The sequence below is a fragment of the Plecotus auritus genome (assembly GCF_963455305.1).
Source record: "Plecotus auritus genome assembly, chromosome: 6".
Taxonomy (NCBI): domain Eukaryota; kingdom Metazoa; phylum Chordata; class Mammalia; order Chiroptera; family Vespertilionidae; genus Plecotus; species Plecotus auritus.
The window spans coordinates 137,746,488-137,818,576 of NC_137773.1; the positions used below are offsets into that span (position 1 = coordinate 137,746,488).

Here is a 72,089-nt window from a genome sequence, read left to right on the forward strand (position 1 = left end):
TTTATGACCAAAGAGCCAACATTTTTTCCCTAGGGGCTTTATTTCACTTATGAAGTAAAAGGGAAGATATTTAAACAGAAAATTTGCTAGTTATGTTGAATAAAATAACTCCCCTGCCATTTTTGCTGTAATAAAAAAAATCCTATCTAATAAAAGAGAATCATGCAAATCGACCGTACCTCCGCTACGCCCACAAGCCATGCCCACCAACCAATCAGGAGCTAGTATGCAAATTAACCCAACCAAGATGGCGGTTAATTTGCATATCCAGGCGCAGTGGGAAGACTGAAGACAGCATAGAAGGAAGCCAAGTGCTGCAGAAGGGAGCGAAGCTGCAGAGAAGCAAGCAAGCGGGGTGGGGTGGGGGGGGGAAGGGAGGGAAGCAGGTGGGGCAGGGGAGAAGGGAGGGAAGCAGACCACCACAGGAAGCCCTATTGCAGGAATCTTCCTGCAACGGGCCTCTAGTATATATATAAACTGAATTACAAAACAACTTGAGATTTTCCTGCCAGAGACTGAGAGGTAGGTGATTAGTATCTCCCCAAACAAAACCCACTAATGATGCTTCCCTCCTCAAAAAAGAGAATAGTGCTGGTTTCTAAACACCAGATTTTATTTCATATTTCTTAATATACATTGAGTTTCAGGTGAATCCGTGCACACACAGACACAAATTTGCATAAGATTAGAATTACTAAGTGTCCTAAAGTCAAGGAGCACTCCTTTTTAAAATTTTATTTGGAAACATCAAAAATTGGTTATTTTATGAAGGGAATGCTTTTTTACACTAGATGCTTTAGAACCAAACAAGTTCAACAAAGCAAACAAAAAATAAATAAGAATACCTTTTTTCATTCATAATGATTTGATTAGACAGTTACCATGTTTTATCATGATGCTGTGACTCTGTATGCTCTTAATTTGATAAATCATCATGTAAGCTTTGCTTCTATCAGGAAAATATTTTCCTTCATGTCAGTTCCTACACATATGCAGTCAGCATGCATGCATCAAATATAGAAATGTAAACCCTATAGCTACCTCACTGTGTTGTTACAAGAATTAATACATTTGTATTTATATAGTTGATAGTAGTTGCTAGTATTATTACTACTCTTTTATAGATGTTTAATGTATTGTCCCTTAATTAAATGTCATCTTATGTATTTATCTTATTCAACTCAGTCTGACCAATCTGTTTTTTTAAGTCTTGCATCCAACTTGTTTGTATCTCTCCTAGATTTGTACTGTTTTCCCATTCAATGAGCACTGCAGAAGGTCATTTTGGACAAAACAGGCTTGATGATAGTGCTCTGTTAAGTTATGGTTAGAAACCATCTTTATCCTTATCAGAGTAATCAACATTACTTTGGTATATTCATTCAACATGCCACTTGCCTACCTACCTACTTGCATTCTTCTCCTTGCCATAGTACCTCACCATATCAATAATAAAACCATGAAAATGCCATTAAATTTAGGTAACTGGGACTATGCCATCCTTCTAATCTATCACTCTAAAAACTCTACACAAAGAAAAAGAAACTAAACTTAAAACAGGAAAATGAAAGGTAGGGAAGAATTTGCTTGAAGCAAGATGTACAGAAACCAGTTAAACATAATTCAGTGCAGGAATTTTAATTCCGTTTAACAAATATCTAGTGCATTCTAGAAGATGGTAAGCCTCAGAAAAAGAAGGGGAACTCACCCAAGAGTCTTAATCCTTCAATCATGCCATGATAATAATGGAAACACTTAAAATGGGGAATAGGTAAATTTAGCAATAGGCTCAGTTATATTTTACACAGATAATAAGTGGCCCTTTTTTAAATAGGGCAAAGCTGATCATTCCATTATTTGATTAGATTGTTCTATTGATACCAAGTTGATCAGTTAATTCTCTGCTCATTCTCAAAACACATTTGGAAAATCAAACTAGGATGCAAAGAATAGAAACCAAACACTTGTCTATCTTATACATAGAGTGATAATTGACTGTCTCATATTACATTCAAGGTAATTACGGAAGATAATTGTATCTTAAGAAACTTCAGGCCAGCTAGAGAGAAAGGTATATTTTGCCTTGAAAAAGTCAAGTTATATCATTTGTGAATAGGCCTCCTTCTATTATACAGAGAGTGGGAGGTAATTTTTACAAATACAATGACATACAAGGCATATTACATAGGCTGTAGGAAGTTCTGATTTCTTACTTTTCAGTAGATCCATGGTCCCCATTCATTTATTTCAAAGAGAAGTATGGTAGCTTCTAATGTGGAATATTTCTGAGGGTCAAACTACATATTCTTCTGAATTGAGGCCATGGCAGGCAAATTCTTCCATTTGTATGATAAAACTGATAGATGTTTCTTTTAGGAGCTATTGAATTTACCTCACACACCTCAGCAGGCTTGATTCCTGAACATTCAGAACCAGCATAACACATGATTTCAGAATGCAGTGAATTGAATCCCACTGACAGAAACTATTCACATATTCCTTTGTGTCTAATCTTGAAGCAGGCACAGTGACTCAAGTCGCTGTGGTACTGTCAGAAGAGGGTGTCTCTCTCCTCAGGAATGTGTAGTCAGTGTTTCCTGGCTCCAGAGAAGTGCAATGCTCTGTCCTGCTTCCATTCTTCCTGGAAAATACCAACTTGGGGAGCTTAGAAAATTTTTGGTATATATTCATTGAGTGAATGGAGATGATGAACTCAGGAGTTGTATGAGTGTAAGGAAGGGGGGTTGACAGGACTATTCAAAAGAAGGGAAGGGGTGTCAGGAAGAGAATGACTGGAGGATGATGAGGGATCTGCTGAAATACAAGCAAGAAGTTTGCAATTACACATTCCAGTAATAAAACACCAGCAATGACTGCATTCCTAGATCCCTTTTCCTTTATACATCACTGGGGGAATCTTCCGTTGGAGAAATACGGCCCCAGGATGCTAGGGATAAGAGAGAAAGGGCCTTTATAAAACCTTTTAAATTTGGAAATGAAATTTTCAAAGTAAGAGCACAGTTTTGAAAAGAGGTAACCCTTGTTTTGCCAGGTACTGAATGTGGGACTTAGCTAGGTTGTCAACTCTCTCCGTTACTCAGTTTCTTCATCTGATAAAGGGGCTGATAATAGAGTGTATTGTAGTGTATTATTCAGTGTACTGGACACATTTGCATTTTAAAATATTAGTTGTTATAGTTTTTAAAACTTATATAAAATATTAAAATGTTACAAATGCATTTTGAGAAATGCATAAAATGCATTGGATTTTTTAACCATTTCAACTGATATTTATTCAATTTAACATTTACTAAGCACAGCTTTCTCCTGGAGATGCAAAGAAAAATAAATAATGGCCCCTGTCCTCAAGAAAGGCACAACTGAGTAACATACACTGTTAGCTTTTGTTATTTCCTTCTCCTCTGCCTCTTCTCATAGATGTTTTAATATGGTAGTGAAGACTCTGCACATACATTTTTTTCTTTGCCTTTGTAACATCTCATTTCTCCCTTACTCCTACCTATTCTTCTTGGAGCAAAGTCAGTCCCTTCCTCCCTGCTAACCATTTGACTTCACCCTCAAATCCCAAGCATTCTGGGAATTAACAACAAGAAAATCCTCAATCAATTTAAAATATCAACAGATGTCCAAAAAGTAATAAGGGTTAAATTAAATGATTATGTTTTTGGAGATAAAAGAATTCCATTGGATTAAATTAGTTTTAGATTAGTTGCAAAACAGCAAGAATGATAAAGAAAATGATTTTACCTTGTTTGTCCTCTCACATATCAAGGTAGCACCAATGGACCCAAAAATGAGATTATATTTTTTTAAATTTTAGAATAGGTCCAGATTTACAAGAAAGCATGCATGGGGATTTTTGAAGTAAAAATGAAATAAGTGTTGATTCCAAGGGTTGAGTAATTTCATTAATGGTTTAAAACCTACAATTACTTTACAAATTAATATGTATAATAAGCTTTCTGAAATTGCCTGATTTCTTCACATGGTATACTTGTAGATGAGCCTTAGTCTATCATTATGAACAAATCATTTCTACTGTAAATTTTCATTAAAAGTCAATCATCCTGCTAATTGACATATGGTCACCTCCTAATCCTCACCAGGTTATTTTCTTCAACAGTAAAACACAGGATAAGGAATTTTATTAAAATATTCTAATTACCATCTTTAGTTCTGCTATAATAGTAATTCTTTTGTATAATTTCTGACAAGTCTATTTGGGAAATATCACAATGATTACATCACTACTTATATAATTACAGTAAGAAATTTTCATCTGGAACAATTTATGGCGCTCAATTCTGGTCCCCAGCCACCATGTACATGGGGTCTCTGATAAACTGTGTGAGCTTAATGCTGGTTCTAATTCCACGATGTGGTTTCCCAAATATGGATTAACTCAATTTTAAGAAACAGTGGGATCTTTTCCACATTTTGCCTTCAGAGTTAGGTGGGACACTCTTGACTCCTGTCATTACTGTGCCTGATGGCCAGGAGGATCCTTATTTTCTATTGAGTGTAGCCTGATGATTGAGAAAGCTAGCTGAGAGTTCAGGAAAGTCCCCGCTCTGCTATCGCCTACCTCATGACATTTAGCTCATGAGGTTGTTGGAAGGGTTACATGAGATAACACAGCATAATTCTTAGCTAATAATAATGTTTCTGGCATATCCTTGGAAAGATAGGCATATGCACAGAAAAAATGGAATTCAGAAAAACAATTCAATTTTAGAAAAGAGAAACAGAGGATCAATTATATATTTTTGTCTAAAAAATTTTGTTTAATGGAAAGAGAAAAATCCATTCTGTCTAATCAACTGGTTCCTTCAATATTGTATAACATAGGGTGACCTCTTTGAGTGAGAGTTTCCTGAACAGGGAAGTGCAACTAATGACCTCTGCCTCATGGGGCTTTTGCCACTATTAATGAGGTGATGTGTATAAAGTGGGTAGCATGGTATCTGTGTATATATGCACAAACTATAATCTTTTGAAGGGCTGTAGCATAGTCACATGAATGTGAAGACTGGAACTAAGATGAAGAGACCCTACTTGAAGCCATAAATTTGGGAATCTAAAATAAGGAAAACATTTATTTTAAAAAAAAAAACTGTAATAACCTCTACGATTGCAAGGAAAAAGAAAGTGGTCTCTAATCTTTATAAATTAAGATTCCTATGTTCTTACTCAAACCTCACTCATTTCTTTCTTTCTTTCTTTTTTTTTTCTTTAATCCTCACCGGAGGATATTTTTCCATTGATTTTTTAGAGAGAGTGGAAGAGAGAGATAAAGACAGACAGAAATATTTATGTGAGAGAAACACATGGATTGGTTGCCTCCTGCATGGGCTGGGAAGGAGCCTGCAACCAAATCCGGGAATCAAACCCAGCACACTTGGTCCGCAGGCCGATGCTCTATCCACTGAGCCAAACCAGCTAGAGCTCAAATCTTACTTATTCTGATTTAGAGTCTTCAGGGTGAGAGTCACTGGAGATGCTTATATAGTCAGTTTTGCATTTGGGCATTAAGGGAGAATTTAGGGAATGATCTCTAAATTCAGAAAGAGTCCTAAGAAGAATGCCTAAGAGGCCCAAGAATTCAGATGTTTGTGGAGCAGAGGCCAAAGGAGAGGAAAGTTTCAGTAAATAGTTGGACAATAAAATCATATTTTATTTTTAAAAAGGGGGTCAAAGAATGATTAAAATGAAGCAGAAGCCTTGACTAGAATTTATGGCACATCGCTTTAATAAGTGTAGCATAAATAAAACAAATATATGTATGAGTTTCCCTTGCTAACACAAGAAGAAAAAAGTTAATAGAAGAAAATGTATTTGCCAAAAAGATGCTTCTTCCCTTTTTAGCTTTGGGCCACAAAAACCATTTGATAAAAAAAAGATGGGATATGCAGTGACCCTTAAATGCATCTGAATCATGAATTTATATACCAAAAAGAGAAACTATCAAAAAGTCCATATAACTGTGTCACATCACTGCTACCCAGTGACTGTTGATGAAGTATGGAAGAAACAGAAGTATATTTTTATACTCCTTATAGTGCCACCCAAGATATTTATTCTCCTGGCCATTTGAAACATACAGGGTTAGAATTCCCTTGTTTTGTTATTTGCATGTTCAAAGAATATTGAATGAAATGCCCCACTTAAAATGCAAGAATCAGAAAATAATTTAAAGAATGAGATGTTAAATGTGAAACCTCCTGTAGGAGGAAGATTAAAAATGATAGGCTTCCTTTACTGTTGCTCTGCTTTTCCAGATGGATATGTACACACTCACATTCTCTCATTGATTCATCCATCTGGGGGAAACACTATGCTGACTTAGTGAAGGCTTCTCGGTGACCGCAATGCTCAACAAGCAGTACGTGTTTAAGGATGTATCATTCTTAGACCCTTGGGGAGAATGTTTAACATCTCCTTAAAATTGGCGTGCATTTTTACTAGAGTTATTGTCATGCCAGCCAAGAGACAAATATCACAGAGAGCACTGGCCTGCATAAAAAGCAAACCCCTTTTAAAATTTTTCATTTTATTAATCTTAGAGAAAAAGGGAGGGAGGCAGACAGAGAGACAAAGAGCGAGAGAGAGAAACATCAGTCAGGTTGCCTCCTGCATGTGTGAACCCACAACCTCGGTATGTGCCCTGACCAGGAATCAAACCCTCCACGTTTGGTGTACAGGATAATGCTCCAACCAGCTGAGCCACACCAGCCAGCGAAAGAGTTAACTCCTTTTAACCTGTCCTGTTCTGATAGGCTAATCAGTGTAGAGACTGCAAGACAATCAAGTGTTATCAATTGGCAATGCTCTCTAGAATTTGAGTTCTAAAGTATAGTTTTTTAAAGCTAACCTGGGTCTGGATGGAGCTCATAACCATCATTTAATTGGTCAGGTTGTATGTTATCTAATTTATGAAATACACTCCATGTGTTATGTTTGAATCATTTTGAAGTAAGTATCATCACGGGCACTCTGAGGCTATGGATTTTCTTGAGGTTTGACCAACCAGCTATACTTTTCCCTCTTTTCAAGAAGAAGAGGACAGAATATAGTCTGCCCAGATGGAACCTCTTCTTTCTGGACAGCCCTCATGTTTACTCTATTTTATAATCTGGTTGAGCCTACTAGTAAAAATAAAAATATTCACTAATCAAGGTTAGCCCAGACCACGAGCCTTCAAAGTTCTAAGTCCTCACCTTATATGTTTAGATATGATTAACTCCTTTAAGAGATTGAGGGCTTCTGCTGACATATGTATTGACAAAAATTGTGAGTAAGTGTCAAAGCAATTTATATGAGAAACGATGTAAGAATTAAACAGTTAAGCACTATAGATTCATTATGATCAGGTCTTCTGTGAACTCCTTGTACTAGTATATCTATGTACTAGAATATTCCAAATCATGTTTCCAATTTTCCCTATGGCCACAAGCACTGGCATAAGCACTTTCCCATAATGTAATAGTGCTTTGTATGAAGTAGATGCTTGAAGGTGTTTGACAAATTTATCAACTTGTTATTCAAGTCATTCGCATTTAAAAATATTTAGTGCATCCCTTCTCTATTCCTATTGATAAGCTAGCAACAGAATATAGCCATGATGTAATCTGACAACGTCTTCTAGAACCTTCCATTCTGTAGAGGTAGGATAGAAGTAGAAGAACACAGAGTGCAAACAAAATAACTAACTGCAGACAGGGGTAACAGTTAGAAAGAAAATATGAGTTAATGTGAATAAAATGAATATATGCAAGAATAAGTAGCCTAAAATTGCCTGGTGGGCACCTTTAATATAAGCTATCTTCTTGAGTGAGGGTAAAAAAAAAATACTGGTTTAAGTTAGAATACATTTTCTTTTGATTGATTTATTTTATTTTATTAAATCATTCCAGTTCTTATTTTTATTATTATTTTGGATTATGTTAAGACTAGGTATATGAACAGCTTGGTAAACACTAAAATGGGTTAGCAGAGTGAAGTTACATAATGCTGATTCTTGAGCTGTTTAAAAATAGACAGTACCTTTGTACACTTGTGAGTTGCTTGGGTTAGGTGCTAATCTGCCTAGAGGCAGGAAGATAGACAGGGGGACCTCAGAAGGCCTCCTCCAAACAAGGCTTCTTGTTTCTACACCCAGCATTTAGACCAATTGCAAACTTAGATGAGCTAGAAGCACCAGGTAGCCAAGGAGGTAAATAAAGGGCACATAACCAGGTAGAAGGAGTGAAATTCTCTGATATGGGTGTGTGTGAAAAAGGAATGCCCTTTTTCTCTCCACATCCTGCAACATCAGTTCATGTGGGGACAAATTCCCTTTTTTCCCCAATATACATTTAAATTAGCAGAAGATTCGAGGAATACTCCTGTGAGCTGTGAGATTAGTAGAAGAGGGTTGTCAAGTTGCCAGACTCCAAACTTCATCTGTCTTGATAAACCATCACTGACAGTGAAGTTCAAAGACCATAAACTCTGAAGGTATGTTCTGTGGGCAAGGATTGCTGACCCTGTCTACATATAGACCAGAGGGCTCCTCATTCTTTCAAGATCTTTTACTATGCATCATGATCATCTATAAGAAGGAAAATGTGGCCAAAGCAATGATAGTCTATAAACTCAGATGTTCAAGAAATTCCATTTATTTTTGTTTAGATGAAAGTCATTCTGACTCCAACCTTCCCTACCATCATCTGGTAGGAAAAGTAATATTAAGTATTATTGAGTTTGTCTTGCCCAGAGCTGTGTAGCAGTACTACAGACTTTTTAGTGTCATGGCATTGGGCACATTTATAGACCATTGGTTATTGGTCCTCCATTCATGGTACCAATTACCTGCCCATGGTACCAATAACATACCCATGGTACCTGTCTCCATGGGATCATGGGACATGACTTTACCACTTGGGTGCTCTGGTTGGGAAAACAAACAAACAAACACACACACACACACACACACACACACACACACACACAAACAAACAAACCAGAAAATCCCTATGCCTGGGCTTCAACCTTCTTACAGACACCATCAAACCACCTCTTTTCAGTTGTTGCTGAGGCCTAAAGGGACCCATTTTCTCTGGCTTATTTTCTTATTTCCTCCATCTCCGGTGTCTTTTTAGCCTTAGAAAAAATATCTTTATCTTTCCTTTTCCTGCCCTTGAAGGGACTCACTAGTCTAACTGTCTTGAAGTTCTTTTAAAATATAGGAAAAGAAATTTTGACTTTAAGTAGCTTCTGTTTTCCCTCTGTAAACATCTGTGACTAAGCGCCTGCCTTCTAGCTTGCAATGAGGGGATGGAAAGAGAGGAAGAACATCGCACAGTAAATTGTTCTTGCACAAAAACATCATAAGTGCAAAGAGAGGAGAAGAAAGAGAAAGAACATATAATTTAGTCAAGTTTAAAAGGACTAGAAGAATGGAATAAGAGCATCTTACTGAATAGTTCGTATTTCCCTTTTTGATTATTTTCAACTATATTGTTTATCCATGTCTGAACTGTACATGTCTCCCCTTTTCTCTTCCATTCTCACATTAAGATGTACTAGAACGGGAAAAACCTAATGTAGGTTTTATGGAAGTACATCATCCAAAAATATCTATTTGCAGTGGAGTGAAAGCAAGCATGTTTCTAGCCAGCCTTCTTCAGCCGCAGTGCACTGGGCCCTCTCTCCAGCATTCTCTACCAAAATATTGCAGCAGGCCACGAGGGTTTGGCAGCTGAGACAGAACAACCCACGGCTGGCTCCCCATCTGTTAGCTACAGAGGCAGCCGGGGAAGGCTTGGTAGTGGCCAGAATTCTGAGCTTGAGGAGCTCTATCTGTAACTGAGAAAAGAACCGTCAAGCAGATTCGTTTGAAAAGGAAGTTCATCTCACCGCACTGAGGTCAGCACTGTAGTCTCCTAGGCTGACTCAGAATCTAAGGTGTGGGCCATAGAATTCCCCTAACTGCATTTCTCAAAGGGGGAGAGTAAGGAATTACAAGCAACCTACTGCTTACTGCTGATTCTGAGTCTTAGTTCCAACCAGAGGTAGCCAAGGTTGAATCAAGGTCAAAAAGGAATCTGAATAATGTCTTGTTCTGAAGTGAGGTTAATGTAGCCAAGACTCTCCAAGATCAAGACAGCAACCTGACAGTGTTTCTGAAAGCCTTGTGAACAGTCAGTCTAACTGTTAAAATGTAAGGATGCTAGCTTTAAGACACCCTAAAACTTATTCTTGGTCAGAGAAAGACTCTGAAAATTTTAACACGTTTCTCTAAAAATAATTGAATCTATCTGGACCAGGGATTGGCACACTTCTATAAAGGTCTAAGGAGTAAATATTTTAGGATTTGCAGGCCACATATATTAGCTGTACTCCCTCTGTTCTATATTTTCTGTTGTTTGTTCTGTTTTAGTTTTAACACTTTAAATATGTGAGAACCATTCTTGCTTTGAAAAACAGGCCCTGGAGCACATTTGACCCACTGGCTGTAATTTGCCAGCCCCTAATATAGAGCATTTCAAACCCAAACTGGAGCCTTGAAAACACATGGTTAGCAGGATGCAATGGTGAGTGAGAGTGGACGGAGCTCCTGAAACACTCTGGAAGGTCACACTTTAGGGGCATGTAGAGCAAAGCCACTGTGTGCTAGGTGCTTTTAAATGCACACAGTGTCTTGGTTTTCAGAACTAAGTGTCAGAAGCAGCACAGAGACAATTGCCTCAAACTGAGGCATGAGTACCAGGCCCGCTGCTCAAAGGAAGGTTGGTCTTTGCAATGGGCATATGACATCAGGTTGGCTATCGATCTCTTACTCATGGTGCAGTCTAGTTGATTCCAAATCAGGCATTTTCTTTTAAATTTTCATGAGAGGTTTTTGTCAGTTGTTTTTTTTTGTTTGTTGTTTTTTTGTCAGACACAGAGAAACCTGACTCTGGGCTAACCCTAGTTTCCTACTACAAAATGAGCACCCAGACACAGGCAATGCACATATTTATTTATCTGAATTTAGTCCATTTCCCTCTCCTTTGTCACCCAAATAACATCTATTCCCACTGACTTTTAAAGGCCCACTGAAATAGCATCTTACTTTTTCTTCTCCAGACAATCCACTTGTTTACATGAGTTTGAAGATGACCCCTCTCCTCTTAATGTCTTTTCTTGTCGACAAACGCAAGCCACATAATTTGTGGGGCCCTTTATTCAAACATTATGAAGAATTTCGAGACAGCATCATGAGACCATTAAAAACCATGACTGGGGCCATTAGGAACCTGGGGTCCGGTGCCACTACACAGTACCATGTCCACACAGCCAGCCCTCATAAGATAAATGCCTGCTCTCATAAGATTCAAATGGGAAAATGCATTTTTAGTTAAAAAGCATACTGTGAAAAAGTAATTTACCAGGATTTGTTAAATCTCATGATAAGTAATTTGTTATAAGCTCTGAAATTTATTTATTTATTTTGCTATTTTCCATCTCTGTTTTGTAAGTAAACGAAAAACCAGGAAACTGGCCTTTCATTTCTTCTATAATCCTTTCTGCTCAGGGCTTAGGTCCAGAATGCTGTTGGACCCGACTGATAAGTGGGCCAACCCATACAGAAGTGGTCAGAGAAAAACTGTGATGTGTTTAGATTCACATGACATAGAAGTGTCTCTCAGCTTCTCATGTTTGCTTTGATTATAAATATCTTATAAGCTTCTAAAGAATGAAAATGCACATCTCTAGTTATATTTAATTTATTTAATTTTTAAAGGCTTGTGCTGATACTAAACAGAAATTTCTTTTTTGCAAACAGAGGGAATTCTTATAGTTTAATCACTGTGTTATTGAAATGAAATAAAACTCAAGGACTCATTGAATTACTGGCCATCTCAAAGCAGATATGTGGTATGAGTTCATGTGAAAGTGATTCATACCAAACACTTCAGGTCTGTTTGAGAGGTTAAGGCACTAAATAGATCAGGAGGAATTTCAGTTAATTTAAACTATGTATGTGTGCAAGTAAGAATGTAGTTAGTGTCATAGGTCTATGTTTGTCAGGAGAAAACTGCTTTTTCTCTTTTATGGTTATAGGCAGAACTGCTGACACATACAATAACCACTCAAAGTCTAATGTGCTATTAAATGAAAACGAGCTATAAACATAGAGTTGGAATTCCTTTTCAATAATGCTATTGGCCCTCCTGATTCTTTTATTACTGTCATTGTTATTATTACTATTACTATTGTAGATTATATGGTTAGTCTACAAACACTGTATTTTTAGTGCAGTGCAGCATACTTGTAGGTAATGTTAAAAGCAACTAATTATAATAATATTCATATTGTAAACTAAAGCTTTGAGGAAATACGGTGGCAGTAACCCTGTGTACTTCAGAGAACCTCTGGATTTATATCCACTTAGAATATTCAGATTGTTAAATTAATAAAACTCCTCTGTGAGACTGATTTTTTTATATGTGTACGCTTTCCATAGTTTAAAATTAATATTGACACCATTATTTCTGTCTCAGAGTGTGGAAAACTCCTTAATTCAAAAATAAATACAAAAACCAGACTTCACCCAAAAGTTTTTGTCATCTTGCTCCCCAGAACTCAGGGGATAGAAAGGTGGTGAATGTGGTTTCTTCCCACTCCACCTATTGAGCATTTTCAGTTATGGAACTGCATGGTGCCTTCCCAGGATAACACAGAAGGAAAAGGGATGGCGCCCGTTTTCAGTTTAAAATCTCACTGGGGAGACCATACAGGTCAAACAAAAGTTAAATAACATTCTTTAAAGAGTGGGAAAATGTAAATGACAAATACGTGGGCAGTCATATGTGTCAGAATTCTGAAGAAGTAAGTAGACATTTGCTAATTTACTTTAAGCAGGTAGAAAGGTGGCTATTGGCATTACCTTACTGAATGCAAATTCATTTCTTTTCAAGAAGATTTTTTTTTTGTAATCCATTCTTAGACATTCATATATTACTTCCTGGACATATGGGTAATTTATTTCTTTAAAAAATAATTATGTGTCCATTATTCTAGCTTTGCTTTGTAGATTGTCTCTCTGTATCATTATTACTCGTGTTAGGTATTAGGTTTACGGGAAGTGAGGGCCATATTTGTAGAGTTTCTTTTCTGTAAAACCTAGCTTAGAGACTTTTCAGTTCTGGATACATGTTTTTGTTTCCTTTTTTTAAAAAAATAACCACTTTATGTTTTATTTTATTCATGATATTAACCATACAGAACTGTTAAAGTAATTCAACTACCTCTCAAAATGCCCACTGGCTCATAACTCAGCTTTTACAATTGTGCTAATTTTGCATTTCTATAACTACAACTTACATATACACAGAATAGCGTCGGTGAATAGCTGACAACTTTTCAGTTTAGTATTGTCAAATGACAAAATGAAAACAATTGAGTAATGAGTGTGATGTCCTTTATTCCAGGGTAAATAACCCATGCACAGCGCCCCTCCAGCCCGGCAGCGCTCTTCTCGCGGGATTTGGGGCGCAGTGAGCGGAAGCGGCACCTCGGAACCTGGCCTGGAGGTCTAGGGCTGCCTATCTGTCCTTAGCGAATGCGAGGAGCCTGGAAGCGAGAGTGGAGCCCGGAGCTGGCCTGGCGTCTGGGGTGGGCTGACCGGAGACACTGCAGGTGCAGGTGCAGGTGCAGGTGCAGGTGCAGGTGCAGGTGCAGGTGCAGGTGCAGGTGCAGGTGCAGGTGCAGGTGCCGAGCATTTAAAGCAACAAGAAGTTTGACTGGCTCATGTGGCAGAGGGGCTGCGACGTGGGCCTAGGAATGCACGTCAACAGGCCCGTGGATTGGCATGGACGGATTCAAAGCACATCCTGGGAGACGCGCTGCCCGGGTCCGAGCAGATGATCCCGAGCTGTTCAGGCTCAGGAAGCCGAGCCTGTCACTCAGGGCTCTCACACTGCTTGGAGGCGACAACCCTTGACCAATGGCCTGGAACACTCTGGTAAGTCCACGTTGCGACGAGGAAGGCCCCGGAGGCCCAGGAGCAGGGCTGCTTCATTCCTCGTGGAGAGGTCAGGGAAGTCATTACAGAGGAGGTAACGCCTGTCATAGGGTTGGAAGAGTGGCGTTTCACCCAGCAGAAATTAATCGCATTCCAGTCAGAGTGAATCATGTGAGCAAAGGCAAGGAGACCTGAAACGTCGCCATATTTTTCTTGATTTTAACTCTGCAAGTTTCTTTTCTTGGTAATCTGAGTTGTGTGTGCTGTGAGAAAGGGTTGTAAGAAAGCGGTGAGGGGCTGGGTCAGAGGTGTGTCTTCTCCCTCCTCTCCCATCGGGGTCCTGGGGGGAGGGGTGGGGTACATTCGGAACTGTCAGTCCAGCTGTCTTGACCTCGGAGGAGTAGAGGGGCTCGAACAAACCAGGCTAACCAGGTACTCTCTCCCAGAAACCCAGCTCCCGAGCGCAAGGGATGCAAGAACGAAGCGGAGATGAAATCATTCATCAAGCTGGTGTAACCTCAGAAAGGCCATCTATTCGGGTTTTTCTCGCTGGAAGGCTAAATAGTCAGGTCTCTGCTCTTTCGGAAACTAGTTTCACCCTTCGCTAGCGATGAATTGTTTGTGGCGTTAGCTCGCGTTGCTTTTTGCTGTTTACAATCCTGATCTTGTAAGAAATGAGATGACTTCGTCACCCAGGTGAGGTTGAGGAATGAGGCTATGGTTAAGCACCTTAGAAGCTAAGAAGGAATGAGGTTATGTCTCAGTCAAGGTTAAGGTAAAGGCTTGAAGTAAAAATGCCAACCAAGGTGTGGAGATTTATCTAATTTTTCATTTGTCTATGATAAAGTGTCTAGAATCAGAGCTAGAAAGCTATACATGAGATTGGGCATCAGGTATCTCTGTACCAAACAGCTCCATATGTAGACTCAATATTGACTCGGTCTTTATATTTTGGGAATTCTGTAAGTTTTGCCTCATTTTAACATATCTCACTGAGATGATTTCAAAGAAAGCTAGAGATACGAATTCAATATACAGTTTCTCTCACTATTTCACCAATTACTGGTATTCATTCTCCTTCAACTCTTCTAGACAGACTAAGTCTAAATTCTTTCATTTTTGTTGATTTGTCTTAAATCAATTTTTATTGAGTCATTAGTTATTATTGTCACTGAAATGTTCTCCTTCTATAGGGATTCCAATTTAGTACAAAAAGCTCTATTTTATGTTTGCTTTAAATTGAGCATTTCATTTTCGAATAAATGCATGTATACAAGAAGAATGAACTTTTAAACAAGTAAAATAAGTATCCAAGACAAGCTAGTTATTTGAAAAGAATCTGCTAATTTGTATGTAGTTCAAGTTTAGGGAATAATTTACCTTAGTTTATACAAATGATGGTTTTTCTTTCTGAACAAAATTCCCTAAAAGGGTATATTTCTGTTAGGCTAATGTGTACCTTCTATAGTTACTTGTCACTTGAAGACACTGATTGTTTTATTACATAGATTTTGAGGGAAACTTTTTATGATGTGTCAAATAAATATTTTGTTGAGTGCCTACAGTAAGAAAATATAGCTCAATTATTTATAACACATGAGTGAGTAAGGGAAGGCTAACTAGTTTTATATTTTGGGACTGAGGTCATCAAAAATAACTTCTTGAGCCCTAGCTGGTGTGGATAGAGTGTCAGCCTATGGACTGAAGGGTCCCGGGTTTGATTCTGGTCAAGGGCACATGCCCAGGTTGCGGGCTCAATCCCCACCCAGTAAGGGGCATGCAGGAGGCAGCCCATCAATGATTCTCTCTCATCATTGATGTTTCTATCTCTCTCTCCCTCTCCCTTCCTCTCTGAAATCAATAAAAATATATTTAAAAAAATAACTTCTTGAAAGGAATTTCATTTTAAATGGTTCTTAAAGGCGTTTCGAGTTTCTCGGTAGATATTCAGAAGAGGAGTTGCTGGGTCATATGATAACTCTGTTCTTAATTTTTTTGAGGAACCTCATACTGTTTTCTGTAGTGGCTGTACCAATTTATTCCCACCATCAATAAATGAGGGTTCCTTATTTTACACAGCCTCCCCAGCATATGTTATTACCCGCCTTGTTGATAATAGCCATTCTAACAGGTGTGATGTGGTATCTCATTGTACTTTTCATTTGCATTTTTCTAATAGCTAGTGAAGTTGAACATCTTTTCATATATTTGTTGGTCATTTGTATGTCTTTTTGGGAGAGGTATCTGTACAGGTCCCCTGCCCACTTTTTAAGTGGATCATTTGGTTTTGAGTTGTATGAGTTATTTATATATTTTGGATATTAACCCCTTGTTGGAACTGTTGCTTGCCAATATCATCTGCCATTTGGTTCGTTGCCTTCTTGTTTTGTTGGCAGTTTCTTCTGCTATGCAGAAACTTTTTATGTAACCAATCCCCTGGGATCACATTCAGGATTTTTCTAACCTTTGGCTAATACAATTAACTAGAAGCCTGGTGCACAAATTCATGCACAGGTGGGGTCCCTAGGCCTGGCCAGTGATCAGGGTTGATTGGGACTGTCTCACCCAGTCCTGATCGGGGATGGGCTGATCAGGGCCAGGCCGATTTGGGGCCTGCCAGCTGGTGGGAGGGATCAGGGGAGGACTGCGGGAGATTGGCCAGCTGGCTGGGGGGGGGGGGGGGGGAGGACTGGCCGGGTGGAGGGGCCATAGGAAGTTGGCTGGCTGGGGAACCACAGGAGGTTGGCCAGCCGTGGGGAGGGACCAGGAGAGGTTGGCCGGCTGCGGGAGATTGGCTGTGGGAGCGCACTGACCACCAAGGGGCAGCTCCTGTGTTGAGTGTCTGCCCCCTGGTGGTCAGTACGTGTCATAGCAACTGGTCGACAGTCATTTCGGTCATTTGGTCATTATGGTCACTTAAGCTTTTATATATATAGATGATGAGATTAATATTTATTCACAGTGTCATTTTTGCACTTGACCTAGTCTATGTGCTGGTGAAAATTATTTTTAAAATGGAAGTTCTGCAGACCCCTTTAGTTGATTATTTTCAGTTAAGTTAATTAGTAGCTCATTTTATTCTGTGTTTTATTAGGCAATAAATATATGACCAGCAAAATATTTTTAGCTTAAAAGTACAATTTTTCTCATCTTCTGTATGCAATCGGTAAGTTCTGTGTTCAGTTTGAAGGGTAAGACTGGAATGGTTATCACATGATTACCTTGGTCATCTTAGCTTTTTTTTTTTTTTTTTTTTTTTGCAAGGCATAGGAAGTATATTAATTCACATTTCTCAAATTTTAATGTATAAAGGAATCAACTAGAGATGTTGTTCAAATGCAAGTTCTGGCATGGGACCTGAGAGTCCATATTTCTACCAAGTCTTAAATGTGGCCAAAACTACTGGCTTACCACACATTGAGCAAAAAAAAAAAAAAAAAAAAAAAAAAAAAAAAAAAAAATCTAAGGATGAATTGAGGAAGAGTATGGTAGGAGGGTTTAGTGGGACTGTCAATGGGCCAGAAACAAAAAGAGTTTTAGATTTAACTTTTCCACTCACTTGAAGTATAGCTTCTCCAATTAGACACTGAAGTTTCAATGTGCTCATCTGTTCAATTGGTATAAAAATTCCAGTTTGCCCGGCATACATCAGAGAATTGAGTGGAAACAGTGGAGAATACATGTATTTGATATGTAACACGTTGGAGAGTTAAACAAATGATCAGAGGCAATAATATTGATTTTGCACAGCACCTTGCTTCTGGAAAAAAGATGGTGTGAGCAGTGTGAAACTCCTAACTCTGAACCTGCTTTAATTGATGTGAAGAAATATAGCAGCATACAGAAGTGTGCATATGAGAGCTCAGCTATACAGATATGATTGCAGAGGAGAGAAAAAAACTAGAAGATTTTTTATTGCTGTTGTCTCTGGAAGAAAGAATTATGGTTACAGGTTTTTTTTCTTTTTTATGTAGTTCTTTATAGTTTCATGAATTTGATAAATGAGTATGTATCACTTTCATGATAAGGAAAAATAATGAAAAGTTAAATAGATCTAAAAGGTGGTCAGTATCCTCTGTATAGATTTTAGGATGCATTTTGGTCTTGCATCATTCTAATAAAAAGAGATAATAATGAGCTAATATTGATTAAATTTCTACTATATAGTAAACATTGGGTCCAGGCCTTTACAAATGTGAGCTTTTCAGCATGGCCCTATACATTAGCCCAGTGGTCGGCAAACTGCGGCTCGTGAGCCACATGCGGCTCTTTGGCCCCTTGAGTGTGGCTCTTCCACAAAATACCACGGCCTGGGCAAGTCTATTTTGAAGAAGTGGCATTAGAAGAAGTTTAAGTTTAAAAAATTCGGCTCTCAAAAGAAATTTCAATCGTTGTACTGTTGATATTTGGCTCTGTTGACTAATGAGTTTGCTGACCACTGCATTAGCCCCATAATAGCTTCCCTATGCAGTAGGGAAAAGTCTTTTTAATACACAAATACATTCTCACTTCTCCCCTGTGTGATATGCCAATAATTTCCCATATGTTCATAGTCTACAAGGTCTTCTGGAAGCCAGCCCCTGCCTGTCTCCTACATATCCTTTCCCACTGGCTCTGTTCTGGCTACGATGGCCTGGTGCTGTTCCTAAAGCCCATCAGCTTTATTTTCACTATGGAGTCTTTGAACCAGTTACTAAATCTGCCAAAATATTCTACCTCTCCAACGAGTACAATTTAGATCCCTGTTTTATTGTGACCCTCTCAAAAATAGACTCTGGAGGGGTTCAGAACACCTCATACCCAGAAGAAAGGAGCATCCTTATCTCCAAAGATGGAGTAATGTTGTGGGGAAGAAAAATAGTTTTTCTAAGTTCTCCTGGATGGACTAATAATCAAAATTACATAAGACAGATTAACAGGGAAAAAAATGAAGTTTTTTCATACACACATGAAATTTCAAAGACAGGAGGCAAAATGAGGCATACATGTCATTCTGGACTAGGGAGAGGGAAGAAGAGGTCTAGGACTTCAATTTACAAGGAGATGAAAAGAGTTTTGTTGGGCCATTTTGAAAGAATAGGACACACAGACAGGACTTTGATCAAATGGCCCTTTCTAGATTCCTTCCTGCCTATCACACTGAGTTCATATTAAACTATAGTTATCTACTAGAGGCCCGGTGCATGAAATTCATGCACAGAGGGGGTGTGTGTCCCTCAGCCCAGCCTGCACCTTCTCCAATCTGGTACCCCTCGAGAGATGTTAGACTGCCTGTTTAGGCCCGATCCTGGTGGGATCAGGCCTAAACGGGCAGTTGGACATCCCTCTCACAATCCAGGACTGCTGGCTTCCAACCACTCGTCTGCCTACCTGCCTGATTGTCCCTAACTGCTTCTGCCTGCCAGCCTGATCACCCCTTAACCACTCCCCTGCCAGCCTGTTCGATGCTTATCTGCTCCCCTGCCAGCCTGATTGCCCCTAACTGCCCTCCCCTGCTGGCCTGGTCACCCCTAATTGCCCTGCCCTGCTGACCTGGTCACTCCTAACTGTCTTCCCCTGCAGACCTGGCCACCCCCAACTGCCCTCCCGTGCTGGCCTGGTCACCTCCAACTGCCCTTCCTTGACAGCCTGGTTGCCCCTAACTGCCCTCCCTTGCCAGCCTGGTCATCACCAACTGCCCTCCCCTTCTGGCCTGGTCCCCCATAACTGCCTCCCCTTCTGGCCTGGTCCCCCCCCAACTGCTGTCCCCTGCTGGTCATCTTGTGGCAGCCATCTTGTGTCCACATGGGGGCAGCCATCTTTGACCACATGGGGCAGCCATCTTGTATGTTGGAGTGACGGTCAATTTGCATATTACTCTTTTATTAGATAGGATGATGATAACTCCCTTCCTAGAGCAGATCTTCTATCCTAAATTCTTTTAGGCAGGGGGAAGACCAAAGTTTTTCATGAGTCTTTGTTTTTTAAAAATAGCCAGCTTAAAATAATCAGTATCCAAAGAGATATATTTTGGAGTAGCAAACTCTGCCTCCCTTCAATGCCAAGATAAATCTGAGCAAACAGGCCTAGCTAATTTCCACAGTTCACTCCCCTTAGCTCACACCCTATGTCCTCTCACATTTTTTCAAGACTTTTCACTCTTCATCAAATCTATAAAAATGCTCAGTTGGGTTTAACCATTTCTCCAGGTCTTTATTTTTTTTTGTGATGCAAAATTTGTATTAAATACATTTGTATGCTTTTTCTTGTCAATCTGTCTTTTGCTGAGGCCAGAGAGCCTAGAGGGATGATAGGAAAAATATCCTCCCTCAAGGCCTTACTTTTTAAGATAACATCATTAAAAATGTTCTTAACTTTTCTTATTAGAGTTAGAACTGTTCAAATGAAGTCATTTATTTGTTTTTTGTTTTAACATCTTTACCTTCCACTAGAAATGAGTTCATCTGCCCAAGTAATGATCTCACACAGAGGATCTGGTAGACTTGCTGGACTCAGAGTCCATGAAGGTCCTTGCTAATCATGGATTCCAATCAGTTCAGGACCCAGGCTTACATGCTTGTATGGATGTGCATTTCAAACAGTCCTTGGGAGATCTCAAATGTGCCAGGTTTACAATGGGAGCACAGACCTCAGCATGAGGAGGTATAGGATAGAGAAGGGGAGTTTATTTGATCATCACAAATGCTGTATCACAATGTCACAGGGGTGTAGAGAAAGAAAAATGGTGAGGTAAAGAGTAAACAGTGTTAATGCCTGTAGGACCTTCTTGCATTCACCTTGCATGCAGTGTCAGGAATAGTTGTGTCTGGCATACTTCCATGGGAAAAAAAAAATAAATAGTTTATTCTTTACATTTGAAATTATTTCGGGTGGAATTAGTAAATCTAATTGCCTTTATTTTTGGAATGTTCTCTAATCTTTTTTATGTATAATGAATACATTGTAACATAAAAGTTATAGCTGATTATAGAAATTCTACTTTGGTTGTTTTTAGAGTTGACAAAACACTTTCTTAGGAAATAGCTATCATAACTGTGACTCTTGTGTTCAAGGAAAGAACACATTGCTTATTGGCCTTTCTGGGCCTTCTGGGATGCTCTGGAATGGAAAGAATTCCTTTTAAATTTGATGGTGTATAGACTCAGGATAGTGCTGAAATTTTAATGTCAAAAGAGATTTTCAGATATATTTAGATGGTGATTCTTTTACCAGAGGAGGACCAGTCTGGGGATAGCTTCTTATGGTGTCACAGGAAAAGCATTTCAGGAACACATGTGAAGGAGGATGTGAGCAATAGTGGCAAGATTTATTAGAAGGGGCACAGGACCTAGATGTCCTTGAAAACCCTGCCACACTAGGCAGCACTTCCCTGGGAGGCTCAGCAGCAGAAGCTGGCCCATGTTGTCAGTCGGCCCCAGATATACCGCCCCCATTGCCCCACCCATGACCAGGTAGCTCAGCTCCACCTTGCTGTGAAAGAAGTCCAGCTTCTGGGACTGCAGGCCCACACTTGTCCCTGCCAAGCCCAGGAGGAGGGCCAGGGCCTGGAGTTGCTATGCCATTACCCTGGCATCCGAGGCTCCAGTAATCAAGCTCAGTCTCTGCTCCCAGCTACGCTCCAGCCCACATGGCTGCAAAAAAGAGATTGGGGCCCTTGTTAAGCTTCCCTATATTTATTTCCTTGGGCTTGGGAGAAAGCAGGCTTTCTTTCAAACTGTCCAATCTCTTCGCTGGCTTTTCCTGGGCTTGTGTCCTTATCCTATCCAGTTATTTTCCAGATTTTCTCAGGCTTGTATCTTCCCCTTTATAGTTGCTATTTTGACTTCTACTGTGTGCGCACCAGTGAAAGGACTCCCCCCTGCGCTATCTTCTCCCTCCTCCTGCTAAAGGGGCAGACTCCCCAGGGTGACCATAAAGTTTAATTGAGCTTAATCATATATCTGCTGCTGATTGGCTCCCTCCCTCCCTTTTGCTTAAAATTTAACTACCTACCTCCTGTAACAATTCTATTATGTATGGGTCTTGAAGTGAGTTGACTAGGGAAGGATTTCTGTACTTATATTTAAAGCTATGCTTTGGAGTAGAATATTGAGATATTGAGGAAGGAAACTTTCTGGAGAAGAACTAGAGAAAAAAAATTATTGCTAAAGGGCTCAGCAAGCTTCCAACCAAAAGGCTTCAAGCAATAGAATAGCTTTTGCATTCCTTTTAGCATCTTCTGCAATGAGAATCACTTAGAATTTTATTCTAGAATAAATTTCAACTGGCATGTTTTATTATATTTACTTAGCAGCATAAGGGAGATGAAAAGTGCTAACATATTAATTTAACAAGAGGAGATAGACCAGCTATCCAAAGCATTCCAGAAAATGAACTCCACATTCCAGGACTGAATGATAAATATTTTGAGTATCTATCACACTGTCAAAGTTTCCTTTGGTTTATTAAATTGCCTGAACAATTATGGATTACCTTTATCATGATGGGATGAATCTTCTAGACATTTCATAAAGCCTTCACAATCTATAAGCCACAATAAAGCTCTTATTTATTTTCTTGCAAATCCTCCATTAATTTAAAGACTTTTCTTATAGTCATTTAAACGTTTAATAAGACACTGGTGGTCGTAATAGCCCTGAAGATAAGTCATTTGTATTAGCCTACCTCAATTTGCTGCTGGTACAGTTTATGTTGAAGGGTGTACACACTGGAATGCAAGATAATCAACTTCTAACCTACTCAGCAAAATAAAGTTTTAAACCTTAATGAAAGTTGTAGATAGACTCAATCTTTATATCTCCTTTCAAAACAAGGCTTTTAAAGGATGTATTTACTATAAGTGTCAAACAGATAATAATCTTGCCTCCTTTTTATTGTTTTTACAACATTAAATGAAATAGAATAAGTATATCAGTTGGGATTGTTTTCAGTAGCAAGCAATAGAAAACCAGATTAACTGTGGTTTAAACACATACGGGCTCACTTTCCTCATAAAACAAGGAATCTAGCAGGCTGACTACTAAGTGGTGCCATCAGGGACCCAGCTCTTCTATCGATCTCTTTTGACATCCAAAACACCATGGCATTTGACTTTACATTCTCAAGGTGCCTACTTCACTTCCTATGATGTGCCTGTTTCAGATGGAAAGAATGACGAAAGGATGAAAGCAGTGATGCCAATCCCATCTGTCCTGTTCAAAAGCTTTGCTAGATGCTAGGCCAGTTCATAGCCACTGACTTCTTACAGCAAAGAGTATGTTACTTAGCCCTCTCTTGCTGCGGGTTAGCTAGCTTTCACGTCTCTGTAATAGAGGAGTAAAAGAGAGAAGGGGGTTGCAAATGGCTTTCAGATGCCAAATTAGCCTACAGCCTGGCACACTGTTTTCACTAAAGTGTCAGATGCCTATTACGACAGGCACATCAACAACAACAAGGCTGTTTGTAACTCTGCTGTGTAATTGTCACTAGAATGATTCTGATTTGGATCCCATAGCAAGTAAAATATAATAATGGTTTAAATAAGAAAGTTAATAAACAATTATAATGTAATAATATATATTGAATGCTTACTAGCAGTAGTCATTTTTCCTGCATTTTATTTGCATTAACTTTGTAAATCCTCCCAACAACCCTATGAGGTAGGTAATGTAATTGCACTATCTCCATTTTATGGATTAACTAGAGGTCCAATGCATGAAATTTGTGCAAGAGTAGGCCTTCCTTCCCCCAGCTGCTAGCACCAGCTTCCCTCTGGCACCTGGGAACCGGGCTTCCCTCGCAGCCCTGGCCTTGTCCAGAAGGACGGAAGGACATCCGGTCTAATTAGCTTATTACACCTTTATTATTATAGGTGGGCTGAGGCTTAGAGAGCAATGGCAGTAGCAGAGTGGGGGTTTCACATCAGGGCAGTCTGGATCCCCAAGTTCTGCTCTTAACCACTACACTAAACTGTGTGTACAAGACTATTTCCTGTGACTTAAAAATTCATAGAACTTTGGTTCTAAGGTGAGAAATATGTTACTCAAAACTTACTTTATCAACAGAAAAACTAAGGCCCCATGAAGGAACTGTGGTAGTCAAGATCACCCAGATTTTTTAGTTAAAAATAGTTTGAGCATGGAAGTGAGGCTCTTCACATACTAGTAGAGTTCATAGTCCCTTTTCCTACAGGATGGGTTAATTCCTAGGTTAGCTATGAAAAGAGTAGTCACACCTATTATCAGAATGATTAAGCATTATTTCTTAGATACCTAAAAAACTATTTTTATCAATTTGTTATTATGAGATTATTTTAGCAAGCACTAATTGGAAGAATTGGTGGTTAAATCTAAAGACATAAATAGATTCAGGTAAAAAATGTGAGGCAAGAACCTTTCACAGGTAATCCTATGTACTGACATTGTGTTAAATCAAAAGCATATAAAATCAGGTTGCCTCACTCTTAGTGGTGTTAACATTGATTATATAAGTTACAGTGGTGCCAACAGATTTTTCTATTTTATATCTGTATTTTCTCTTTGTAATGAATAAGTACAAAGGAAGGGGGTGGGAGAATTCTTTGACTCTGGCCTAACATTTGGTTCAGCAATCTTTCATCTTATTTTTTAGCATCTTTTGGGGGTCCCTTCCTCAATTAATGATTCTTTTGATATTATAGAATGGTGATTTTACAATTCTGTATTTTCTTCTACATTTACTGACTGCAATTTCCTATAAAGAAGCACTTTTACTCATAACAGGATAAAATACAATTTCTCCTAATACACACACACACACAGACACACACACACACACACACACACACACACACGAAGAGAGAATGAACACTTATTTCTCTTTGATTAAAATTTTTTAAAGTAAAATATTAACTTTTATATTGGATTTTGTTTATTTGCTTTTTGCTTTTTCTGTCTCTCTCTCTTGTCTTTTTTCCTAAGAGTATTGCTGCAGACTTAAGAGATTTTATTTATCCAATGTATTACAATCAATTAAGCTTCCAGGGACTACAAGAAAGAATGAATACACACAATGAAACAATTCCAGATATAGAATATTCTTCAAAATAACTGTCTTGGTCTGTCCAGAAAATCAGTGTAATGAAAAAATGAAATGGGTACTGTCATAGAATACTAAAGATCATAAATTAATCCAATGCATGTGTTTGGGAGTTGTAGCAGTTCAAATAGGTAAAATTTGAATGTGGACTATATGTTAGGTATTAGAAAAATTATTGCTAATTATTTATTGTGATGTGATAGTATTATTTTGGTTATGTAGGAGAATGTCTTTATTTTAAGAGAAGCATACTAAAGAATTTAGGGATAAAGGATCACAATGCCTGCAGTTTGTATAGAATTAATTATGTAAAAAACATTTGTAAACACACACACAGTCACACAGTTTAGGCAAAGCAAATATGGCAAAATGTTGTCTTGAATTTACTTGTAGTGTTTATAGGTGATCATTATTTTATTCAACTTTTTGCATGAAAAAATTTATTAAAAGTTTTAAGAAAAAAATAAATGGCTATAGCTGCTCTGGAAATGTAGGGTACTTACTGAATCTACAGTCCAGAGCAGCATTTTCTAAAATATTTTTTTTTTGCCTAGAAAGGAAGATTGCCTCCTTATTGAGACAGAGAAATCTGGTCCCTTCGCTTTAAATAGGACAATTAGGTTTCTATCTTATTTATGTTTTGGGAGTCCTTTTACAATTTTATTGGAACACAGGCTTTTGGTAACTTTGAAAAAATGACAGTACTCTAGGATGGAACTCTTAAAATTAGTCACAAGTTCCTCAATGAAATTTGTCCCAAAGCAACTAAGGTTTTGCAAAAATTGGCAGTCTCATAAAACTGAGAAAAATCATTTGTATACCTGATTAAGAATCTATAACAGGGTTTGGCTAAGTGTCAAATGATAAATATTTTAAACTTTATGGGCTATACAGTCTCTGTCACAGTTACCCAATTCTGCCTTTTTAGTGGATAAGCAACCATAGTAAATATGTAAATGAATGGGTGTGACTGTGTGCCAATAAAACCTTATTTACAAAAACAGTTGGAGGGCCTGATTTAACCTGAGCAATAGTGTGCATACTCTTGTCAATCACATCAAAAATATTTATGCTATCATAAAAAATATAGGGACAGTTTGTTGTTGTTATTGTTTTATGTGAGACAATGACTCCTCCCTCTCAGGACCTATGCCATCTATATATATAAAAGGCTAATATGCTAAGTGTCCTCTAACTTTCTGACCAGTCGCTATGATGTTCACTGACCACCAGGGGGCAGATGCTCAATGCAGGAGCTGCTGTGATGCACATTGGCCATTTACAAAGAAACAACACCACAGATCTGGCACCCACAAACCAACACTTGGCTTCCCCCAAGTGGGACACAGACCCCACCACCACCCGGGACCAACACCCCACCAAACTGCAGCCAACGCTGCCGAGACCCCATGGCGCAAAATGCAGCCCACAGCTCAGCCTGGATAAAAGGTCTCTGTGGGCGCCAGGTAATGATGTCACGTAGCAATGCCCAGCTTCCTTTCCCTAGCAACTAGCCTCCTTGGAGTTTCTTCAGCCCAGGAACATGACTTGCTTTATAGCCAGGTGCAAACATTTTACACTTTAACCAAATGTCTGTGAAGCATTTTCCTGTGCCTCATCTCATTTGATCCTCACAGAAGTCCTGGAGTAGGTAGATATGAGACTTGGTGGAATCCTAATTTCTTTTCATTAGCCAGAAAATGGAGATTTTGAAAGTTTAGAAACTTGACCCGACTGAAAAGAAGAAATGGTGGACCCTGAAAATGACTTCAGGTTTTCTCACTCCACAGAATATAGTCAAACACTGATGTAGTTAAATATTTTACCCTTTGTTCTCCCTGTGTGATCTACAATAATAATCTGCTTTGTGTTGATATGTACTGCTGTGTTGCTGACAATTATCTGAAAGAAAAGTTGGGTGCTTCACTGGGCTGGAAAAAGTTTAGCTAAATAAGAAAGCAGGTCTAATTAAGCAAGTTTGTTCTATATATATATATATATATATATATATATATATATATATATATGGCTAAGTTGACTCATGCATGTGTGATACATATAAAGCTGTCACTGATGCTAATCGCATGTGTGTGTTTTGATTTGTCATTGTCCATTGTGAATTTGGTTGACACTTCTATTATAGAGAAAGGATGAATAGCGATATTAAAATATTTTTCTAATTAATTTCCTTTTGTGTACCGGGCCACTAGTTGTTAAAGAAAAAGCAGAACCTGCCTGTAGTTAAAGAGGTAAAAACAGATTTTAATCAGGAACTAGAACACATGGGCAGTGAGGATCTATCAACAAGAAGCAGGGTAGGAATGAGTGCATGAAAATTTACTAAGAAGAAACATGAGGGGTAAGGGAGGATTCTGGCTGAACCAACCTAGCAGGATTTGTTGAAGGCAAGCCAGGGTGATGAGACTTGCCTGGAGGATTGTGGAGAATGAGGAATTTGATTAAATATCAAAGTAGAGCCTGGCTGGTGTGGCTCAGTGTTTGAGTGTCAACCTATGAACCAGTAGTTCATGGTTTGATTCCCAGTCAGGGTACATGCCTGGGTTACAAATTTGATCCCCAGTAAGGGTTGGGCAGTAGACAATCAATCAATGATTCTCTCTCATCTCTGATGATTCTATCTCTCTCTCCCTCTCCCTTCCTCTCTGAAATCAATATATATATATATATAGTAAGTGGAGGATTCTGGCTAAACTGACTCAGCAGGATTCTGTTGAAGCTGACTCTTGGGGACTTGCCCTAGGATGGGTCCTAGTTGCTGAGAGGAACCTATCTAGAATTTGGTCTAGGAGAGTCTTTACTGCTTTCTTTCTGTGAAAATTTATCTTCTTTTTTCTCACTTAGTTAATTATTTGTTTTTCTCTTTTTAAAATATCTCCCCTTAAGCAACACATTCCCAAGAAAAATTCCTTGATTAAGTCAATTCTTGAATTGGATGATTTATTTCTTATTCACAGCATTCACTAATTGTATATTTATATGATTAGTTGATTAATTCTCACAATTATTGATTAATGGTTATCCCTAAGATTTAAGTCATTGCAGAAAGGAACAATTTCTGTTTATTGTGTTATTGTTTGTTAGTTAATCACTTTGGTTTTTGTCTTTTTTCCTCAGTATTTTATCACCAATCTGGCAAGGCACCTGGCCCTTTGTAGGCCCTAAACTATTTATTGAGTGGATTAACTAGTACCTTTCCATCCTGTTATTATAATGTAAACATAAAGAATAAGACAGATGTTCAAAATATATGGTTAATGAATGCATTGACTTATAAACTGTGATAAGTTATTTTTCTTTTTTAATCCATTGTCTTTTAAATACCAATAAATCCAGAGTATTAGAAATAAGATATAAAGCATATTAGTTTGCATCTTAAAAAATTAGCAATATCTTTGGGGATGTTCTAACTTCTCACCATATTTGAAAATAGCTTTAAAGCTTAAGTAATGAAGTAGCCAGGTAAGTCTTAAGGACTGGCTTGTGACTTAAAGCCATTTGAATCCCTTTTTCTGAGAACTTGGGTGATTTCTTGTGTTATTTAGGACAAAGTCTAAATTCTATAAAATGATGTATGTATCTGGCCCCCTAATATCTGGTTCCAATTATTAACCATTTATTTTGTTATTCTTTGCAAATCTGCTTTTGTGAAACTTATTTATTTAGCTTTTGAATCTCATTTTTGGGTTTTTCTGACTGATTTTTTACACTCTGAAATTTTAAGTGAGTTTTTAATCTCAATTGCCTTGCATTTTCTAAGTTAATAAAACCGCTCCTTTTTCATGCCACTATTTTCCTACTAAAACATAAATTTCACAAAATTATTTTATTTTGCACAACCTCTTATGCAATATAGGTTTATATAGCATGGAATGTCAAGAACCCAAACACCAGATCAAGGAAGGAATAAGAATATGACATGGCAACCAAAACAGGAAAAAGCTTTTCAAGAGACACTAAAGTTGTCTCCCAAGTTTATTTTCGCAATTGATCACATTTATGAAAACAACAGTTTTAATGCAAGTAAGATGTTTACAATGCAGTGTAAAGAATTCTCTCCATATACAGCTCGACAACTTTATTTTCACTACAAACTGGTGTTATGGTGCACATAAGTTATTCTGGGGCACAATACTACTGGTGGATTATGTGACTATATGTTATTTGTTGTAAGAATAACAATAATGTTGTAGTGTATTTATTGAAATAACCTCAGAACTGGGAAAAATTACTTTCTCTGCTAGGACAGCTATATGTTTCATGATCATCTTGACCATTTCTTTTCATTGCTAGGTTTCTGGGAAGATTATTCCACAGCTGACAGGGCTTTCAGAACTGTAATTGGGAGGAATAAAACTAGAGAACAAGTGATTCCATTTAAATGTAGTATAGATTTTATTGTCTTCATTTCACATGGCAAATGTTCTCTTCCAATAAAAAGGATTCTTCTGGACTTGAATTGTTTCTTTGTTCCCAATATATGGATACCTTAAGAGAATTAGATAGTTAAATTTCATAATGTAAATAACTGCTACTTGATAATGTTGAAAACTGAGTTTTTAAATTTTTATTACATCCACTTTTGTGTATTTTTAAATTTATTTTTGATAACAACCAGATGAGCAAACAGAGGCTTATAGACTTACCCACAATCCAAGTGAGTGATGTCTGAGCCCAATATATCTGAATTAAATATCTCCCATTGAACCACTACCATTCATATTGGTTAGTCCAAATGGTTAGGAGTATCCTCTGCATAGGTTTACCTATCAGAAGATGTTAAGCCTGCCATCTCTTTATTCTGTGAACATTGCCTGTTCCTTGAAAGAGAGGACTTAAAGCTGTGATGGCCACAAATGACATGGCATTGGAAGTGTTCATCTGTGTGCAGAGTGAGCCACCAGGGTATCTTCCAGTAATGGCACTTCATATCAGTGTTCCATGATGTGGTCCATCCATGTTCATAAGCTGACATGGTTATGGAAGTCAGTAAGGTGCCAACAAAACCTACAGGACATGCAAGAGCAGGTACCCATCAACATTTTATGCCAGTCATATGTCATGCCAATTTTATATTTAGTTCGGATGTTCAGCAGCCTCATCTTTAGTGGAAATTTTAATCCTGATGCCCATTAACACTTTACAGTCTAGTCTGAACCTTTCAGTTCCTGTTTTTCATATCCAATCTATTTACTTTCTGGATAAGTCTATGCAGTTTACAAGAACATATTATTACATATTATCAAAGATTACTGATGGTGTACAACAACATTGCATGTGGTTAGAATCTACACAAATGTGACAGAAATCTGGAAGCTGAAGATCTACAAAGTGCTTTGAGAAAAATGTACCATTACCATTTGTATTTTTAAGCTGTAGGCGTCATGCAGATTCTTACTGATACTTTCCGTACTTTGGAAAAAGCATTGTAGAAATGAGGACACAGGAAAATAAAATTGAAGCCAAAGAAGAAAAGGAACACTTACTGGATAAGAAAATTCTGTTTCATTTTGATGAAGTGTTTTGAAGTCTTAAGGAAACTTTTTCCCCCTAACCTCCTATGTTATATTTATCTCCTGTGCTTCTGAGGTAACCAAGAAAAGAAAATAAGAGGCGAGAACAGAGATATATTTTCTTTTCTCCTTGACGTCTGTTTCTTGGACACATATAAATGCAGCACAGTGACCAAAAGAAACATCACATTTTAAGGGCAAGTGGATTTAAAAAGATAAATAGTTTCTTTCCCAAGCTCTATATTCAACTTATCAATATTATAGTAGGTTTTTATAATAAGATATATTAAAAAAATGGAAATTATTAAAACTGTGCAATGGGAACTTTTGTGATTGCATACTATTATGTTCTGAGACCTCATGATACTTAAAATGTGCCTTCATGATTTTTCTGCTTTGAGAGTATAGCTTACAACAATATTACAATATTATACAATTAAAAGGATTTCATTTTTCATCATAAAAATGGCATTTATTTTGTTGATCTGAATTCTATTGCAAGTTAATTAACATTTTAAATGATGGGTACTTAATGTACCACTGCCATAGTTATTAAGCCCCATCACTTGTTTAGCCATTCAGCAATCATTTGGTAAATCTCTCTTTGGAACCTGATGTTTTGCTCGATGCTGGGAATGTAACACTGAATTAATATTTGTCCGTCCTCTTAAAGTTTATGGCTTAATAGAGGTGCTTGTTGGGGTTGGGAAAGTGAAGACTTTGTCTTTCTGCTTATGGGGTTTACACATCTGTGAAGAGCAACCCCTTCCTTTGACAATTAAATCTAGACCCAACCCAGCCTTTCTAAAGTCTTTTCTCCCTGGCTTACTTGAGATTAATATGATTACCCTGGTTTTTGTGGGCCGCAATAAAGAATATCCAAGTCCCATTCTCCTGTACCTTCATTTTCTTAACATAAATTCATCTCAAGCTTTATTTCAAAACCCAAATTGTTGAAATGAGGTTAGCAAATGATACAGCTAATATGTCAATCCTCCAATTTTACTTTCTATAGTTAAAATTTGGCATGATTTTTCTTAAGATATAGTTGGAATATTATTTTCTTTCTGGTGCTCTGTTATTCCATTTTTCTCAAAGTAAATTTAGGTTAAAATGAGAAACTTGGCAAGTCTTCAACAAGAAAGCTTTTACCAAGTTTGAAAATTATTTTTTAGGGAAAAAATTTTTCAAGCAGGCCAAAAACACTTGTTCAGCCATCTAAAATTGATATGTAAAACACTTTTAGAAATATTTACATCTGTGTATATAAATAAAACCCTACAGTTCTTTGAGAGAGTAGTAAATATAAACTTAATAGTTCAAGACTGAATAGTCCTGCATTTTGTTCTGCTATGTGGTCTTAACTCTCGAGCATTATGGTAGTTTGAAAAATTTGAAGTTCTTAATATTGTTTAAACATCTGCTATAGAGGAAATGTATCCTTTCCTTTTCTAGATATAACACATATAAAATATCCCATCTGGGCTGAATGCCAGGGATGCACCATGCTTAAGTAATAAGCCCAATTATCTTGCTATTAAATAGCAGCTAGAAATTGAACTCCTGTTGGCAGATATATAGATACTTAAACACTAAGTGGGATTAATTAAAATCCAAAATGAGTTACATTACAAACACATATAATAATAAATCATATACAAATATTAAATAGAGCAATTATCTCATTTTCTTCTCTTTTTAGTTAATAAAGTTTATGTTTTTGAACTATCCTGAGAAGAGGGTTTCAGAATTAGTGGAGAGCTTACTTACTCAGAAGGAACTTCTGAGATAGAAATGTCAGATTCCAAACTGATAAAAATGAATGCGATGATAATAAATATTTCATCCCTAATGCCAAGGGATATGAATATGATATTCTCAAAATTGGTGTAGGCTTTAGGTACATATTTGCACTATAATGTGTTGAGTAAAATTTTGGGGGAATGTAGTAGAGGGAAGTTGTTACAGTTCAAATCAAGCATATATAAGAATGAATTTATAATCAGTACTAGAGGCCCAATGCATGGAATTCGTGTAAGAGTAGGCCTTCCTTCCCCTGGCTGCCAACCAGCTTCCCTCTGGCACCGGGACCTGGGCTTCCCTTGCAGCCCCGGCTTTGTCAGGAAGGTCATCTGGAAAGACATCTGGAATGACTCCGGTCTAATTAGCATATTATGCTTTTATTATTATAGATAATATATTTACTCAGAAATGTATTGCTGACTTTTCTACATTTCCTCTTCTAATTATTTTAAAACAGTTACAGAAGTGCAAACTTGTCCATATGAAAAAAAGTAAGATTTTTTTCTTATAAATGACAACCAATTTTGTTTGAGGTCATTCTAGAATTTTGTCTGAGATTGTTTATTGAAAAGGGAATCTTAATTTCTAAGAACAAATGAAATATAGAATTTGGATCTCCACTCTTTTTTCCCCTCCATAATATATTGTAATGAAATGGAATTACAAACAAACTGATACAAATGAACTAATACAAAGAATAACAACAATCAAGCAAGAAGTAAGTCATGACCTAATGTCATACATTTATGAAAGGTGAGGATTTTAGTCCATTTGGGCAGCTATAACACAATACCACAGGCTGGGTGGCTTATATTTCTCACAGTCCTGGAGGCTGGAAGTCAGAGGTCAGGTGCCGCATGGTCAGGTGAGGGCCATCCTCTGGCTACCCACTTCTTGTTGTAGCTCATGCAGGAGGGAGGAGGGTGTTCTAGGGGGTCTCTTTTATAGGAACACTAATCACATGTACGAGAGTTCTATCGTCATGACCTAAGCACTTCCCAAAGGCCCTGCCACCTAATACCGTCACACTGGGCCTTAGGATTTCGATATATAAATTTTTGGGGGGAAGGTGGTGGTGGGAGGAGACAGAAACATTTAGACCATAGCAGTGTCCAAGGAGATAAAGGAAATTTCAGGACCCCATTGTGCTGTAGTTAGTTATGCTATCCTATTTGCATCTGCATTGATGAGTTGACAAAAGTCCTGAAAATTCTAATAACCTTAAATCTCAAGAGAAGGAAGAATTATTTCCCTTCTTTTTACTATGTAGGGTATTGGGGGTTAGTACAAACTGCCGATGGGGAAAGAAATATGAAAATAGGCATTAACAATGGGCTCTGAATGATTCTGGTAAAGGCCTAAGATCTTAAGTGAGTCCACTTTGGTGGTGCTAGTGTTTGCTAGAGGTGGAAGCAATGGGTTTTTTTCCCTCAAAGGCAGAGCTGCATTTAGTTAAAGCAAATGTTGTCAGAGTGTATCTGAGTCATCAAAAAAGAGAACAGAGATCTAGTCTTCCCACAAAGAAAACCCCAGGAGCCATCTCAGCTCTTAACTCTCCCCTGTCCCCTACTCACCCATGTGCTATAGAAGAGTGAAATGTCTGCAACACCCATTTATCAAATTATAACTCAGAGAAGGCAACTACATGCCAGGTCAGCCAAAAAGGTAGTAACCTCAACTACCAGAAGACAGAAAATCTGTACAAAGTTGCACATTAGGCAAGAAGAAATGAAATCACGAAAGGAAGTAGACATGATAAGAAATCGGGGCGGGAGAGGAAAATCAGAACATAATATGCTAAAAACTTATAAAGACTTCAATCTAGAATAAGATGTAACACAACAAACTGAAAATATTTCTGTGAGTGCTCTTTACTTGGACAGAACTGAAAATATGTTCAGTAAAATAATAGTCAACGATGAGATGATGTAATAATAGCTAACACAGTGGTTACTATGTTTCTCTTCTGAGCAGTGTAGGTATGTTAACATATTTTTCCCTCACAACAGCCCTATTAAGATGTAGGCTTTATCCCCATTTTATAGATGTGGAAACTGAGTCACAAAGAGTTTTAGTATAAGGTATCAAGTCTTATAATGATTAAGTGGTGGACCTAGAATTTAAATTTATGTAGTCTGATCCCAGAATCTTTACTTTAAAATGCTCTGATACAGTGCCAATTAACACAAAATTACACAAAAAATATAATAAAGTAAGAGATGAATAAAAAGAAATACACAAAGTTGAAACAGCAAGTAGAAGCTAATCACCTCAAAGCTGAGGAATAAAAGATAAAGATTAAGACAAATAACAACTGAAATAGTTAGTTATCTCTCCCTGCATACCAAACCGTGCCAAAGGTTAGCCATGGAAAACAACAGTCATTTTATTGCTTGTAATGACGTGGGACAATAGTTCAGGCATGATTCAGTAATTACGGCTCCTCTCTGCTCTGCATGGTATCAGCTGGGAAAAATGCTTAATATCATTAATAATTAGGAGAATGAAATAAAAATCACAATTAGGGTGGTCATTATAAAAAGAACAGACAATAAGAAGTACTAGTGAGATTATGGAGAAGTTGGAATCTTTCTGCATTATTGGTAGGAATGTAAAGTGGTGTAGCCATTATAGAAAATATATGGAAGTTCCTCAACAAATTGAAAATTGTTACCATAAGATCCAGCAATTCCACTTCTGGCTGTATATACAAAAGAAAACAGTTCTTGAAGATATTTTGGCACAATGTTTATGGCAGCATTTTCCACAATAGCCATAAAATAAAAGCAAATACCCATTGACAGATGAACAGATAAGGGAAATATGATATACACAAAAAGAAATATTACGCAGTCTTTAAAAAGCAAGGAAGTTCTGTCACATGCTACAACATTGGTAGATGACAACGTTATTATTCAGTGTAGAATAATCCAGTCACAAAAATGTGAGTAGTATATGAAGTACTAGTCAAACTCATAGAAACAAAAAGCAGAAAGGTGATTGCCAAGGGCTGGGAGCAGGACCTATGGGGAATTAGGGTTTGGTGGATCTAGAGTTACAGGGTTTCAAGATGAAAAACTAGAGAACTGTTGCAAAGTTGTGTAAATATACTAACACTACTCAACTGTACACTTAAAAATAGTTAAGATGGTAAATTTAATGTCATTATATATATATATATATATATATATATATATATATATATATATTACCATACACACAAAAAACATAGCCAAACCAAGGGTTTTCTAATATGTGGTGACAAACAGAAGTTATCAAACATCAGGGAACACTGTGGATGCTACACCTATGTTTTGTTTTTTCCCTGCCTAGGGAAAAAGAAGAGAGAGAAAGTTGGTAAGGAAAACCAGCCATAAAGATAACGTAACAGATCTCAGGGAATGGAGAACATCAAGTTTTTGTGTTCAAATGAAACACAGAAGATGAACATACACTCTGTAGAAATATAACAAAATAATTCTTTTTTTTTTTCATTTTAAACAAGAAATTTATTTAAACAAGACACTTGACTTGAAGGGTAAACTATCTAGGATTCATTTTTTTAGAGTAATTTATCCCTACTTAAAGACAGATTGCCCCTACATGTAACAGCTACGCACAAAAAAGTTATAAAATTGTCCTTGGTTTTACAATGATAAATGAAAAACATTAAAATTCTCCAATCAAACAAGGTATGCAAGAATTTTTATGTTGTTCTTTTTTTGTTAAACAGTGAGAGCAAAATAACTTACTGGAATATAAAGATAAGAGCTGAAGGACCATGCCGCTAATGGAGAAAGGGGGTGTTTTCACAAAACCAGTATTTTTCCCCATCCCATCTCCATTTGATGTTGATCAAAACATACCATTGGCCATTTAGTTTAAAAAAATGCAAATCCTTGTGCACATACATCAGTTACTTTATGTACAATAAAGGAATGGGGAAGGGGAAAACAAAAGAATAGAGAAAACTATACTGTAGCAGTCAGATGTGGTGAAACCAAATCGCAGTTTTCTAATTGAGAATGTCTTCCTGGTCTGGAGGAACAGAGTTCCGGAGTAAAGTAGCAGGTTCCCTTTTCAGTAGACACCTCCTGTCTGCTGCTGCTGGAACGCATCGATTGTATCCTCATCCTCCATTTCCAACTGTCGTTCACAATAGGCTTTCATTAGGTTACTAAGTGGTGTGTGCCTCTTAATCTTAAACTGCACCACAGAACCATCCTGCCCCGCCACCTTCAAATTAATATGATCCTTGCTCTCAGTCTTGACTCCTTCCTTGGGCTTTTTGTCGGCCATGGCGAGCGCCGGAGTCTCCTCAGCTGCCACTTCTCAAAAGAGGTACCAGGTCTGCACCAAACGAGCACACCACAAAATAATTCTTTTTACAGAAATGTATGATGGTAAATATTAAGTAAAAAGTATTAGCTATGTTAACTGATCTTACTGTGATAATCATTTCACAACCAGTAGGTATCTAAAAATAAAGTAAAATGAAATAACATAATAAGCATTAACTTTGGATGTGAAAAATAAGAGGTGGAGATTGATAACATGAGAGGGAGAATATTTGTTTGGGGGGTACAGGGATCTCTCCAAGCCAGTGTGCCAACATAGGTTTTGTTTTATTTGTTTTCCAATGGTTGTGGTAAAGGTTAATTTATTTTGGGAGAGTTACCTCCTGGGTATATCATAAGAATGCAGAAGTGACTTGTGAAAGAAAAGTAACAAGTATTTTTTTACCATTTGCAGATTATATATTAAGCTTTCTAAAACATTATCTCATATCATTTTCAAATAGTCCTTCAAGGTAAATAATAATATTCCAAGTAATCATGTAATTTCTTTAATGGAATGTTACAGGTTTTATTTCAAATTTTTATGGCTTTATATATTTTTTACTTTTCAAGCATTATTTCATCTGAATTTCATAAGTTTTATGGCATGAAGAAAGAATTTATGTGTATGTGTTTGTGTGCAAACTTTTATTTTTAAAGGGATAATCAGCCCTGGCTGATTAGCTCAGTTGGTTAGAGCATCATTTCCATACCCCAGAGTTGTAAGTTCCATCCCAGCCAGGCAGTCAGACTACATACAAGAATTAACCAATGAATGCATAAACAAGTGGAACAACAAATCAATGTTTCTCTTCCTCTCTCTTTCTCTCCTCCTCTCTCTCTCAAAATCAATACATTTTTTAAAAGGACAATCAATGGTTCATTTAGTGTATGTTGATAGTTATTCTTTGTAATTCTATGAGGGTTTTTGTTACTTTATTGCATGTAACTGTTTCTCAAAAGTCTTTGCTATTCTGATATTCTTGCATATGCATTTTTAGAGATCAACTTTAAATTAGATTTGTCCAATTTTCTTCATGTAATCTCATTGAGCATTTGATCAGAAGATTATTAAACTTATAAATAATTTTGAGAAGAAGCTACATTTACAATATTAATAGTTCTGTTTTGGATTATGGTATGTCTATCAAAAGGCACTTATTCTGTGCTTTATATTGGTTTGAATATTTGGGGGTTAATTTTAATTCTATGTATTTTTAATTTTTGTATGCTATTTGAATTATATGTTTTTTCTAGCATATCAATTTTCACTTTTTTATTGCTGTTCTATAGAAAAGGTATTTCTTTTTTGAATGGTTTTGAAACAGCTAACATTATATTCTTTTTTATTTTTTATTTTTTATTAATTTCTTTATTGATTAAGGTATCACATATTTGTCCTCATCTCCCCCATTCCCATCCCAAACCCCTCCCCACGCATGCCCCCATCCCCCTGTTGTCCATGACCACTGGTTAGGCTTATATGCATGCATACAAGTCCTTTGGTTGATCTCTCCCCCTTACCCACAGCCTCCCCTACCTTCCCTCTGAGGTTTGACAGTCTGATCGATGCTTCCCTGTCTCTGGGTCTGTTTTTGTTCATCAGTTTATTGTTGTTCATTATTTCCCCTAGATGAGTGAGATCATGTGATACTAGAAATACACTTATAAGAACCGAAAATGAGACAAGCAATAATGGTTATGCTGAGAGGCAAATGAATCAGTCTGTAGTGAGTTTCTTTCTGGGCCAACAGTTCTTTTGAGTCCCAATTTCAATGTCAAACAGTTCCTTATGTGTACTTGTCAGCAATGATATTTCAGTTCTGGATGGTGGACAAATGGTGGTAATGCAGGTCCGACCCTCTCTGGTTTGGTCCTGGGCAACCTGCAGCGACACAGAGCTGCTGACTGCTAGTATGGCAAGGCATCGCCGGTGTCTTCCATCTCTGGACTGTTTCTCTTCTTTCTTCATGGCTGGAGCAGTCCTGTCAATTCCTCTCTGTTGCAGGAATCCACATGGTCTTGGAGGTGTTTTCTGAAAATATACAAACATATTCTCGACCAAAAGTTAATAAAGGAATACTTTCTATAAATTTGACTTGGGATCCTTTTTCATTTTTTGCCCAAACAATTTTCCTTTGGCTTGTTTTGACACCATGTGTGTTTTTCATGGGTGTCTTGCTGTTAGCATTACAAATGAAAGTTAATTTTCTAAAGTAAAAGTTTTCTAGATGAAATTTACTTACAGGATATTTTTCCTTACATGATATTCTTCTACTATCCCCCTTTTTTGATTTAAATATTAGGAGGCTTTTGGAAATTTTATAATGTAGTCTTGATAGCTTTTAAATTTTAATTTTTTGCACTAAAATATGACTGCTTTAGGTTCATTACATGTTATGCAATTTTACCATGAGATGAACTACCAATAAAAATTTTAGTAAACACTTTAGGAACAGCTTTTTGTCCAGTACCATTAATTTTTCTAGAATATTCGCTTATTTCAATTAGCCAATTTAAATTAGTCTGAGAACTTGACTACTAGTTTACTGTCAAATTTAATACTCTAACAACAATCTTATTTTACCCTGTAAATATTAGTGGAAAGGATTATTTGCCTTTTTGAGTAGGCCTGTATTCTTATAGAAATTAATGCATTTTAAATTATTTGCATGGACCTAATCTGAAAATATTTATACGTTCTTATATTTTTTATCATATTTCTTACTGTTTGGTATTGCATTTGCTAAACAAGTCAAAATAGTGTTGAATAAAAAATAATACAATCTTTCTCTTTTCCATCATTTTAGTTTAATTCAGTTCTCTATTAAAATTTATATATTCTGTTAGTTTTGCATGAATACTTCTAATTATACACAATTTTATTCTGTTTTTAGTCAAATCAGTATAAATGCTGAATTTTATAAATTATTTTACTCTTTAAAAAATTGCCAGACATTTTCCTCCTTTAGTTTATGAACATAATTGACTATATTATTGATTTCCTAATGTGGACTCATTCTTCCATTCCTGGAACAAATATTTTTTTTCATGGTATATTATTTTATAGTTTAGTGTTCAATTTACTTACTATATTTCTATATAATTTTCATCCATACTTCTATACTAAAGCAATATATTACTTATATTATTTAATTTTTGTCATATTGTGATACTGAAGTTTTCTAAGATACTTTCTATCTTTTAATATGATCTTAATCACAATGCTTACCATTTATGAGTCTTAATAATTTGAGTAAGCATTTATACAAAAGGCAAAATGAATTCAATAACAATAATTAGAAAAGTAATTAACTGTGGTTCTGTTTTTTTATTATTCTAAACATTAATTTCTTCACCCTTTTAATTAGGCTCCTATTTTCATTACAATGATTGATACCTAATAGTAAATACTATTGTATTTGAATCTTTTATTTTTAATTTCTAATGTGTTATAGACATCTAAGGTCATGTTTTTCCTATGGTCAGCGTTTGTGGCCTATTAAGTTTATCATTTACAACAGAACTTTAAAAGGACTTTTACTCATGATTTTGGTAACTGGTGTCGACTACTACAAAAATTAACCCCTATTTGTGTTCAGCTGTGTAGCTTTTCTCTTCCTAGTGTCTTTCCTGACTCTGTTGTGCATCTCTGTATTCTCAGTTCCTAACATAATGATTCGTACACAACAGGGAATTAATAGGTTTGTTTATGCTCACATTCGTATATACTAAATTACACTGGTCATAAAAGCTATTTGATAACAAATGGAAAAAAAAGAATCTTGAATACAAAAAATCCAAATACAAAAAAGTCACTACCTATATTTAAAAATAAAAAGCATATCCAATTTCTGGTTATATCTCTGACATTCAAAGAACTTAGAAGTTTCTATTCCCATCCTCACAAGAAGAAAAAAAGCTGAAAATCAATGATTTTCCTTAGATCCATCAGAGGATCGATGTCAGAGGGCAGACTGCCACTCCCAAATCTGGAGAGACAGGCAAATGCTGAGTATCAGTGCCAAGATTAGTTTACATGGAGCAGGAGTCACTGGACACTTAAACAGTTACTAACAAATTGATGAAGGCTGAGCCTGGACTAGGTAAAGAGTTAAAAACACATGGGGACCCAGAAATAAGGGGGAGGGCTTTTACCTTCAGTCACCCAACCCACTTCTTATGATGAAGAAATGAGGAAAATACCCTTCCATTTCAGGAACAAGGGGAAACAAGTAACTGTTTTGATACATCCCCAAGGAAAATTTTATCATTTTGAAATATGGACAGAACATTCTCCTTAACAAAGGCCTGCCGTCTGAGGGAAACTAAGTCTCCGGAGCTCCCTCTGACTTGGGAGGAAAGCACTGTATCGGTACATAAAGGGGGGTATAGCCTCCATAATGAACACAAAGAAAAAAATCTACAGAATATATACAAAAGAAAATGTGAAATAAAGCAAAATGTCATTACAAAAAAATTAAGCACAAAGGAAGGTAGTAATGGAGCAAATGAGGATACAAAAACTATGAGACATAGAAAACATGGTAAATATAAGTCCCCCTACCCGCCCTCCCGCCGCCATATCAGCAAATAATGAAAATAGAATAAACTTTCCAGATTAGGAGAATAATTGTTTTTAAAAGATCCAACTATGTGCTGTCCACAAGAGACTTGCTTTCCTCCCATTTTATTATCTTAAAAAATCTTTATTGTTGAAAGTATTACATATATCCCCTCTTTGGCCCCATTGACCCCTTCTAACCCACCCCACCCACCACCCCAGGGATTTTGATCTAAGGACATACATAGCTTATAAGTGAAAGAATGAAGAAGATATGCTATGCAACTAGTAGAAAGAAAACAAGGATGACTAAACCAGTATCTGAAAGAATAGACCTTAAGTAAAAAAACACAAAGATAAAGGCCATCCTTATAGTGATAAATAATGTCAATTTACTAAGAAAATAACGCCAATTTACCTAGAAAACACATTCTATGCATGTAATAGCCAAAGGAGAACAAGGATGGCTATAATAGATTTTAAGTCAAAAACACTTCCAAGAAACCAAGAAGGACATTTATATATTGATAAAATAGGTCAGTTTACCAACAAATTATAACAAGTCATAAACATGTATGCAGCAAACATAGACAGAATTAAAGGCAGAAATACACACCTCTATAATAATAGTAGGGAACATCAATACCACACTTATACTAGTGGGACAGAAAACTGAGACAGAAGATCAATAAAGAAACAGAGGCATGAGCAACATTATGGCCAATTGGACCTAACAGACGTATAAGAAACACTCCAACTATAAATATTTCACAAGTGTACACACAGAACATTCTTCAGGATGGATCATCTGTTAGCAACAAACCAGTCAATAAATTTAAAAAAATGGAAATCAAACAAAGTATCATTTTTGTTGTAGTAAAATGGAACTAGAAATCATTAACAGAACAAGAACAGTACCACCTCACACCTGCCAGAATGGCTACTATCAATAAGTCAACAAACAAGTGCTGGCGAGGATGTAGAAAAAAAGGAACCCTAATACACTGCTGGTGGGAATACGGCCACTATGAAAAACTGTGGAATTTTCTCAGAAAATTAAAAATGGACCTGCCATTTGACTCAGTGATCCCACTTGTAGGAATATATCCTAAGAAGCCTGAAACAGCAATCAGAAAGAATATATGGAAAACAGTCTCTAACAACCTATGGTTCAAACTGCAGATTACAAGGGAACTTTAAAAATATTTTTAGTCAAATGAAAATAAAAACACAAACACAAGATACCAAAACATATGGGATGCCACAGAGCAGTGTTTAGAGGTAGCAGTTGTTGTTTAATGGGTACAAAGTTTCTGTTGGGGAAGATGAAAACTTTCTGGTGTTGAATGGTAGTGATGATTGTATAATAAAGTGAGTATACTTAAGCCATTGAACTATCATGTAACAGTGGTTAAAATGGTAAATGTTATGTTATGTATGTTTTACTACAATTAACATTTGTTTTCTGAATTACAAAAAGGACAGAAGGGAAGACAGACTTGAGAAGATCACAGCCCAGGGTTAAGCCCACTAAGAAACTGAGATTTATTCATCGATTATAAAGGGATTTCCTTCCTCCATATCTTACCCCCACATCAACAGAGCTCAATAAAATAACAGTAAATTAAATCAAAGAGAACAGCAAGATACAGACTCTATTTAAGAAGAATTTCTTAGGGAAACCCAAAGAAAGCAATGGGAAAAAAACAGAAACTAGAATAAACAATTCTCTTACACTTACAATTAAGCTAACACAAAACATAGGCAACACCTATTCAGATTAGCATAAAGCATCACACTAAAAGACTACCTCAGTTCTTATTATCTAGTACATCATACTGGGCTTCTGGCAAAAAGTTACAAGGCATGCTAAAAAAGGAAGAAAAGAAAAACCATAGTCTGGAGAAACAAAGAAAACATCAGATTCAGATATGAGACAGTTTGTGGAATTATCAGGTAGTGAATTTAAAATAATATGATTAATATGTTAAGGTCTGTAATGGAAAAAGCAGATAGCATGAAAAACATGGACAATATAAGCAGAGAAATGAAAACTCTAAGAGACATAAAGAAATCCTGTATAATGAAAGCATAATATGCTAAGTGTCCATTTGTTCGGTCATCCGTTCAACCAAGTAAAGCATAATATGCTAATGGTATGCTAAGGCCGCTCAACCACTCTTTATGACGTGCGCTGACTACCAGGGGGCAGACAGTCAGCTGCTTGACCAGTTGCTGTGATGTGCACTGACCACCAGGGGGCAGACGCTTTGGTAGGTTAACTTGCTGCTGAGGTCCAGCCTATCAGGACTGAGCAAGACAGGCTGGACACGCCCTGCAGCCTTCCCGCAGTCCATCCTGTGTTCCTCCCTGGCCCCGACCATGCATTGGTGGGTTCCCTCAGCCTGGCCTGTGCCCTCTTGCAATCTGGGACCCCTTAGGGGATGTTGGAGAGCCGGTTTCGGCCCAATCCCTCAGGCCAGGCTGAGGGACCCCACTGGTGCACGAATTCTTGCACAGAGCCTCTAGTGTTAATAATAAAAAAAATTATAATCGAGAATTATTTTAATGGTCTAAAGCTTAGACTCTAAGCAGTATACAGGACAGAGATAAGAAAAGAAGCAGTGAATTTGAAGATATGTCAATAAGAACTTTCTGAATTGTAATAAGAGAAGACAGAATAAAAAAATAAAAGTAAATATCCACAAACTGTGAGATCACTGGAAAAGTTGCAACACAGGCATAATGAAAGAAAAGAAAATAGAAAGAAGCAGAACAAATATCTGAACTAATAATGACCAAGAATTTTCCAAGCTTAATAACAGACATCAATTTATAATCCTGGGAGCTAGAAAGAACCAAATAATCTAAAAAATTTTTAAACTAGGTATATCAAATTCATACTGCAAAAGCCAAAGAAAATATTGAAAGAGCCAAAGGTGTGAAAACAAGAACATCTTACCTATGAGAGAAGAAAAATTACATCAGGTGTTTGTTGTTGTGCTTTTTGTTTTTTGGGTTTTTTTTTGTGTGTTGTGTTTTTTTTGTTTTTTTTTTGTCAGAAATTATTCGGGCAAGAGGAGAGTGGAGGGGAATATTTAAAGTATTAAAAGGGATAACAAGAAAACACAAAAAATAAATAAAAATACAACTGGAATTCTCTTTTCAGTGAAATTATCTTTCAGTAGTATAAGAGAAATAACATTGTTGAACACATAGATATCTCTGTTTTATTTGTCTTAGCAATGTTTTCAGTTTTCTGTATAGAGATCTGGCAAATATTTTGTTAAGATTATCCCTAAGAATGCAAACCAAAACCACAATGAAATATCTCACTCTTGCCAGGATGGCTGTCATAAAAAATATAAGAAATTATGTATTTTGTTTATTCTTCTCTTTTTAATTTACCAATTCTTATTTGTATCACCATTTTAACTGCCTTGTACCTATTTTTATAGGTTATTAAACTGGAGATTTAAATCATCAAATTTAACCTTTTGTATTTCTAATATAATATTAAAGTTATAAATTATTTTGTAAGCACAACTTTAGCTACATTCCACAAGTGTTGATAACTTGTGTTATTGTTTACATTAATTTCAAATATTTTTCTAATTTCCATGATAATATCTTTTGACATATTGGTAGCTTTTGATCTATTGGTTATTTAAGATGTTTTGTTTTCTAAGTTTCCGTATGTTTGGTACTTTTCAAAGAATATCTCATTTTCATTGATTCTTAACTTAATATGTTATGGCAGAAAACATACTCTCTGTAAGATTTCAATATTTTTGGAATTTATTAAGATCTATATTGTGTCATAGCATATGAAATCCCATGTGCACCTGAAGAGACAGAATAAATTTTGCCACTGTTGAGTGCAGTGTCTTAGATACATAAATTAGCTCAATTTTGTTGGTATTGTTCAAGTATTCTTGTATTTATTTTCTGTTTACTTTTCTGTTTGATGATGTTGTTTAAGTTTTTTAAACACTCCCTTATTTTTTCTCTACTTTTTTATCAGTTACTGAGAGGAGGGTGTTGAAAGATCTTACTATACTTGCGTATATGTCTATTGCTTCTTTTAGTTACATCAAGTTTTGCTTAATATATTTTAAAACTCTGTCAGTAGGTATACATGTGTTTAGAATGTCATGTCTTGTTGATACTATGAAATACCCCTTTTTATCTCTGGTAATAATTTTAGTCCTAAACTCTATTTTGTTTCATGTTTACATATCCCTTAATTACATGATGTCTCTTTTTTCTACTTGTTTACTCTGTTCTTATATTTAAAGTTCCTTTTTTGTAAATAACATAAAGTTCATTCTTATGGTTTTATCCAGTCTGATACTCTGGCTTTTATTTGGAAATTATAAACTAAAATAAATGTAATTACTGATGTGGGTGGTTTTAAAATCTCACACAATGTTCAATAATGAACTCAAATAGATTTCAGATATGTTTAAGAGCTCTAAGTAGAATATTTCTGAAAGAAAACATAGGAGCAAATCAGAGTGACCTTGCATTTGGCAAAGCTTTCTTATAATAGGGTATAAATAGTGAGAAGACTATAGGAAAAAAACAATTTGTACTTTAACAGAATTTAAAATTTTAGTGTTTCAAAAGTCATTGTTATAAAAATGAAAAAGCAAGCCACAGACTGGGAGAAACAAGCAATGTCAGTTATCTTGAAAACAATGATCTCACAAAGTACTTTCATTTAGGTTATATAAAGAGTCTTAAACTTCAACATAAGACTAATAGGCCAATAAAAATGGGTAAGGCATATAAATATGCACTGCACCAAAGATAATACATGAATGGCACATAAGCAAATAAAAGGATGCTCAACATCATTAGGACGATACTAATTAAAACCAAAATTAGTACTGTAAGCCATTTTGTGTAATGTTTTTAAAAGACAAAAACAAGTTGGGGAAGATGCTGGTGGTCTTATAAGATCATACAACCTTCTAGGAAACCATTTAACAATTTATTAAAGAGTTAAACTTACATTTACTATATGGTTTATCCACAAGAAAAGAAAGCATACACTCATACAAAGGCATGCACACAAATGTTCATCATAGTTTTATTTATGGTGGCACAAGATGGAAACAACCCAAATGCCAATCAACAGACAAATGGATAAACCTATTTTAATATAGCCATATACAATGGAATACTCATCCGCAATTATAAAACCATGACTACTGTTGTATGCAACAACATAAAAAAGTACACATATGATTACATTTTTTGCAGTGCCTCCTACCCTACCTGTAAGTGACTGCAGCCATATGAGTAACCCTAGCAAAGCTGAGGAGAACCACTAGCAGTGCCCAGACTAAAAAATACATATTTTATCCTCACCTGAGGATATGCTTATTGGTTTTAGAGAGAGGAAAGAAGATAGGGAGTAACATCGATTGGTTGCCTCACTTACACATCCCGACCAGGAATTGAACCCCCAACCTAGGTATGTGCCCTGATTGGGAATGGAACCTGCACCTTTTGGTGCATGGGACCATGTTCCAACCAACTGAGTCACCGGGCCAGGGCAGCAAAATATATATTTTTAAGCTACTAAGTTTTAGGGGGTTTTGTTATACAAGAATAGCTAACTCACAGTTACATGCTAAAATATAGAGCAAACGTTTATTCCCTCTGAGCAAAATTTTATTAATTTGTAAAATGGATATGGGGAAAATTGTACTACCCATACATGCCAGATATCTCAGGCTTTTTGTAAGGATCAAATGAAGTAATGTGAATGTCCTCTAAATTATAAGATTAAAAAATTACTATGTGAATCTCTGTTATTTTTCTAGTATAAAACCTTTCAGGAATACTTATCAAGCATGTTTGAAATATATTATAGATCAGGATCTGAAATTTGGGAATTGCATATTTTTGTCTTTACCTGGAGCCTTTCATGTAAATGATGCCAGTAATGATATAAATAAAATAAGCTGGCATAATAATTCGAAGCTATTTTAAATTATAGACAAATATTATTTTATATCAGAAATGCTAATAAGAATAAAATCAATTAATCAGTGTTGTTTTAATAGAAAATAATTTAATTCAGTATTTAGAACCCTTCTCAGACTAAAAGGTAGAGTATGAACACTGTCATTGTTAATGGGAAAGGAACAGTGAGAACTTCCATCAAATTTATTTTAAATGAAGCAAAACTTGTCTTAAAAATTCTTATATATGAGCACATATAAAATAATAGAATTTCAGTGTTAAAACATGTTTAATTTTATATTTGAATTATTTATTTTGTTTCTAATACATCCTTTTGCAAACTTGAATCACTATTTTTCTGTGTAAGTAATGAACATTATATAAAAATAGTTTTTCAGCTTTTGTTCCAAGATAAAGATTTTAGGTGTACTGGTTCTAAATTAAGCTTAGAAGGATACTTTGGAATTGCATAGTCTGGAATACTTAAAAACATGCTTTAAGTTATTAGAGTCCATTAATTTGCTGAGGAATGCAGCTGATATAAGAACCCTTCAATAGGAAAGAAAATGAGGTTCAGGCTCAGGCAAATTTACTTCCTCAGTGTTACATAGCAAGTAGAATTTATTAAAGGAAGTAATTTAGACCCAAGTATATTGATTATTCCATATTTTTTTCTTTGTCAGGAAGCTGGCAGGTAAAATGTAAGTGTCCAGGTACAGCATATGGGAACTAGCTAGAAAAATATCAAAGCTTTGGTGTTTTTTACCAAATTTACCCAGTTTTACACATATTCCTGTTTATTGCCCCAGGGGCTTGGCTTAAACGGAGAAAGGAAGATTACATATATATTTAACATATATATATATATATATATATATATATATATATATATACACACATACATACATACATATACATATGTATATGTGTATATGTTTACTGACAGGAAAAATAAATGTGGCCCTCACTTTATTTTTAACTATGGAATTTTTCTTTTTGTTTATCTTAATTTAATTTTTGTTTATTTGTTTGTTTGTTTTTTACCACTTATACCCTGTTGCTTAGGAGACTTTTATATGAAATGTTTGAGACAATAAGAGGTGTTCATTGGACATAAAATTCTGTTTCCCTGATTTTGGATGGACAGTGACCTAAAATAGTATCTTATATTTGGACAATCATGTTTGCAAGCCATGACTCTGGCATTTAAATACAAGTTTCATTTTAGTGCTGTTTTGTGGAAACAATAAAAAACACATTTATTGCATTGCTGGTTAGAGTTTATGATTCTTCCTTCAAAATACTATTTTACTAGTTTCTCCTGCAAAAAATTATATTACTAGTTAACACAAAACCAAATCTTTGGTCTTGCTGACAGCAAATAATACACTCTTTACAACTTTCAATTTTTACCATTTTTAAAATTTGTCTAAAATGTTATGTTAATATTACTTTTAAAAAGTTTTTAAAATCAGCTTATATCCTTGTAATAATGAGATAAATATTGCATCCTCCCTCCCCCAACTATGAATATCACCTCCCTTGACTAATGCATTCTGTTTTTCTGGTAGTTTATGAATATTTATTCATAAATATTTGATAGTTTCCATGTATTTTGAACACTTATTAAGAATTCATGTATTATGCATTCATTGTGCAGTAAATGTAGTACAGGTACCTGTTCAAATCAATACACCTTTCAATTGAAATAAACTACCTGCAGTTCAAATCCAGGAGCTTTGGTTTCATAGATTGCCAATTTAAGAGGAAAAATCTCAGACTGACTATAGATTCATGAATGTCGTAAGTTTCACCAGGAAGAACTACTCAAGTGCCTCTGCCTGTGGAGGGAGTGGTTGGCCTTCTCTGAGTTCTTTTACCTAATTGCTTCAGTCATTTCAGTAGTTTCGCCCTCAGCTACAGGGAGGTCATCTGTAGGCCCTCGGTATTTCCTGCCCAGTAAGAGTTTAACACAGTAATTTAGGATGGGTACTTGGAGCCATACCAGAGAGTCTAGCAATGAGATTTATGATGGGAACTTGGGGTCACAAGGTATCAGCTAGACTTCTGGAGGGGCTGAAGTCTGAGGTCAGCATTGTGGTCAGACTGTAATTGAGCCCCAGAAAAACTTTAGAAGCCAAGACTTGGGTGAGCTTTCCTAATGGTAACACTGTGTGTATTGCCACACATCTTTGACGGGAGAAGTTAACACCGTCCACAACTTCCCTGCAAGATGACAACTGGGATCTTCATGTTTGGAACCTTCCTAAACTCTATCACTTTCATCCCTTGGCTGATTTTAATCTGTGTCCGTTCACTGTAATAAACTCTAACCATGAGTATAACAGCTTTCAGTGATTTCCATGAGTTTTTCTAGCAAATTATCAAACTTGAAGGTAGCCTTAGGGACCGCTGTACTTATAATTGGTTTCAGAAGTAAAGTGATTTGGGAGATTCCTGGGCTCTGTAGATGGTTAGAAGAACCATCTATTGTGGACTATTCCCTAACTTCCAGTATTAAGTGTTATATCCACAAATTATCACAGGCTTCTGGGGGCATCATATTATTAGATTGAGTGAAGTATAGAAACCTTAGTGCCCTTTATGATCCTTCACCATTCTTTATTTATAATTATCTTAAATATTTCCTCTGCATGCACTTAGAGCCCCATTAGACAGTTCTTTAAAAAATCTTTATTGTTGAAAGTATTACATATGTCCTTTTCCTCCGTGCTTGACCCATTCTACTCCCCTCCCCATCCCAGGCCTTCACCACCCTATTGTCTATGTCCATGGGTTATGCCTGTATGTATACAAGTTCTTTGGTTGATCTCTTCCCACTCAACCACCCATTCCCACCTTCCCTCTGAGATTAGGTGGTGTTAATTTTGCTTCAGCCATAAAACATAATTTAGAAACTCAATAGGAAAAGGAAAACTTATTTTATTTACTTGTATTTTTTGCTTCCCATGTTCTTTCATCCTTCCTTGAGTTTTGAGCTTTTTTTTTTTTAATGTTTGTAGAACTTCCTATAGCAGTTTTTGTAGAGTAGGTTTGCTAGCAACAGATTCTCTCAATCTTCTTTCATCTGAGGATGACTTGGTTTTCTTTTCTATTCCTAAGGCTGTTTTCACAAATACAATTCTGGGTTCAAATTTTTAGCATTTGAAAAATATGCCACTTTCTTTTGGCCTCCATGTTTTCTGATGAGAAATCTAAGGTGATTTAAATTGTTCCCCCCCCCCTCCAGAAGTATGGTGATTTTTTGTTGTTTAATGGATGATTTTAAGGTATTATTTCTTTGTACTTAGCTTTCAAAAGTTTAATTATGAAGTGTTGTGTGTGTGTATTTATTGGGTTTATCCTGTTTGGATTTGCTCAGCTTTTCAAATCTCTTGTTTTACGTCTCTTGCCAAATTTAGGAAGTTGTTAGCCATTTTTTAAAACTCCAAACTCTTTTTTTTCTGTCTCTTAGGATTCTAATGAAATAAATATAGTTTCAGAATTCCCTAATAATCTGTACATTTACGTTTTCAATCATTTTTTTTCTCTGTTGTTTAAATTGAGTTGTTTTGTTTTATCTCTCAGTTTGCTGATTCTTTCCTCTGTCTCTTTCATTCTGATATTGAGCCCACACTCCAAGCCTTTACTTCACTATTGTTTTTCTAAGTTTTAATATTTCTATTTGGCTTTTCTTAATACTGTCTTTTTTGTTTGGTGAGATTTTATGTTTCTCTCTATTTTCCCCCACTTGTTTCAGGTGTGCCTGTATTTGCTCACTAAAGCAGTTTTTTTTCATGGCAGCTTTAAAATCTTTGTCAGGTAATTCTAACATCTCCGTTATCTCAGTGTTTGCATCTATTGATGCTCTTCATTAAAGTTTAGATTTTCCTGTTCTGGGTATGATGCGTGATTTTTTTAAACACTTGGACTTTCTTTTTGCTGTTGTTGTTAATCCTCACCTGAAGATATTTTTTCCCATTAGACAGAGCGGAAGGGAGAGGGAGAGACACACAGAGAGAAACATTGATGTGAGAGAGACACATCAATTAGTTGCCTCTGCACCCAACCCAACCAGGCTGAAGATGGAGCCTACAACCAAGGTATGTGCCCTTTGACCAAAATTGAACCCAGGACCCTTCAGTCTGTAGGCTGACGCTCTGTCCATTGAGCCAAACTGGCTAGGGCAAAACGTGGACATTTTTGTATTATGTTATGAGTCTCTAGATCTTATTTACAACTTTTGCTTCCATTGAATTTTTTAATATAGCTCCACTGAGTGAAAGGAGAGAGGACACTGTTTCATTAGTGTTATGTCAAGATGGAAGTCCAGGTTTCTCACTCAAACTCTTTTGATACATTACTGCTAGGGTGGAGGTTGGAGCGCACTCCTCTTATGGTCTCCACTGACATTGTGCTAGCGGTGACTTCGTTAATGCTGGGTGATGGTGAAAGTTCTAACTCTACTGCAGTCCTCCTCTGATAATACCACAATGGGGAGAGAGAGGGCAGAAGCCCAGACTCCCCATGGATTCTTCACTCATACTACAAGGGGTGATCTTTACTAGCCACCCATCCTACTTGACCTTTTCTGATACTCCCCTTTTCAGGAGTATTGGGGTATCTCTTAGCAGCTTCATGCAGAAGTCTACACTCTCCATTCTTCCTTTGATCTTGTGGGTGTGGATAGGGCCACCATTTTTACTGTGGTGTTTGACTAAAGTAAAGAATTCTTGTCTAAACGTTTTCTATATTTCTAGGCTTTCATTGCTGTGAGGCTTCTTTGTCTGTGTCTGTTGGTGTTTCAGGATTGCTCCCTTCTTTGATGCCAAGTCAAGGATATATAGCAAACAAAGAAATCCAGGGAAGGTATAACCATGGCTTTCCTTGGGTCCCCAAGTCCACAGCTGGTCTGTGTTCTTTCTCCACCTTTCAGAATTAATTTTTTTATAAACATTGTCCAGAATTTTATTTGTATTTATCAGGATTAATAGAGAAAATATGTCTATTATATTTGCCAATAAGTAGAGTATCCAAATGAATTATTTTTCAAACTCCTTCGCAAGGTTTCCTTCTCTTTTGGGTCTAATTATGACCATACAGTAGAGAATTTCTTGAGTGGCCTTTGGGCTTTCTTATAGATATTGGCCTTCCCTTAGATAAAAAGGGAATGGATGGATAGCAAGGCATGGTGTGTTCAGGCTGCTTTGTGTTTGCTGTTAAGTTTCAAGACAGGAGAAACTGGTGTTTCTGCTAGATTTTCAGCTTCTAGTGTGGTTTTTGGCATGTGTTAGAAACTCGATAAATGTTTTTGAAGGAATTATTTTTCTTGGAAATAGCAGGAACAGAGAAATGCAATTCCTAACTGGTTTTTAACTTGACCAGAAATCATTATTGGTCTGTGGACCTCAAATATCCTTGAAAAATCTTAACCTTATTTTTTTTTTTCATACTGAAGTCACCTTTACTGGGTGCATTATATAATTAAATTAATCATTTTAATCTCAAATGAAAAATTACTCTCAGAACAGGAATCTGTTCTGAGGATATTTTAATAGTTGTATCCAAAATATATGAAAATATGCACATATGATCTCCTCTAGTAGGTATTTTAACAGCAGTTTTGAGGGGGCAAATTTGGGGGTACAGCTCTTATTACCTCACTGCTGATGCCTTGCTGACTTTATGTGGTAGTGGGAGGTAAGGAAGAGCACTTGGATACATAAGACATGCTGTGTTTAAACTAATTTCTACCCCCAAAACCACACTTGAAGACTTTCATGAACTAAGGTAGGAAGTACATGAGTAATAGTTAATACTTTTCCATAGTGAATCTTTCTAGGGAGGAAAGGAAATAATACTGAAAAAAACAAACAAACAAACAAAACAAAAAAACACACCAGCAAACTGAAAAAATGACTCCAACGAATGTGCTATTAGAAGCATGCAATTAAAAAATTTAAAGTGGTGAGTAAAGATGTGGTGCTTGATTTCTTACAGTTCCACCTCTGAACATACATACTTGGAGACTATAAAAAGGATAAATGAGTTTTCTTTCTACTTTATTAAATCTGTAAGTCATTGGAAAGTATACAAACCCACACCTCTTTGCTCATATCCCATTCATCTGTAAAAGGGGGTGGAAATAATGGACCCCAATGTTTCCCATCTTTGTCATAGTCTTATTTCCTGTTGATTGCTTGTTTCCAACAAGTGGTTTATGAGCCATAACTCCGAAGCCCTTCATGCCCTCTCTCCACATCACTTTTCTTTTAACTACCAAATGAATGGTAGCTCCATTCTGTCTGCTGTTCTTTTTTTTTTTTAACATTAGTTTGTAACCTTCACACCATCCACTTAGCTCTCACAAGGATTTTTTTTTTTTTTTGGAGAGAAAAAAAATGAACATTTTGCATTTTTAAAATGCATTTAATAATTTAGAACCACATATGGGTTTCTGTTCTTAGAAACTGCAACCAAATCCCATATCAGTAGATTTGATTATTGACAACACAGGCTAAAAGTTGCTTTGTAATGTGTAAAAGTGCTGATGACGAGCAATGGAATACTGTGTGGTACAGCTTTGATTTACAGATCAACTTGGGTGAATTATTAATACCCTTAGATCAATCAAATATTTCTTTTCAGCTTGGCTCTATTTGCACTTTCTTCAAAGAATTCAAGTTTTATTGGTAGATACATTGCTATTTCACCTCTCTTAAACCTAATAGTTAGAAATTCACTTTAAAAGAGGATCCTAGCTATTTTTATATTTTAGGAAAATAAAAAATAAAAAAGTCACCTTGGAAGGAGAGCCTTTCCCCTTAGTGAAGAAGAATTGGCCCTTTGTATCAGATTCTTGTAGAATCCTGGTTCTTTTAATAAGAATTAGCCTTAACTAGGTACCTGCCTTTTCCACTTTCCTTGACCGTTTGCTATTAGAGCTTTTGGGGTAAGGCCATGTCCTGTCTTTCTTTTTTTTCTTTCTGATAAGACCCAGGTGTTGGTTGACAGTTAAAACCATCCATTTTTCACCCAAATAAAAAACCTGAAATTACTTTTGAGTATACCATCCTCCTTACTTCTCATGTATGATCAATTATCAAATTGTGTTGGTTGTCTTCCTATAATATCTCATCGATCTGTTTCCACTGATTCTAATTGTGGCTGACATAATTAAGCACTTGGAATAATCAGTGTCTCCAACCTTGGCTCTCTGTAATTCAAGTGTCCTTCATTATAAACATTAAGCGTTTAGCCACTGAAGTTAATGCAAAATGGCACAATGGTATAAATCTAGAAAAATTAAAATAAAAACAATTAAATTAAAAAATTATCTAGACTTTTAATGACTTTGCTTGGATTGAGCACCCAGATTAATCAACATGGGTGTGGTGATGTGACTGGCCAGGCCTGAGTCACACGACTACCTATGAGCTATGGGCAGGGGCAGGCTTTGGGGGCCAATCACACATAAACCGCATGACTGAGCGTTAAAAGAAGAGTGTTCCCAAAAGAAAATAAGGAGTTCTGTTATTATATAAAAATAGGCAAACAGTAAGTAAAAACAAGAAAACCCCACGATCCTCATCCAAAGATATTTATTACCCTGTCAGACTCTAAGATTCCCTTCCCGTATAGCGCCTTTCCTCAGAGTGGTGTCTTTTGTCCAGCATGAGGAAGAGCCTTGTGTTACAAGGCTGCCCACAGCAAGAGCACAAGGCCTGCTTCCATGTTCCATAAAGACCCACTCGGGGAACACAGTAGCCTGGGGGCTGCAGGGGGAGCACTGCAGGGGCCGAGGAGCAGGCCAACCATTCCCTCCACAGGCCGTGGCACTTGAGTAGTTCTTTCTGGTGAAATTTATGACATTCATGAATCTATACTCAGTCTGAGATTTTTCCTCTTAAATTGGCAATCTATAAAACCAAAGCTCCTGGATGCGACCTGCAGGTAGTTTATTTCAATTGAAAGTTGTATTGATTTGAACAGGTACCTGTATAAAATATCACAATGCATAATATAAATATTTAATGAGCATTCAAGATACATTGAAACTATCAAATATTTATGAATAAATGTTCATACACCATCAGAAAAATAGAATTCATTTACCAAGAGAGATGATATTCTTTATTGGGTGGACTATGCTGTTTATCTAAATATTGCAAGGATATAAACTGATTTTAAAACAACGACAACAACAACCAATTTTTGAACTTAATTTTAATATAACACTTTTGCCAGATAAGAAATGATGAATTCTTACTGAATGTGTTATTTTCTGACAGCAATGCCTAAGATTTGGTTCTGTGCTAACAAGTAAAATTATTTTCTGAAAGGAGAAATACAAACTCTACCAGTGATGCAAATAATGTGTTTCCCATTCTTTCCACAAAATGGCTCTAAAATAAAACTTGAATCCAATTGCCAGAGTTATACCATGGTAGTCCCTGGCTTTACCAACATTGTCCAAATAGAAGATAATGTTTTCGGTCACTATTCATCCAGAATCAGGATAACAAAATCATTTCCATCACCAAGGAAAATCTCTTTTGGCCCCAGACCTTTCATGTGAAAGTCCCTCAGGCAGCAGGGTATAATTGGTAAGTCAAACAAACATAAAATCAATAAAAATAAACATAAAATTTTATAGTTAAAGATAAAGTGAGAGCAAATTATCCCACCTCACAAGTATGACCACATTTATTTTTTCTCTTTTTTTAACCACAAAATTATATATACAGGAGTGGGAAAAAGTGCGTTTATAGTTGTTCAAAAAAGATATGCAGGTTATGGCCATTACAGTAGTTTCATTATCAAAAGAATAAATTCTGTGTTTTGTGTACTCACATCTATAAACCTACTTTTGCCAATCCTTGTATATCCTACTTTCTCCATTTTAGCCAAGCCCTGGGAGCGATAAACAGGAATATTTGCAGAACTGGGGGAGTTAGGTAAAAATGATCAAGCTTTGATATGTTTCCAGTGGTTCCCATATCTGGTCACTTATATTTTACCTATCATTTCTTTTTATGTTTCTGCATGACTTTTTTTAAATTAAATTTTATTGGGGTGACATTGGTCTACATGAACATATAGGTTACGTGTGTGGGTTTCTAAGTTACAAAATCTATATAGCATCATGTGTCCACCATCCAAAGTCAAGTCTTCTCCTGTTACCTCATATTAGGACCCCTTCTCCCCCACCTCCCTTACCTCTGGCAAGCTCAGTAATCACTTCTCAGACAGGTGGTTAAGGTGAAAAGGGAAGGACAGAAAAAGTGTGAGAGCTGTAATTTGGTACACATGGAATAGTTGGATTAAATAATTTTAATAAGTATTTGTTTTCCTAGACTTGTCACTTACAAAGTCCCCTTGTAGTTAAAGGATCTGTTTGCTCAGGCAAAAGATATTGGGTTACTTCATGCAGAAAGGAACACTGATTATAACAGGGTGGTTAGCATCCATACACTGGCTGGTGACACATGAGTTGGACTGGGAGGAAGAGCTCTCCAATAATTAGATCAATGGTAATTAGTTTGGCCAAATAATAGACTGGTTTCTTCTGGGATCTTGATTGGAGAGCAGAGAATACTGGGCAGTTAAGAGTGGCAAGAAGAGGAGAGAGGATAACAAGAAACAAGAGGAAGGCTAAAAAGAGATTTGCAAGCCCACAAGGACTAACAGAATGAACAGGCATGGATGGGATGGGAGAGAAAATGTGGATGGATGGAAAGTTTCATTCAAGTTATGGAGCTGCTTAGCCTGTTTTGGGAACTTACACTTGTTAGGACTTGTGCAGCTATGAACTGAAGAACGAAGTTTAGTTTTAGTATTTGCTTCTTTTATTCAAATTGGCACGGTTTTTGAGGAATAAAGTACACAGATTTAGACCTGATTTTCAGAGGAAATCTATAATTTAAAAAAAGCATTCCTATTGTAAACCATCTTCTGGCACAAAGCTTTCCAAATGTTTAGGTTATTATACAAGCATTTGGGTTATTATACACAAGTATGTATTTAGGTTATTATACACAAGTATGTATGGAGGTCCTGAGGAGATAGCTCATCGATGCAAAAGAATATTTTACCCTAGAGCAGAGAATAATTACCACTCTTGATATATGAGATATTTTAACAGTTATTTCCTTTAAAATTTTTGATTTTGCCTATCCAAAGTCTTCAGTGAATCAAATCCCAATCAACAGGGGACCAGTTGAATCAATAATGATCTACCTGAAAAGTAGAATGTGTAACTATTAAAGTCAATAAATCTACCTGGCTTCACACTGAAAATGACCAAGATTGATTGTTAAATAAAAAATAAAATTATAGAAAGGAATTAGAGTATACATACAATTTTGTTGAAAAAATAAGTATATGTATACATATGTACATGTATTTAAATAAGATATCTGGAATGCTGTACCCCAAATTGTTAAAGTAGTTACCTCTTAGAAGTAACTACTTCTAAAATATTTTTAAAAATATTTATACATTTTCTTAATGAATTAAATGCTCATTAAGAATATGCCTTAAAAACAGACCCGGAGACAGGGAAGCATCGATCAGACTGTCAAACCTCAGAGGGAAGGTAGGGGAGGCTGTGGGTAAGGGGGAGAGATCAACCAAAGGACTTGTATGCATGCATATAAGCCTAACCAGTGGTCACGGACAACAGGTGGGTGGGGGCATGTGTGGGGAGGGGTTTGGGATGGGAATGGGGGGATGAGGACAAATATGTGATACCTTATTCAATAAAGAAATTAATAAAAAAATAAAAATAAAAAATAAAAAGCTGCCTTGATATTAATATAGCTATTTCAGCTTGCTTTCAACAACAAAAAAAATATGCCTTACTTTTACATGCAAAACTGAAATTTTATAAAATCTATAACAAGTCTATAAACTATTAAAGCAAGTCTAAAATTAATATTCAAGGCTCTTCACAATTTGGCCCCTGCCTTATTTCCACCTAAGTTCTCACTTTGTTAGGGTGATGGTGGGACAAGATGGCCTCCAGGCTTATTTGCAACTTGCTTCTAGGGTTTACTAATTCTGTCTTGGCCTTTTTCCTGGATATACCTCATGGGAATGTTTGGTGATCTCTCTGAATCCCTCTACTCACAGGGGTGAACCTGGCCTCCTTTGAATACCAGCAGGTGCCCTTCATCCCCCATCGTGTTTTCACATATCTAACACTCCAGCCATCAATACTGAGAGCAGAGTTTTCAGAACATCAGGAATTGTGTGCCACTGTCATAGTTTTTGCCAAATCCATGTGCAATCTAAGTAAAATATTACATAATTTACTTAGATTGCTCCATGTTTTCTTTAGTGTTTTTATAAGGACAACTTTATACAATTATAAGTAGCCTCAAGTCTAGGGGTTGGGCCTAATTACACTTGGAGAAATTGCCTAGGCATTAGAACATAAACCAGGTTTTCATTTGTGGGGCATTGGTAGCAACTTGTCCACATAGGAGGTAAATCATTTATTTCTGGAAAGACATTTGATTAGTCTAGAAGCTCTGGAGATTAACAAAAGCCACATCCACATTAGACTAGTTCTAACAACATTAAGGAGGAAAGTTTTCTTATAGTAGAGGCCAAGTATCATATTATCTTGATAAAGCATGGAATTGAAAAGGAATAATGATTGTAGAATACATCACTACATTAATGAATAAACTATAAATGACTACAGTTTAACTAATTTTTCTTTTCAAACTTCTATTTTCTTAAGTGATTATTGGTGTTCTTTGTGGAAGAATTAGGAATCTTTATTTTAAAAAATATTTTTGTTGATTTCAGAGAGGAAGGGAGGGGAAGAGAGAGATAGAAACATCAATGATGAGAGAGAATTACTACTGATCAGCTGCCTCCTGCATGCCCCCTATGGGGGATCGAGCCCACAACCTAGGCATATGCCCTGATTGGGAATAGAACCGTGACCTCCTGGTTCATAGGTTGATGATCAACCACTGAGCATACTGGCTGGGCAGAAATTGGGTGCTTTCATAGGTTAAGTTTGTTCATATCAAACTGAGATATGAGCCAGAAGGACATTTTAATATTTAATAATCTGAGCTCCAGGTTCATCACTTGTCCTCTTATAGCCACTCACTAGAAGAAATGTGAATGGTTTTTTACTAATTTTCATTCAAGGATGAGTCTTAAAAAGTTCTGGAAACATAAACAATGTAAATTCTACTGAGAATAGTACAGAATAAACACACCCTGAATAGTAAACTAGAAGTAATTGGAAAGAGTGAATTGTGCTCCTTTTGAACTAAAATTTCTGAACCCCATGATGGACAGTTAGAATAGCAAATGAAACGTCATTTAGTCACCATAGACTCCCTAATGAAGCATAAACCTTAGCTTTGTTACAAGGATGAGTGTAAGACTATTCTCCCTTAATGGGAGCAGCCAACCAGTGGTGTTTAATCATCTCTTCCAAGGGTAAAATCACTGATGGTAAAATCACCTCATCATCCTTATGGAGGTTAGGATCATTTACACAAACTTAAAGTCACCCTTGACAAACAGGCTCTTTTTTATTTCATTAAATTCCAGACTCTGCTCATCCAGTTCCCCTCTGGGTACACCCATTCATTTCCATGAGTATTCTGGGAGACCAGTCCCTGTCATTTGCCCACATCCCAGTCAACATCCACATAATAAAATGTAATCACCATGTAACTTGGGCTGAAAAACAACCCAGCCTGTGTTTAATGAATAACATTAGCATGCCCTAAAAACACTAATAACAAGTTTAATTACTATTCATTTTATTGTGGATGGCAGCTCCCAAAAGCTAACTTCTTACTAAGTTCGTTTTAGTAAAAGCAGAAAATGATAATGATGGTAATTGCAAGCTACTTCCAGAAGTCAGACTTAATATTATAACAGTAAATAAAAAAATAAACACCCTTTTTTCAGATTACAATTTTTTTAGAGAACTTCTCTTACTGTGACTTTCAAACTAATATTGCCTTCAAATTAATTTTCATTGTTTTGTTTTAATAGTGATTAAATATTCTGGACCCAATTCCAACGTGTGTGTGTGTGTGTGTGTGTGTGTGTGTGTGTGTGTGTGTTGGGAAAGGGTGTTCCCCACACCACTAAACAATTCTCAGACACCGGCTGGGTGTCTACAATTCAGCTTTGCTCTGACATTCTCTACCTGAAGATAATATCAGATCCCCCAGGTTAAGGATGATCAATTTAAGAATGTCCAAACATATAGAAAAAATGTTATAAGAATTTATTTGAACCCTGGCCAGTGTGCCTCAGTTGGTTGGAGCATCATCCTGTGCACTGAAAGGTTGCTGGTTTGATTCCTGGTCAGGGCACATACCTAGGTTGCTGGTTTGATCTCTGGTCGGAGTGCATAAGGGAGGCAATTTATTAATCTCTCTTTCTCTCTTTCTCTCACTTCCTCCCTCTGTAAAATTAATGAACTATTCTTGGGTGAGGATTTTAAAAAAAGTTTATTTGAGCCAAACTGAGAAGGTGCTTGGAAAGCAAGATCTCAAAAATGTTCCACAGAATGGTACGGTACCTCTCCCATACCCATTTCTCTCTGGTAATTACCATACTGTTGTCTGTGTCTAAAAGTTTTTGGTGTCTTTTCTTTTTCTTAATCTCTTTACCTGTTTTCACATAGACCCCCAAACCTTTCCCCTCTAACAACTGTCAGTCTATTCTCTGTATCTATGAGTTTTTTTCTATTTTGTTAGTTTATTTTGTTCATTAGACTCCATATAAGTGAAATCATATGGTACTTGGCTTTCTCTGACTGGCTTATTTCACTTAGCATAATACTCTCCAGGTGCATCCAGGGTAGTTTTGCAATTCTTTTCATATCTATATCTATATATCTATCTATATCTATATCTATATCTATCCTATCTAATAAAGAGGGAATACGCTAATTGACCATCACTCCGTCACAAAGATGGCTGCACCCACAGCTGAGGCCAAGTTCCCATAAGGAGCCTTAACGAGCAATCAGCAGGGACCTGACGCTATGCTGTCTCCCACCCCCCTGGGGCTTGACAGGAGACCTCAGACCACGCCCCTCACCTGGCAGGACTTGACAGGGGACCTCAGGCTGCACCCCCTGCCCTGGCGTCAGGCTGGGGAACCTCAGGCCATGCTCCCCACCCCAGTGCCAGGCCAGGGGACCTGAGGCCATGGCCCCCGCCCGGCAGGGCTTGACAGGGGACCTTAAGGTGCACTTCCCATCCTGGTGCTGGGCTAGGAGACCTCAGGCTGCTCCCCCCGCCCCAGCGCCAGGCCAAAGGACCTCAGGCTGCACCCCCTCCCCACCAGGTGGGGCTTGACAGGTGACTTCAGGCCATGCCCCCCACCCCAGCACCAGGCTGGGGACCTCAGACCACACCCCCCGCCCAGCAGGGCTTGACAGGGGATCTCAAGCCATGTCCCCCACCTGGCGGGGCTTGAGGGAGAACCTCAAGGCATGCCCCCTGCCCCAGTCTTGGCTGGGGGACCTCAGGCCACGCCCCCCATCCTGGTGCTGGGCCAGGGGACCTGAGGCTATGCCCCTGCCCAGCAGGGCTTGACAAGGGTGGGACTGGCCGGGTCTGGATCTAGCCCAATGGTGGGGGGTGGGGGGGGGCGGCTGGGTCTGGGTCTCATGCAATTTTGAGGTACATGTGGGTAGGCGGGGACTTGATTCTGGGTCCCATGGTGAGCCCCAGACTCTGACAGGAGGAAGGTTTTCATATACACTTTACTAATTTTCTTTCATCTCTGACACTTCTATTATAGAGAAAGGGCAAATAGCAATATTAAATTATTTCCTCTAATTAATCCCCTTTTAATGTGCACGAATTTCATGCACCGGGTCACTAGTATGTATATAAAACCCTAATATGCAAAGAGACCATACGGCGAAATAACCGAGCAACCGAACAACCGGTCGCTATGACGTGCACTGACCACCAGAGGGCATGCGTGAAACATGGCAGGTGTCAGCAGCAGGCGGCAGAGCCGGGAACATGGTGGGTGTCAGCCGTGATGGGATGGTAGAGCAGGTGAGCGGGAGCACCAGACCAAGGTGGGACGCCAGTTGCTGTCATCGGGGCAAGCCTCTGGTGGTTAGTGAAAATTCTTTGCTCCCGTGCACCATGGTCCCACCTGGCGCTTGCACATGCCGCTGACGCCAGCCCCACTTGCACCTGCTGCCAATGCACAGCTTCAGTCCTGATTGCTCAGTGCCGTCAGCGGGTGTGAGCGGTGGCTGCCGGCCCCAGTCTCCCCTCAGGGCTTCTTCCATCTCCCCCTGCTCCTGAGGGGCAATTGGGGCTGGCAGCTGCAGCTCACACCGGATGCCGATGATGGCCCCACTTGCACCTGCTGCCAATGCTGGCACCGCTCGCACCTGCTGCTGGTGGCTGTCGCTGGTCCCGATTGCTTGGCACCGTCAGTGGGTGCAAGTGGGTCCCGGAGCCATCAGCATGTGGGAGCAGCAGCAGCAGCAGCGGGGCTGCTGGCAGAAAGGGGACTGGGGGCCAAGGCAGGAGGGGCTGGGCGGGGGTGCGGAGGATGGGCCGAGACCTGCCCCTGTGCTCACCACAACCTCATGGCCCACAGTTCCTTTCAAGGTGCACGAATTCATGGACTGGGCCCCTAGTATTTGGATTAAAAGGAGGGAAGGTAAGGAAGATTACATGAAATCCATGGGTGATAGACTTAAAAAGTGTGAAAAAGCAAGGCAGGAAAACGCTTATGATTGGATTATTTTTACAAGCTCCATTTCCTTCCCAGAGACCCATTATATTATACTAGAGGCCTGGTGCATTAAAGGGTAGGTCCCTAGGCCTACCCTGCAATCAGGGCCATCTTCCCCGGCTGCCAGCAGCTGGCCTTGCCCCCCTGCCACCACCCACCCGGGTTCCCCATTTGCCATCAGGTGATGGGAGCCTGCGGGATCAGGGGAAAGACCGAGAGGTGGTCAGTGCACCTCATAGTGGCTGGTTGAGTGGTCATTCTTGTTGTTCTACCGTAATGGTCACTGGGCTTTGATTATATAGGATATTGTCATATTATCTACCCACACAGAAATGATACATTCATCAGGCCCAAAATCATAAAACAAATCCAAATGTACATAGTTCATGATAATGGGGATAAAGTCCACATTGTGCTATATGGAGAAGGCAATGAAAGTATCTGTGGAAATCCCTGTAGAAAATGTTGAACCTGAATTGATAAATGTATATGGCATCTCTCAGTTTACTTAGCTTTCTTGGAAAGATTTATAACTCAAAAACTGAAGATGGTAGCATGTACTTTCTCAGTGTTACTGTCGGGACAGATTGCATGTGATAGCTTATCACAAAGCAAATATTTCAGTGTGTGTGGCTTTTGCAAAGCGCAACTTCGCTGTGGAGGTAGTTCCAATGGAGTGTCAGTTTTTCAACACCAGCTGCTAACTATCTGTCATATTTAGGACATTTATGCTTTCAGTGTACTCAGCTAAGGCAGCTGGATCAACTGAAACCAATTTGGAAAACGTATTTAGGAATGTAAAGGAAATGACCTGTAACATTGTGAAGGCACCGCATTGGACCTGAGATTCTCACCAGTCCAGCTTTATCAAGTCAAGTTACATAGGAGGGAATGAATTTCCAAGCCACCACTCAGGCTGAGGATTTCATGTTTCAGGACTTAGTGATGGCTTCTATTTCCAATCTGCCTGGTGAGGACTGTTTTTAAACTAGCCTCCTCAGAGCATAGACTTTTGCCAATCTTAGGCTTCATATTTCTTAGTCCAGTCCAAATGAGTATGAACCAGCAAGGCATCAGCTGTTACGCAGGAATCATAAAACATATTTAGAATACAAATAAAATATAAGTACCTCAATACTTGACGACTTTTTATTGATGACAAAACCACAAGTGGGTCTTCTATCATATACGTTTCATAAGGTGATATGATTTGAGAATATTGGTTTGGATATTCAGTTCTCCTATTTGTGAGTACTCTTAAATTTTATGAGCTCTGAGAAAAAGGAAAAAAAAAATCAAATGACACACCAGGGTGGGCAAAGTGTATTTATGGTTGTGAATATGTGAATATGCGAAACACAGTGTGTTCTTGAATTATTATTTATGAACTAGAGGCCCGATGCACGAAATTCGTGCAAGGGGCTCGGCCCTCGCCGCCGTGGTGGCTGCCTCTGCCTCGGCCCCCATGGCTTAGTCCAGAAGGTCGTCCAGTCTAATTAGCATATTATGCTTTTATTATTATAGATTCTTGTATTATTTATTTGTATTTCAACTGTGGACCTACCTTTGCTGACTCCTGTATTAGATTAATCTGTGTTTCCTGTTCCTTATGTGCCCCGGGGGTCTCTGAGCCTTAATTCCAGGAACTGATGTTCCCTAGGAGAGGGGCAGGGGACCTGTTTTCCAGGGAGTGAGAAGGAGTTTCCTCCACAGTTCCCACTATAGCTTTAATGGAACTGGTGTGTGTCATGCTCACACAAACTGCTGAGCATTTGCCCCTGATGATATAGTAATTAAAAAGAATGATGAGCTGGAATTAAAATACTCTACTGTTTGATACTGTTTTTGGGAAATACTTACTGATTCTCACCCTATTTTCCCTTGTGATATGATTAGGCAGAAGGGAGCCACTGTCCTGAGGAGAAAGCTATCGGGGTGTCCTCTTATAAAGCTCATGAGGTATGCGGAAGAGCCCAAACCATGAATTTGGAAAGGGTCATCTCAGCCTTGTTAAAAGGAAAATTTCCACAAACAATTTACTGATACAATAGGCTTTTATTCAGCAATTCCTAAATCAGACAGTATACAGTTTAGCGACTGGAAAGGTGAGCAAGAACAAGGAATTTACCCCTGGCATTTGCTAATTGGTTAAAGCAAGCTTCCTTTTCTTATATGGAGCAAAGGGAAATCTTAGAGCCAAATGAAGGGTAGGGTAGGCAAGCACAGATTGGTTGACCTAGGCCAGTGGTCGGCAAACCACGTCTCGCGAGCCACATGCGGCTCTTTGGCCCCTTGAATGTGGCTCTTCCACAAAATACCATGGCCTGGGCGAGTCTATTTTGAAGAAGTGGCATTAGAAGAAGTTTAAGTTTAAAAAATTTGGCTCTCAAAAGAAATTTCAATCATTGTACTGTTGATATTTGGCTCTGTTGACTAATGAGTTTGCCGACCACTGACCTAGGCCTTCCTTTTTGGGGAGCGTGGAGCATAGGAACTTAATTCTGGTTTTGCTACTGAGCGTGAGTGACTCCATCTTTGGCCCAATCTGGGTACTGTAATATAGATTTTGCTCTCTCAAGTAGTCTTTTACTATGCCAATAGGGCAAGTCAGTTCAGCATTTTGAGCCTTAATCTTTACAGTCAAGACAATACCTACTTTTTAGCATTGCAACAACACTTTTAAGAGCTTCGACCCCAGCTTCACCTCTTACCAGTTCTGTGAATGCTGTTATGTTCTGGAATATTATTGTGCTTCAACTTTCTCATTTGTAAATTGGGGGAGATTATATCTGCCTCATATGTTTTGTTGTTTTTTTTTAGAAGTAAATGAGCTAATGCCTATGAAGCACTTGTAATAGCACCTGTCACAAATGTTAGCTATAATCATTAATGCATGTTGAGTTTTTAGCACATTTCTTGACACCTGGCAATCATTCAATCTGTGGTAACTATTTTTAGACAAAGTTGGGTATTATTGTTGGAAACAAAGAAAAATAAGGATTTATGGTGAGGTAGAATTCAATAAATGAGCTATGAAGGTTGACTGTTGCCTGAACCAACCTATGGTTTGTGATAATGATTAGGATAGCTGGGGAGCCATCAATCTAGCAGGATGGATGAAGCAAAGAAATCTTTTCAGTAGACACGTGAATGATACTAGTAAATTTATGACATTTCGGCTGGAGACATAACTTGACAATAATTGAGCAGTCTCCAAATATCATATGTAAAGTAAATCTACCTTATTACTGTTAATTGGCAGCATAAATCCATGTTCACTGGATGTTTTGCACATTTGTGGATTTTATCACAGGGTTAAAGCAAACCAAAAGAATCCTTACATCCCATTCAATTATAATGCAACCTGTATTACTGCCACAGTGGCAAAATTAATTATTTTCATGTGCCTTTTACTCACAAAGCAGGGAGAGAGGTATTTTGAAACAGATTTTTTAAAATGGGGAAATGAAGATCGAGAGGTTACATGGTGAGTTTGATGACAATGATGACATATGCTGGCTTAGGATTTCATTTTTCAAAGTGCATCCTCATAAATAATCTCCTTGTATCTACACAAATAAATAGAATATAAGAAGGAATATGAGATATTATCTCCAGTTTACATATCAGAGGGTTGATGTTTCTCTATTAGTTGTACACTAAGCCTAACCGTGGTCAGCGAAACCAGCTCTCACTAGGACGTGTGGTCGCTTCTTCTACATCAGTGTTAAACGTAGAGCATTCCCCCAGCGTGGACTTTAACCCCTTTTAAAATGAACTTCTGCTGGTCTTTCTTGAATTAGATGCTGTTAGACCTAAGAAAATAATTATACTTATTCTTCTTCATCAGCCTTAAAGCTAGCAGCACTTGTAGCTACTCTGAGTTACTTTTTTCCCCTAAATCAAACTTTCCCTCAATAGATCTGAATCTATCATGAATTCTAGAACTTTCAGCTCATCATCCTCCAGAAACATGTAGTTGATTTATTTCCTTGAGGAAAAAAAATACTATTGATTCATTTATTCAACAAATATTGACTGATGCCCAACAGTATTATATTTTCTGTGTGTTTATGGGCAGCCATGATCAAAACAAAAAAATTAAGCTCCCTGAGCTTACTTAGGTAATTTGCATATTAGGGCAGGTGAGCTAGGTGATGGCCAAGAAATTAAATAATTTTAAACTTTATTCAGCAATAAGTTTTTATAAAAAGATTACAAAATAAAATAAAATAAAAAGAGTTCCCTGGAGCATTATGTTATAGTGAATGGATCAAGAAGTTCTCCCTAAGGAAGTTGCCTTTGAATGACAAAAATGTCATTAAAAGAAATTTAAAAATCTGGGGTAAGAAGGAGCCAGTTAAAAGAAAAAGCTATTGCAAAGGTAGAAACAGAGTGGTGTGTTCAAAAGATAAAAGAAATTTCAATAAATATGGACTAAGTTTAACAAGGGGCAAATGGAAAGAACAAAGTTAGAGACATAGGCAGGGACAAATTTATGGGTCCTTTTAGTGCAGGATTTGGATTTTGTAAATCTGAAGGGTAGGTATTGGTTTTAAACATAGGGGGACTTGATATGATAACACAGTTTTTAAAACATTAAATTGGCTTGGTTTCTGGACAGTGGCTTTTAAGGAAGTAAGACTAGTGAGGGGTTATCCAGTAAACCAAAACATACAATTTTCAAGTTAGGGTTGATATAGTAGAAGTTGAAAATAGATCAATTCAGGATAAGTTAGTCAACTGCCAGGACTTGACACTGCATTGTCCTGTCTTGGAGTTGAGGTGGATAGTGATTAAAAGAGAAGAATTAGATGATTCCTATTTGGAAATTTGAGCAGCTGGGTGGACACTGTTGTCTGTATGTAAAAATGGGAAATATTTGAGGCGACAGAGAAGGTTTAGAGGCTGGATTTTTCTTTTTGTATTAACCTACTTCTAGAATTCGCATTTTGTTTTCGTTGTGTTTGTGCTCACATGCAGTACAGTGCAACTCTAATCTCCCTTTCACTGGAGCTTTATTTCTATTATATCAGCCTCAGGCTGTACTTGTTTGTTTAGTAATCTGTGTAGAAAATATTGCATTCAATGGAAAACTGTGCATTTTCCTTAGGTTACCCTTGCTAATTATTAGATTCTAGCTCTATTCATTGTTTTTGGGCTACTCTGCAACTCTCTGGGAGTTTTAGGTAACTGATGGGTTTATAAATTGTTCTCTATCCAGTAGTGATTTTAATAAACTTTCTCTCTCCTGTGCAAAATCCAGTTTTGTCCTCATTTGCAATTCATCTCAACATTCTTTTACTCCATGTGATTTTTTGCTCTTTTGACTTCTTTGAATCTGTTAGAATATCTGTCTGGTTCACTCAGATCATGTGAGTAAAATAAAATTTTTAACAAGTGTTCATTTTTATATCTGTGTGAAAGTCATGGTTTTATCTTGTCCTGAAAATTATTTTTTAACGCACTTCTCACCAATGGCTAATACTGAACCCCTTGCCTTTTTCACAGGAACTTCAGTCAAGTTTTGTTTCCCAAATTCTGAATTTGATAATTTGACTGTAACATATTTCATTTAATCTGATGCCAGTGTTTCTGGAAAATTATGGATTCTCATTTGAAACAGCTAGAATCAATTTTGCCAGTACAATTATGAATTCAAAACTCCAGAGATTAATATTATACCTCAGCACCAAGAACATTATATCTTCCAGGTACAAGCGAATGTTTCTTAGCTGTTTTAATCATTAATATTGGAGCTTCTGCAAGCCTTTTGGTAATGATGCACAACAGAATTAGTTTGTCAATAATGAAAAATATCCAGACGTATTTCCAAGCAAATTTACATGTTGCCTCTATCTTCAGAAGGGTATACTTTAGCGCCTAAGGTTCTGAGAGATTTTAACTCATTATTTTTTAGAGGAAACCTATTTAAGCTTTATTCTAAACCTATATTTTAGAATGATTAGCTTCTGACTCATAAATTGGAGTGTTTCATTTTTGTCTTGTCAAAGAGGAAGAAAACAAACTTCACTGACAATGAAGAACAAACATTGTATCTTTGGCAAAGTGCAGTTTAAATATTTAGAAAATTGTGATTCATAACAAAAAGGTAATGTTCTAATATTTCCAGACCAGTACCACAGCAAATACTTTTTCTAATCATATAACAGTAATTTATTATAGAGTATCATTTAGTGTACAAGTTATTAACATTAAATCATGAACATTAAATATGGCACAATTAATTTATAAAAACTAAATTAATTTACCCTTTATTTTATAATACCATTTAAAAATATGCCAAGCCTGGCATTTTAAATTAGGTGTTTTATTATCTTTTTTAAAATTTCTTTATTGATTAAGGTATCACATATTTGTCCTCATCCCCCCATTCCCATCCCAAACCCCTCCCCACGCATGCCCCCATCCCCCTGTTGTCCATGACCACTGGTTAGGCTTATATGCATGCATACAAGTCCTTTGGTTGATCTCTCCCCCTTATCCCCACCCTCCCCTACCTTTCCTCTGAGGTTTGACAGTCTGATCGATGCCCCCCTGTCTCCGGGTCTGTTTTTGTTTATCAGATTATGTTGTTCATTATTTCCCCTAGATGAGTAAGATCATGTGATACTAGAAATACACTTATAAGAACCGAAAATGAGACAAGCAATAATGGTTATGCTGGGAGGCAAATGAATCAATCTGTAGTGAGTTTCTTTCTGGGCCAACAGTTCTTTTGAGTCCCAATTTCAATGTCAAACAGTTCCTTATGTGTACATGTCAGCGATGATATTTCAGTTCTGGATGGTGGACAAATGGTGGTAATGCAGGTCCGATTCTCTCTGGTTTGGTCCTGGGCAACCTGCCGTGATGCACAGCTGCTGACTGCTAGTGTGGTGAGGCATTGTCAGCATCTTCCATCTCTGGACTGTTTCTCTTCTGTCTTCATGGCTGGAGCAATCCTGTCAATTCCTTATAAGTTAATTTTTAATGTCAGTTGTGACTATTTTAAAGGAATTATAGATGAAAACAGAATTTTTACTGCAAAATGGAAATCTTAAAGATCATAGATTTGGTAATAATATACCTAATATACTATGGTATCTATGAGAACCATTTGCATAAGTAGACTTGTAAGATGAATTAGTGATCACAGATTTTGTTCTGACATTATGATAATGCAAACTCAAGTCTTACGCAAAACGTATTTTTAGAGTTGGGGTGGATATGGCTGGTGATTAAAAGGGGAGAATTAGATGCTTCCTAGTGTAGGGATTTGAATAGCTGGTGGACATTTTTGTCCTTTCCTAAAATAGGAAAGAATTGGGATGAGAGAGAAGGTCTTGAGGATATAGTAAGAGTGGATAGTTCTGTTTTTAATAATTTGCTTCTTGAAATCATACATTGTTTAAGTTGTGTTCTTACTTGTATACAGTACAGGGTAACTATAGTTTCCCTTGAACTTGACCCTCTATTTCTATTATGTCAATCTCAGGTTGTAGTTTTTTTTTTACCAATCATGTGTAGAAAAAATAGTGTATTCATGGGAACATCATGCATCTTTGTTAAGCTACCATCTGCAAAGTGCTTACTTTAAAAATCTTAATTGAACCTGCTTTTTCAGAATGAGTTGAGATTTTTGGTATTTTTTAAACAATTTTAAAACAAAATATCTTCTTTGTCATTTAGAGATTATAGACTAGACTTGAGGAGATATGGAGCAATCTTAACAAGGCATCTCATTTGTGTTTTCTCATTTGTAAAAGAGAAAGTGTTTACTTTCTGGAAATTTCCCTCCATTCCTTAGATTAGATTACACATTGTATTAACTTTTTATTGTCTTCAAATAAAGCACCAAACAATAAGTGGATGTTTTCATACTTCTATAATCTCTTGGCTTGAAGAAGATGTCCCTTGTAATATTATCCATTTCAGCTGAAACACTACATTGTTCTGATGATTGCAGGTAGATACCACAGAGGTGGCTTTGCCTTACAAAGGAGTCTTCGTATGTCTTATAGTTTCAAGGTATAGTGCCAAGGTCAAGAGCAAAGAGGTGGGACCACATTCCTATCAGTTTTCAAAAACCCATGATGATAAAGGATCACAACTCTCTTATCACATTTGGTATCCTAGGAGGCAGATTTTTCTTTAATCTATATAAGAAACATTTTAAAAGGAAGCAAACGTTTCTAATCAAGGGAAATCCACAAAACTTATGTATTCTTTTCCTTGGGAACAATACGTGAGATCTGTCTCTGGAAAGGTGCATCCACATCAAACCCTGTGATTCTTCCTTCAGGGAAAAATGTCATGTTTGGTGGATCCTATTTGCTTCCCACGAGGAGAAATTGTCATTGCTTAGAGTGTCCCAAAAGTCTCAATCCCATAATGGATGTTTTATGGAAAATATCTCAAAATGGAAGATTGCACTGGGTGATGTCTACTTTATGATTATATTTTACTTATCTCTACCATATTTATTTTAATCTGTCCCAAAAACAGGAGTGCCATAAGTTGACTGAAGTAACATAGCAAAGTGTTTCTATTTGAAGGATATGGCGAAAGGGAGAAGTAAGAAGTTGTTTCACCCTCTTTCGTATTCCCAGAACTCATATTCCAGGGCAGTCCAGGGGTCGTGAAGAGGAGAGGAGAGAAAAGCACACTGTGTCTCTGTAGGTCTCAGAGCCTTTTGCTCCTTGGAAGAAAACTAGCTTATTATAGCCTAAGCTTTAGACTAATAATATGGAGGAAAATTATTGCAAGGTTTCTGCAAGATAAACCCCTTGGTGCTACTCTTGGAACAGAGTCGATGTCTGTTCTATGATGTTAGATGTCTCATGTTCATATGCCTTTTGTGAGGAAAGGATAAATTGCAGCTCACCTGGTTCCCTGCAAATGGCCATAGGTCAATGACTGCTGATCTAAACTAATATCTTTAAAGCAGTTTTTTTTTTTCCCATTGGCATTATTTAGGGCATAAGTGGTTACTTTGATAATGAGAACCAAGATATACTTAAAGACAGTTTGTACTAAAAAAATCA

At 37.1% G+C, this 72,089-nt stretch overlaps 1 protein-coding gene across 1 annotated transcript; it reads right to left on the minus strand.

Annotated features, from left to right (window-relative positions):
* Nucleotides 1-36,480: 36,480 nt before the first annotated feature.
* Nucleotides 36,481-36,699, minus strand: LOC308250080 (small ubiquitin-related modifier 2-like; the record flags this gene model as incomplete). Its single annotated transcript, XM_080672350.1, has 1 exon — nucleotides 36,481-36,699. One exon carries the CDS (start codon nucleotides 36,697-36,699, stop codon nucleotides 36,481-36,483), a length of 219 nt encoding a protein of 72 aa, XP_080528476.1.
* Nucleotides 36,700-72,089: the final 35,390 nt, after the last annotated feature.